We start from the raw sequence: 72,089 nt of genomic DNA, 5'->3' as shown, positions 1-72,089 counted from the left end.
CTAATAACCAAATCTTTTAATTGATTTACATTTCCTAAATATATTTTCCAGCTCAAATACACTTTACTACACTGGTGGACCCCCCATGTCAAAATAGGTCAGTATGATTGTTTGGGAAGGATATTGACAAACAATATTGACAGACACAACTACCCTAGAAAGCCAGTGCTTATTAAGTGCTAGCTCTGGATTAGGCAGAGTTTGATAAATGTTACATCAATAAAGTCTCACAGCAACCCAATGAGTTAGATGTTCTGTTATTTGTCATATTCTGTGGGTGCAAAAAAACCAAAAAACAAGGCATAACAGGATAGTCTAACTAAGAAGGGGCAGAGTCTGGATTTCATACTGAACTTGCCTGCATAATAAGGCCTGGGCTTTTGCTCTAATGCCTTCCAACAGGAACCTGAATCACTTTGTAAAACACATCTGATAGTAGATGGATTCACAATTTATTGGTGGCACAAAGAGGGTCAGTTGTTCAGAACCATTTCTTCTCAGCCATGTGCAAAGACTTTCTTGATCCCACCTGTCAGTCAGCTCTGGTTTTGCCTTTGGATTAGTGGCTACCTCCTTAAGACACTTCCTCTTATGAACAGGTATGTGCTTCAATATCAATGTCTCTTTTATTTTCTGTGATAAAAATAATCTTAACTTCTTAGTGGATTCCAACAGTAAACATTTATTTTATTCTTAGGATGTGCATGTGATTTGGTTGACTGAGGCAGGACTTGGTTGAGCTCAGCTGGACTTTAGACTTCTGGCTGAGTTCAGGCCTGTGTCTTCACTACCCTGAACATATCCTTCTCATGGTGGATCTCAGGAGTGTAAGAGAGAGAGCAGCGACATGGGATGCTTATACATCCTCAGTCCAGAACTGGCCCACTGTCACTTCTACTCACATGGCCAAAGCTAATTGCCATCAGTGGCATGGGAATATATTCTCCACCATAGTGGAGGCACTGCAATGTTGAAGTCATGATATATTATTCTAACACAAGGAGGGAATAAAGAATCGAGAATAATGTGGAAACAGTTTCTGAAAACCAAGCATTAATTCCAAAGCCCACACTCTTATGGCATGGCTTTATCTATCTAAAATGTAGGTGACAGCATTTATCTCATGGAGATCTAGTGAATATAAAATGAGACAATGTAGATATAAACTGCAGGGAATAATATCTGGCATAATAGACAATCAATGCTAGCTTTTATTATTGTTTTTCATGTTGTACTTTTATCATTTTTACATTATTAGCTCTTTCATGTCCTTTTGATTCGTGTGACTAAACAGATTCTTGATCACTTGTTTTACTCTTAATAAAAATCATTAAATAAATATTTGTTAAACTGCCTCTCTGGGTTTGCCTTGCCCATTAGCAACTAAATCTATCTGATTTTCATCTGCTTGCTTGCCTAGTTTCTGAGCACCTGCATATTCGGATTCCTGGTAGCATATGATTTCTTCTCTAACTTTCTATGGTTAGTTTAATTTCTTACCGTAGCTTTGCCTGAATGTATGTGAGTGGCTTTTGATGGCATGTGATTAATTTTGATTTCTATTAAATCTGGGAATATTGATTATTCATAACTTTCTGATTCTCATAATCAAATTTTCCATTTCTCAATCATTTAAACCTCTTTCCATTGCAAGCCAAAGAAAACCCAAGGCAAACTGGCTTAAGCAAAAGGTGAGCTTACCTGAAAATTCCTGGGGTAAAGACAGGTCTCAGGAACAGTTTACTGCAGAATTCAGTTTCTCTTTCTTCCTCTTCCTGGCTTTTATCTTGCTGACCTGGCTCTATTCTCATTTGGATTAAATATCCGCCCTTTGAAGCAAGACAGCCTCAGCGGGACTGTATTAATACTAGCTAATACTAATACGAATAATACTGTATTAATACTATACTATTAAGTTGCCCTTCCCTAGAAGTTTCTGCTCAAATTTCATTGCATATTTTTAGTTCTACTGGGAAACAAGTCTATCTCTGAACTGATAAACATGGATTGGAAAAATATTCCTATTGGCTTAAGGCTAAGTCTCATGCTCCACTCCAGGAATTGAGGACTGATTCAGTCTTACCTGTGCTCATGGGCTAAAAGTGGGGGAAGGGTGGTTCTCAAAAATTAGCATTGGGAGACAGCAACAACAAATAAACAAAAAAAGTTTACTATAGCTCTGTTTTTAGTTTCTCTATCATTTCTGAAGCATTCAATCTAAACAGTACTCACTAAAATAAAACTTCAGCAAATACCAAGTAAATTCATCTGTATAGACAGAGGTGGGTATTATGGCCCATCTACTCCAATCCCCAACAATAAATCTTGTTGGATGACTGAGATAGCCTACAGTCATTTATTCCACTGCACAGAAAATTTAGATTTTGTCTTTGGGGGTTTATGGACCCTAGTGCTAAATGAACAGTCTTTAATTTCTACAGAGATTTAAAATCTGGCAAATAACTTATTTTTGACTGACTGTGCTAAAAACAGGACAGGTTGTAGAACACTGTAATTATTCCATGTCTGTTTTTCAGAGAGTTACTTGACCTTCAGCTTTTAGTAGTTTATGGAAAATATCTTCCTCATTCCCTTGATCCCTTACACTCTAATGAGCTATTTATATATTATGTTGACTTTTCAGTATCTATTGCTGATCATGATGATACTGTTAAAATATGTATGTCATATTACATGTTACTGAGCACTTTATCAGCTACTTTTTATTTAAACCTTGTAAAAATTCTGGGAGGCAAGTGTTATCAATTAGAAATTGAGGTCATGTTAAATTTGTAAAAAGCCATATAAGGACTAAAAGGTTTAGGTTATCTGACCTCATTTCAATATTCTTTCCACTGGCATGACTCTGTAGCTTTAAAAAACTCATCCCTCCCAGGGACCTTAAGGAGAAGAAATAGAGGCTTATAGACATTTTGCAGAATCACGATTAGTGGAATAGGAAACATCCTCCCAAAAAATCCCCAACAAAACAAGTTTTGTCTTTGACGTGGGTTTTATTTGAACCAGTTCTATCTTCAAATGAGAGAGAATAAATAAAACTGCCTATCTCACAAAAGGAAGGACACAGATGTACTTATATTTCAGAAGTTTGAAAGGGTTATGTGGAGGTTCTAAATCAGTTATTTCACATTCTCTGCTTTTTATATTCACCGTTAATGTACTGTTAGATTCTACCTTAGGAATTTTGTCATACATTAAAAATCATAGGCTCTGTAATTATTATATAACTCATCCTGAAAAACTACAATGCTAGATAATATATTATTATAACCATATATTATCTAGTCTTGCTTGACTAGACCAGAACCAGTAAATTATTTTCAATACCATTAAAAAGTACATACTTCCAGTTAAATAAGTACTAGGAATGTAATGTACAATATGATGACTGTAGTTAACACTGAAGATAATATGGTATATTTGAAAGTTGCAAAGAGAGTAAATCCCCAATGTTCTGAATGCAAGGAAAAAAATTTTATTGTAACTATAAGAGAAGATGAATATTAACTAAACTGATGTGGTAATCTTTCCTCAATATATGTTTGTTAAGTCATTATGCTGTACACCTTAAACTTATACAAAAACTGTAAGTCAATTATATCTCAATAAAAGTGAAAAAATATGTAAGTGATAAGTAAGTAAGTAAGGGAGATGAAGAGGCCTTGTATCAGAACACAGAGAGACGCAAGTGGTGTGCAGAGACACACCTTTCCTTTCCACCCTACAAAGAAGAACCTCTTATAACCGGTCTGTCTTCTATTCACCACTCTGCTGGTCTGTGGGCCAGCCTCCATCCCTCAGGCTGTAGTCAGGCAGCCAGCCAGGGCTTTCTGTGTGTGCCCACTCTTGAATGGCTATCTTTACCTGAGGCCAGAGAAAGGTGAGGTTAGCATTCTGTTGTGGCATCAGGAACCCCAGGAGAACTCCAATAACCTCCCTCTTTGCTCCAAATCCCCCTCAGTTCTCTGGCTAATGCCTGCTTTCAGAACTTCATCACACAAGACGTCCAATGCTTCAGGGCTGTGTTTAAAATCCAAACTAAACAAATCACTTCTCTGTTAGACCCTTCAGTGGTCCCTGCTCACATACAAGATCAATGTCAAACTCCTGGCCTGGGCTACTAGGTCCTTTTCATCAGCCTGTGTTTTAGTCTCACCTACTGTTGCTATCCAGACCCGAGTATCTTCTAGCCACAACCACTAGTCTTGTCTGGAGGTGCTCTTCTCTCTGGTGAGCTGCTTTTTTCTCAGCTCAAGAATAATTTCCCATGCTACTCCCTGCCCTCAGTGCCTGCTGGTAAGCAGCAACTCATACTTTGTGACTTGACTCACCCATCACCTTTGTGCGGCAGATTTTTTGACTCACTCATTCTTTTGTATGTAGATCTTCTTCCTCTTTCCTGCATACTTCCAGTTATTTCATGACCCACCACTTGTCTATACAGGACAGAGTTTCATGAGACTCAGAGCAAGGACTGTGTTTTTCTTGTTTGCCATCATATCGCTAGTGTTTTGCACAGGGCCTAGTACAAAGTAAGCTCTTAATAAATTTAGGTTGAATAAATAAATGGTGAACAAAGAATAAATGCTAACATGAAGTACTATTTAAATTAGTGTAAACTGATAGTTTTAGTTAATTCAAGTAAAACATAACAATATGTGTTATTTTGCCTAAAATATCATGAATCCCAAATTCACTACAATCTAATAAAATTTGAGAAACCCTGGTCTAGGCAGGAGAGTAAGGGTCTGAGTTTGGAGGCATTAGCACTGTTTGGAAGTGAAGAATGAATACATGTGAAGATGAGGAGCGTCGGCCTGGAACCCACCTCCCTGTCTACTGGCTTGTGATGTCTTTGAGGACAGTGACTACATGTGACCTGGTTCTTTGGACTTCAGCGCCTGCTACAGCACCTAGTACCAATATTGCAACCCATACTAGATTTGCCTCCTTATGTAGGGTTAATGTTCAGAAATATTGATATTAATCAGGCTTCAGATTTTCTTTATTTTTAACCATTCTATTCTCCCTGTGACATGAGATTCTTTATGCTTCCAGCCTCAACCTCTATCAAGTGCATTTTCTTACCTGTTCTCACTTCCTGCCTATGAAAATCCTGAATGTGAACAATTTTCCTTCTCCCAAAAGAAATTTATGAAACATATGTGATTGGGCCAGAGACAAGGATCTTCATACCTACTAATGAATTTTGTAGGTCCCTTTGGATTCTAGAATGTTTATGCTAGCTTGTCCAGATTTTGAGACATTGCCTTGTCATAATTTACACATCTACATCCTCCTAATTTCAGGCTATTCAACTCTTTTCAACCATTATTTACCATGATTCTAATACAACCTCCAGGTCTACATAATGCCACACTCTCCCTCTCTTCCAACTCTCAGTGTAGAGGTTTCCTCGCTATGGATTTGTGATCCACAGTTGCTCATGGCCTCAGACGTGACAGAAGAAAAAAAGAGGAGTAGGCTCATTGCCATACCCTCAAGCTCCGCCGAGGCCTTTGACTAGGATGGATTCCCTTTGAATCTAAAATCTTCATTCTCCTGCTGCATTTGTGGCTGGGCAAATAGGCTTGCCTAGCTTTGGAATCAACCTTTGCAAACACATTGACTCATTATTTATTTTCTTATAAGAAAGTTTTCCTAAGATGACTCACTTCTCGAGAGAAAGGCTCTCAGATGGAGTCCTTGGTAGTAAGATGGGTGTGAGCCCCAGGGTCCTGAGGAGTTGGTTTATCTTCTTTGTGTCTCTGACTGCCATCTTGAAAACTTTTTAGTTCTTACAGTTTAGTTAACATTTCCTAAGTGTCTCCCATGAACCAGGTGCTTTGGATACCAAGGTGAATAAGACACAGTCTGTACCTCTGGATCTCATGTAAAGAGTCAGACAGGCAAATGTAGGGTTTTAACATAATATGGTGAGTGTTCAGTGATACAGGTGAGTAGAAGCTGGTATAGAAACACAGTGAAGAGTCATTTTGTCTAACACAACAATTCTCAAATCTTAATGTGCATCAGAATCATTCAGAGGGCTGGCTAAAGCACTATGGAACCCACCCTCAGAGTGTCTGATTTAGCTGGTCTGGGGCTGGGTCCAAGAGTTTGCATTTCTGATGAACTCCCAGGTAATATTGCTGCTGCTGCTGCTGCTGCTGCAGGAACCGTGCTTTGAGGGCCAGTGGCCTATGCTTAGGGGCACTGACAATGCTTTATGGAAGAAGTAGTGCCAAGGAAGTTGAAAAGGATAAGTGAAACACCAAGGGAGGAATTCCAATAAAGGAAAGAGCAGGTACAAAGTCACGGAGTAATGCACAGGGCACAAATGCTTCTGGACAATACAAAGAACAGGAGATGAGGCAGGGGCCTTTGGAAGTAAGATAAATTAAATAAATCAATGAGCTGTGGGATTTTTTTTCCCTGGCATCCAGGGCTGGAGTTGTTACTGTAACATTTCAAATCTGTACAACCTGTAAAGAATCACACAAATGCCAAAAATTATGGGTAATTCTTCCCTTTTGGGCCACATTCAGAGACTGGTCTTATTTAATATACTTCTGAAAGGTGAGAGCTCGTAAGACTATTTTAAGCAGGCTGGAAAAATTTGACATACAATGATTACAGGTTACATGAAAATGATGTCGAAATTCAACAATATTCTGTACAGTACCTGTCAGAAACAGAGTTTTGAAAATGCTGTGTGGTAGAATTCAAGAAGTCTGTTCTATTGAGTGTCAATGTGAGCCTTAAGCATACTTTTGTTTGCCATTTCTAGTTATGCCATCAAATTCTTTTAATTTCTTGGCTTAAATTTGTGCAATTAATTAACACAAATAAAATTCGAGCTTCCATTTATATAAAGAGAGAAAAATCCTGGTAATATCAATGGAGTAAGAGTTTTTGTTCCATATACTTTGAGCTTTTATTTGTGTTAATATTCTTAATAATAAAATATATCACACAAAAGGCATGCACAGCGAATAGGCATAATTTAAACAATATTAATAGTATGAATCCCATTATCCATTTTACCAGTATCTTTGAGACTTCCAGTATATCTCTCCCCAGTCATATCTCTTTCATCCCTCCCAAAGGTAACAGCAAGCCTTATTTTTATTTAATAATCTTTATTTTTATTAAAGCTTTGCCACATGTGTATTTATAAACTATATATTTTCTAGTTCTGCCTTTTGAAATGTAAACATGGAACTTTACTATGTGTGCTCTTAGGTCCTTCTCACTTTTTGCTTAACATAATGCTGTTGAGAATTGGCTGTGTAGTTATGTAGCCACAGGTCATTCAATTTCATGGCTGTAGGATATTCCATTGTATGTATAATCACAATGTATTTGTCCAACTACCTTTAATAAACATTAGGTGTTTTCCAGCTGGGTGGGTGTTTCATCACAAGAAAGGCTGTTATGAGCATTGGGTGTGCCTAGCTGAGTTGTAGGGTATGTGTATGTTTAGCTTTATTAGATAATATTACTTTCTTTTTGAAATCATTTGTTACAAATTTTTCATTTTCTTCAGAAGTGTGCTTTGGTCGACTTATTATTTTTTTGTCAAACAAGAAAGGTGTTTCCCTGATTAATAATGAAGTAGATCATTTACATTTATATCTTTATTCATGCTTTGTCTTTAAAACTCTTTGTCCACATCTTGTGTCCTTTTTTATTTAGGTTGACTGTATTTTGATTCATAGGATTTTAAAAAGCCTAGACAGTCATCCTTTGTCAGTTATATCTGTTCCAAATAGCTTTTCTCAGTTGTGGCTTCTTTATATATTTCCTTTTGATAAGCAGAATTTCTCATATTTTATATAGTTGAAAGTATCAAACTCTGCCTTTATGGTTTATACTTTTTAAGCACAAGATCATTCAAAACTGTTTTAGATTTTCTTCTAAAATTTTTTTTTGATATCATGTTTTTCCCTTCACTTTTTTTTTTTTTTTTTGTGGTACACGGGCCTCTCACTGTTGTGGTCTCTCCCGTTGCAGAGCACAGGATCCAGACACGCAGGCTCAGTGGCCATGGCTCATGGGCCTAGCCGCTCCGTGGCATGTGGGATCTTCCCAGACTGGGGCACGAACCTGTGTCCCCTGCATCAGCAGGAGGACTCTCAACCACTGCACCACCAGGGAAGCCCTTCCCTTCGCTTTTAAGTGTTCATTACATTTGGAATTTGTGTGCGCACGCGTGTGTGTAGATATATGAAACAAATGACCTATTATTATATTTATGGGTGATCAATTGTTTCTATGCTATACCCAATGATCTCTAATTTTGGCTTAATTTACATATACCTGTTTTTCCGTTTCTGGAGTCTTTTCAGTCTCCTTGATGAATTGTGTGCCACCACCACATGTCTTCAGTTATTTTAGTTTTAAAGCAAAGTGATAGCATTCAAAGCAATTCCTATGTATGGTTATTCTTTTCCAGGAATGTATTTGGTATTTTAGACACTTTTGTCTTCCATATACATTTTAGAGGGGCTTTTCAAATCTTACTAAAATCAGGTTGCAATTTTGTTGAGGATTTCTTTGAACCTGTAGATAACTTGGGAAAAATTGGCATTTTGCAATATTGAGTTTTCACAACTATGAACATAGTATATTTTTCTGTTTATTTCACTTTAAAAAATACTTTTAAATTAAGTTTTATAAATTTTGCAATGTCTGTATCTTTTGTTTTTTTGCACTTATTGTTAGGTTACTTATATTTTGTTGCAATAATATATGGTATCTTTTTTAAATTCAGTTTTGAGGAGTTTATTGTTAGTGTGTACAAATGCAATAGGCTTTTCTACATTGATCTTATATCTGGAAATTTTCTTTTTTTAAAAAGCTCTCTTTTTTAAAAAATTAATTATATTTTTTTTATTTCTGGCTGCATTGGGTCTTCGTTGCCATGCACGGGCTTTCTCTAGTTGCGGTGAGCGGGGGCTACTCTTGGTTGCAGTGTGCAGGCTTCTCATTGCGGTGGCTTCTCTTGTTGTGGAGTGCGGGCTGTAGGCGCACGTACTTCAGTAGTTGTGGTGCATGGGCTTAGTTGCTCCATGGCATGCGGGATCCTCCTGGACCAGGGATTGAACCGGTGTGCCCTGCATTGGCAGGCGGATTCTTAACCACTTAAGCCACCATAGGAGCCCTGGAAAATTTCTTAAATGATTTTTATTTATTCTTGTTATTTGTTGTTGAAATTGATTCAATTTACTACACAGAGAGTCATGCATTCTGTGACTAAAAACAAACACCGTTCTTCCTTTCTAATCCCTGTTTCTAATCCTTGTTTCTTTTACCTGTTTTATTGTACTGAGTGTGACCTCTATATTTACATGTAGTAGAATTCTCACTTTGAACTTACATATCATTTATCAAGTGCATCAGTTAGGATAACCTTAGCTGCTAAAACAACGTCAAAATTTAATCTGTTTAAAGATAGGAGTTTATTTCTTGCTCTTGAGAAAGCTAGTTCTGTTTGCTAGTTGTGGTGGTAGGTGTTTTGCTACACATTTAATAACTCCTATCTTGTGGGTCTTGATCCTCACGGCCAGCCAGTTCAGTAAACAGGTAGGTAGAGAACGACAGTGCATAAATCACAAGAGAGGTTTTTGTGGTCCAAGCCTGGAAGTATGCACATTTCTTTCTCTCTTAATTTAACGGCCAGAATTCTGTCACATGATCACATCCAGCAGCAAGGGAGGCTACACAGATAATCTCATTCTCTGCTGGGATAAGCAGAGATCAAGGATGCTGAAAAGTCAGATTAATGTTTGTAGTAGCCATTTAAGGAAGTTACTTTCTATTCTGAGTTTGCTTACTGTGTTTATTTAGAAAATCATATGATTTTTCTCTTTTAATATGCTAATTTGAAAAATTACTCTAATGCACTTTCTAATATTGGAAGTGATTTTATATTTATGGAATAAACCCACTTAGTTACATTGTACTTAATTTAAAACAATAGAAAGTCATGTCTGCATTTTATTTGCTAATGTTTTATTTGGAATTTTTGTTGTCTATAATCAGGAGTGAGATTGACCGATAAGATTACTTTCTCTTTAATATCTTTGTTTGATTTTGTTACCAAGGATAAATTAGACTCACAAAATTATCTGAGGATTGTTTCATTTCATTATTTTCACAATGGAGCTTATCTAATTTTGGGATTATCAATTCCTTGATTATGAGACAGAATTCATAAGATTTTTGAATGTGTGGTAGAACTTATCAAGAAAATTCTCTAGGCCTATTTCTTCTTGTGCAACAATTTGTGATTCATAATTTTCAGGGGATTAATTCGTTTCATCTAAGCCTTTGCATTTGTTGTCAAAATGTTTCTTATGATGAATTCTCATTGCCTTTTTAACTCTGCTGTGTTTGTACTTATAGTTTTCTTGCATTTCTTATATACTTTGGGAGATGATTGTCTTTCTGTCTATATATCTCTTATCTATTTTTAAAAGTACTTCTGGAAGTTTATTTTATTTGGTTTTTAAAAGAATAAACTTTTATACTTGTTCTCTCTTGCTTGTTTGTTTTTTGAATTCATTAATTTTGGCTGATGTTTCTTTTTCCTTTTGTTATTCTGGGATTTGTTCTTGCTGTCTTCAGTTTGCTCTTGTTTATCAATTTGGATTTTTTTTTAGTTCATTACTTTTTTACAGTCTTCTTTAATAGAGAAATCTTTGCCAAACATGGGGTTATAGAGATATTATTTTATATTATCTTTTGAAGATTTTGTTATTTTGCTTTTCACAGTATTTAATTCTACAATCCAGCAGAAATGCATTTTTTATTATGATGTTAAGTGGGATTTGAGTCATTCTTTTTCATATGGCTATCCATTCAAACAAAAATAATTTATGTTTAAGCTTGCCTTTTCATTATTCTGCTACTTTTTCAGTGCCACTTTTTCAGAGCTCAAATATCCATAAAAGTGTGGGTCTCCATCCTATTTCTGTTTGTATTTCTTTGTACCAAATCATTTTAATTAATATATCTTTAAAATAAGACTTTCTATCCAGTAGGGTAAGTTCTCCAAATCAATTCTTCCTCAAGATATTTGGGCTCTATTTGACCCATTGAGTTTCCATAAAAAATGTTAAAAGCAGAGAGACCTTCAAGATGGTGAAGGAGTAAGATGTAGAGATCACCTTCCTCCCCACAAATACATCAGAAATACAACTACATGTGGAACAACTCCTGTAGCACAACTACTGAATGCTGACAGAAGACCTCAGACTTCCCAAAAGTCAAGAAACTCCCCACATACTTTGGTAGGGCAAAAGAAAAAAGAAGAAACAGAGACAGAAGAATAGAGACAGGACCTGCACCTCTGGGAGGGAGCTGTGAAGGAGGAAAACTTTCCACACACTAGGAAAGCCCTTCACTGGTGGAGACAGGGATGGTGGGGGGGGGGAAGCTTCAGAGCCATGGAGGAGAGCGCAGCAACAGTGATGCAGAGGGCAAAGTGGAGAGATTCCCACACAGCGGATCAGTGCTGATCAGCACTCACAGCCCAAGAGGCTTGTCTGCTCACCCGCCAGGGCGGGCGGGGGCTGGGAGCTGAGGCCCGGGCTTCGGAGGTCGGATCCCAGGGAGAGGACTGGGGTTGGCTGCGTAAACACAGCCTGAAGGGGGTTAGTGCACCACAGCTAGCTGGGAGGGAGTTCAGGAAAATGTCTAGACCTGCCTAAGAGGCAAGAGACCATTGTTTTGGGGTGCGTGAGGAGAGGGGATTCAGAGCATTGCCTAAACAAGCTCCAGAGAGAGGCACGAGCCACAGCCATCAGCAGGGACCCCAGAGATGGGCATGAAAGGCTAAGGCTGTTGCTGCAGCCACCAAGAATCCTGTGCACAAGCACAGGTCACTATCCACACCTCCCTTCCTGGGAGCCTATGCAGCCCACAACTGCCAGGTTCCTATGATCCAGGGACAGCTTCCCGGGAAGAACACACTTAGTGCCTCAGGCTGGTGCAATGTCAAGCTGACCTCTGCCACCACAGGCTTGCCCTGCATTCTGTAACCCTCCAGCCCCCACACCCCGCCTGAATGAGCCAGAGCCCCCTAATCAGCAGCTCCTTTAACCCTGTCCTGTCTAAGCGAAGAACAGACGCCCTCAGGCAACCTACAAACAGAGGTGGGACCAGGTACAAAGTTGAACCCCCGGAGCTGTGTGAACAAAGAAGAGAAAGGGAAATTTCTCCCAACAGCCTCAGGAGCAGTGGATTAAATCTCCACAGTCAACTTGATGTACCCTGCATCTGTGGAATACCTGAATAGACAATGAATAATCCCAAAATTGAGGTGGTGGAATTTGGGAGCAACTGTAGGCTTCGGGTTTGCTTTCTGCATCTAATTTGTTCCTGGTTTTATGTTTATCTTAGTTTACTATTTAGAGTTTATTATCATTGGTAGATTTGTTTATTGATTCAGTTGCTCTCTTCCGCCTTTATATATATATATGTGTGTGTGTGTTTCCTTTTTCTCTTTTTGTGAGTGTGTATGTGCATGCTTCTTTGTATGATTATGTCTGCAGAGATTTGCTTTTACCATATGTCCTAGGGTTCTATCTGTCCTTTTTTTATTATTTTTTTATGGCTTTTAGTGCTTGTTATCACTGGTGGATTTGGTTTTTTGTTTGGTTGCTCTCTTCTTTCTTTCTTTCTTTTTATTCTCTTTTTTTTACACTATTTTTCATTTCTTAATTTTTAATAAGTATTTTTTTATTTTAATAACTTTTCTTTTTCTTTCTTTCTTTCTTTCTTTCTTTCTTTCTTTCTTTCTTTCTTTCTTTCTTTCTTTCTTTCTTTCTTCCTCTTGTTTCTTCTGAGGCATATGACTGACAGGGTCTTGCTGCTCCAGCCAAATGTCAGGCTTGTGCCTCTGAGGTGAGAGAATCGAGTTCAGGACATTGGTTCACTAGAGACTTCCCAGATTCACATAATATCAAATGGCGAAAACTCTCCCAGAGATCTCCATCTCAAGGCTAAGACCTAGCTCCACTCAACGAACAGCAAGCTACAGTGCTGGGCGCCCTATGCCAAACAACTAGCAAGACAGGAACACAACTTCACCCATTAGCAGAGAGGCTGCCTAAAATCATAATATGGTCACAGACAACCCAAAACACACCAACCGACATGGTCTCACCCACTAGAAAGACAAGATCCAGCCTCATCCACCAGAACACAGGCAGTAGTCCCCTCCACCAGGAAGCCTATACAACCCACTGACTCAACCATACCCAGTGGGGGCAGACACCAAAAACAACAGGAAGTACGAACCTGCAGCCTCTGAAAAGGAGACCCAAGACACAGTAAGTTAAGCAAAATGAGAAGACAGAGAAATACACAGCAGATGAAAGAGCAAGGTAAAAATCAACCAGACCAAACAAATGAAGAAGAAATAGGCAGTCTACCTGAAAAAGAATTCAGAGTAATGACAGTAAAGATGATCCAAAATCTTGGAAATAGAATGGAGAAAATATAAGAAATGTTTAATAAGGACCTAGAAGAATTAAAGAGCAAGCAAACAATGATGAACAACACAATAAATGAAATTTAAAATTCTCTAGAAAGGATCAATAGCAGAATAACTGAGGCAGAAGAATGGATAAGTGACCTGGAAGATAAAATAGTGGAAATAACTACTGCAGAGCAGAATAAAGAAAAAAGAATGAAAAGAATTGATGACAGGCTTAGAGACCTCTGGGACATTAAATGCACCAACATTCAAATTGTAGGGGTCCCAGAAGAAGAAGAGAAAAAGAAAGGGACTGAGAAAATATTTGAAGAAATTATAGTTGAAAACTTCCCTAATATGGGAAAGAAAATAGTCAATCAAGTCCAGGAAGTGCAGCGAGTCCCATACAGGATAAATCCAAGGAGAAACATGTCAAGACACATATCAATCAAACTATCAAAAATTAAGCAGAAAGAAAAAATATTAAAAGCAGCAAGGGAAAAACAACAAATAACATACAAGGGAATCCCCATAAGGCTAACAGCCAATCTTTCAGCAGAAACCCTGTAAGCCAGAAGGGAGTGGTAGGACATGTTTAAAGTGATGAAAGGGAAAACCTACAACCAAATTACTCTACCCAGCAAGGATCTCATTCAGGTTCTACAGAGAAATTAAAACAGTTACAGACAAGCAAAAGCTAACAGAATTCAGCACCACCAAACCAGCTTTACAACAAATGCTAAAGGAACTTCTCTAGGCAGGAAACACAAGAGAAGGAAAAGACCTACAATAATAAACCCAAAACAATTAAGAAAATGGTAATAGGAACATACATATTGATAATTACCTTAACTGTAAATGGATTAAATGCTCCAACCAAAAGACATAGATTGGCTGAATGGATCATAAAACAAGACCCATATATATGCTGTCTACAAGAGACCCACTTCAGACCTAGGGACACATACAGACTGAAAGTGAGGGGATGGAAAAAGATATTCCATGCAAATGGAAATCAAAAGAAAGCTGGAGTAGAAATACCCATATCAGGTAAAATGGACTTTAAAATATAGAATGTTACAAGAGACAAAGAAGGACACTACATAATGATGAGAGGATCAATCCAAGAAGAAGATATAACAATTGTGCATATTTATGCATCCAACATAAGAACACCTCAATACATAAGGCAAATGCTAACAGCCGTAAAAGAGGAAATTGACAGTAATACAATAATAGTACAGGACTTTACAACCCACTTTCACCAATGGACAGATCATCCAAAATGAAACTAAATAAGGAAACACAAGCTTTAAATGACACATTAGACAACATGGGCTTAATTGATATTTATAGGACATTCCATCCAAAAACAACAGAATATACTTTCTTCTGAAGTGCTCATGGACCATTCTCCAGGATAGATCATATCTTGGGTAACAAATTAAGCCTTGGTAAATTTAAGAAAATTGAAATCGCATCAAGTATCCTTTCCAACCACAGCACAATGAGACTAGATATCAATTACAGGAAAATATCTGTTAAAAATACAAGCACATTGAGGCTAAACAATATGTTACTAAGTAAACAAGAGATCACTGGAGAAATCAAAGAGGAAATAAAAAAAAAAACTAGAAACAAATGACAGTGAAAACATGATGACCCAAAACCTATGGGATGTAGCAAATGCAGTCCAAGAGGGAAGTTGAGAGCAATACAATACTACCTCAAGAAACATCTCAAATTAACAACCTAATCTTATACCTAAAGCAATTAGAGAAAGAAGAACAAAAACCCCCCCAAAGTTAGCAGAAGGAAAGAGATGATAAAGATCAGAAATAAATGAAAAAGAAATGAAGGAAGCAATAGCAAAGCTCAATAAAATTAAAAGCTGGTTATTTGAGAAGATAAACAAAATTGATAAACCATTACCCAGACTCATCAAGAAAAAAGGGGAAAAGACTCAAATCAATAGAACTACAAATTAAAAATGAGAAGTCACAACTGACAATGCAGAAATAGAAAGGATCATGAGAGATTACTAAAAGCAACAATAGGCCAATAAAATTGACAACCTGGAAGATAGGGACAAATTCTTAGAAAAGCACAGCCTTTCGAGGCTGAACCAGGAAGCAATAGAAAATATAAGCAGACCAATCGCAAGCTTTGAAATTGAGACTGTGATTAAAAACCTTCCAACATAGGAAAGCCCAGGACCAGATGGCTTCACAGGTGAATTCTATCAAACATTTAGAGAAGAGCTAACACCCATGCTTCTCAAACTCTTCCAAAATATAGCAGAGGGAGGAACACTCCCAAACTCATTCTACGAGGCCATCATCACTCTGATACCAATACGAGACAAAGATATCAAAAAGAAGGAAAACTTCAGGCCAATATCACTGATGAACTTAGATGCAAAAATCCTCAGCAAAATACCAGCAAACAGAATCCAACAGTACATTAAAAGGACCATACAACATGATCAAGTGGGGTTTATACCAGGAATGCAAGGATTCTTCAATATATGCAAGCAACCACTGTGATAAACAATATTAAAAAATTGAAGGGGAAAAAACATATGATCATCTCAATAGATGCACAAAAAACTTTTGACAAAATTCAACACCCATTTATGATAAAAACCCGCCAGAAAATAGGTATAGAGGGAACTTACCTCAACATAATAAAGGCCATATATGACAAACCCACAGCCAACATCATTCTCAATGGTGAAAAACTGAAACCATTTCCTCCAAGATCAGGAGCAAGACAGGGTTGTCCACTCTCACCACTAATATTCAACTTAGTTTTGGAAGTTTTAGCCACAGCAATCAGAGAAGTAAAAGAAATAAAAAGAATCCAAATCGGAAAAGAAGAAGTAAAGCTGTCACTGTTTGCAGATGACATAATACTATACTTAGATAATCCTTAAGATGCTACCAGAAAACGACTAGAGCTAATCAATGAATCTGGTAGAGTAGCAGGACACAAAATTAATGCACAGAAATCTCTTGCATTCCTATATAATAATGGTGAAAAATCTGAAAGAGAAATTAAGGAAACACTCCCATTTACCACTGCAAGAAAAAGAATAAAATACCTGGGAATAAACCTACCTAAGGAGACAAAAGACCTGTATGCAGAAAATTTTAAGACACTGATGAAAGAAATTAAAGATGATGCAAACAGATCAAGAGTTATACCATGTTCTTGGACTGGAAGAATCCACATGGTGAAAATGACTATAGTACCCAAACCAATCTACAGATTCAATGCAATCCCTATCAAGTTACCAATGGCATTTTCACAGAAATACAACAAAAAATTTCACAATTTGTATGGAAACACAAAAGACTTCAAATAGCCAAAGCAATCTTGAGAAAGGAAAACAGCGCTGGAGGAATCAGCCTCCCTGACTTCAGACTATACTATAAAGCTACAGTAATCAAGACCATCTGGTACTGGCACAAAAACAGAAAAATAGATCAATGGAACAGGATAGAAAGCCCAGAGATAAACCCACACACATATGGTCATCTTATCTTTGACAAAGGAGGCAAGAGTATACAATAGAAAAAAGACCGTCTCTTCAATAAGTGGTGCTGGGAAAACTGGACAGCTACATGTAAAAGAATGAAATTAGAACACTCCTTAACACCATACACAAAAATAAACTCAAAATGGATTAAAGACCTAAATGTAAGGCCAGACGCTATTAAACTCTTAGAGGAAAATATAGGCGAACACTCTATGACATAAATCACAACAAGATCCTTTTTGACCCAACTCCTAAAGAAATGGAAATGAAAACAAAAAGAAACAAATAGGACCTAATGAAACTTAAAAGCTTTTGCACAGCAAAGGAAACCATATACTAGATGAAAAGACAACCCTCAGAGTGGGAGAAAATATTTGCAAATGAAGCAACAGACAATGGATTAACCTCCAAAATTTACAAGCAGCTCATGCAACTCAATATCAAAAAAACAAACAACCCAATCCAAAAATGGACAGAAGACCTAAACAGACATTTCTCCAAAGAAGATACACAGATTGCCAACAAACACATGAAAGAATGCTCAACATCACTAATCATTAGAGAAATGCAAATCAAAACTGCAGTGAGCTATGACCTCAAACCAGTCAGAATGGCCATCGTCAAAAAATCTACCAATAATAACTGCTGGAGAGGGTGTGGAGAAAAGGGAGCCCTCTTGCACTGTTGGTGGGAATGTAAATTCATACAGTCACTATGGAGAACAATATGGAGGTTCTTTAAAAAATTAAAAATAGAACTACCATATGACCCAGCAATCTCACTACTTGGCATATACCCTGAGAAAACCATAATTCAAAAAGAATCATGTACCACAATGTTCATTGCAGTTCTGTTTACAATAGCCAGGACATGGAAGCAACCTCAGTGTCCATCAACAGGTGAATGGATAAAGAAGATGTGGCACATATATACAATGAAATATTACTCAGCCATATAAAGAAACAAAATTGAGTTATTTGTAGTGGGGTGGAATGACATAGAGTCTCTCATACAGAGTGAAGTAAGTCAGAAAGAGAAAAACAAATACTGTATGCTAACACATATATATGGAATCTAAAAAAAAAAAAAGGTTCTGAAGAACCTAAGGGCAGGACAGGAATAAAGACTTCGACATAGAGAATGGATTTGAGGACATGGGGCGGGGGAAGCATAAGCTGGGACGAAGTGAGAGAGTGGCATGGACGTATATATACTACCAAATGTAAAATAGCTAGTGGGAAGCAGTGCCGTATAGCAAAGGGAGATCAACTCAGTGCTCTGTGACTACCTAGAGGGGTGGGATAGGGAGGGTGGGAGGGAGATGCAAGAGGGAGGAGAATTGGGGATATATGTATATGTATAGCTGATTCACTTTGTTATAAAGCAGAAACTAACACACTTTTGTAAAACAATTATACTCCAATAAAAATGTTTTAAAAATGTTTAAAGCAGCCTAGCAAATTTTTATAAACAGTATTCAACAGGATTTTTTAAAATCTAGGTAAAATTACGTACAGTAAACTGCATAGATCTCAAGCATACACATCAATGAGTTTTAACAAATGTATTCACCCTGGTTATTATCATAACCAACACCCCAAACCTTCTTTCACCTCAGAAACTTCCCTCATGGATTTTTCTAGTCCTGCTGCCTAGAAATTGCTGCTGTCTCAGTTATAGGTTCATTACTGAATGTCTCCTGAAATGTCAGCTTTCTATTTTTTTTTAAGATAGAAAGGAGATAGATTACTTTTGTACCTTGGTATATTCAGGGTTTGATTTTCAGCAGCTCTTATATTCTCCATTTGCTGGAGGCATTCAGAGGATTTATGACTCACTGGTAGAATGGCTGGGAAAGCACTTTGCTTAGACCATACCTTTCTTCAGCAAAGCTCAGAGGCCTACCTCTCCTCTGTACCTTCCACTTTCAAAACCTCCCACAACTCGTTATCCTTCCCTTTCTCACCTGTGGGGCTGGGCATGCTCCCTCTTCTCCAAGGACAGTCTTTTCATAGAACTCTGTTTGGTCCTGAAGAGCTCACATCTAAACCCCTGATGTTTATACCTTCATTGTTCCACTCATTGCAAATTGAAACAGTCTCTCAGTAAAATCCTTGGGTATCTTTTGATACTTTGTACCTTTTACCTTTGCTGGCAGCTGGTTTATTATTTTACTAAAAGACCCCCAGAGGTGGTGAGATGAACATGTCTTGACTTCCAGAGTAATTATTTGAATACTCACTGTAGTAGAAATAGACATAAATATGTGTATCAGATCTATTTATATTTCTCTATTTATGGTTCTATAAAATGTGTTCTATTGAGCAATATGACACATAAGTATATAAAATCGTGTTGGTTTTATTTTATATACATTTTTTGCAGTGTTCCTTTCAATTTAAATATTAAAGACTTGGAGGGTATGATATATTTAAAGGAATGCTTTAAGATATAACAAGTGAACAGGAGATCAATGACATAAGCTCTAACCTTCCCTTTCAGAGAGTCTATCTGCCTGACACCTGAGTGAAAATTTCAACACATGAACTGGTGTCACACAAAATTTTCCCCAACATGCACTTGTTCCTCTTCATAGCAGACAACTCAGACAGAACTTATGCAGAATTTTCTACGGCAGAAAATGATATTTATTATACTGAAGGTAGAGACCAACAGTTTTTATGATTGCTATTGTAGACAGACAAAAGAATTAAAACAATTTGGGATCAAGAAGAAATGAAAAGAAGAAGATATAGCATGTAAAGTCTGGAACAGGCTACAGAGTATGGAAGTGAGACCCTTTTAATATTTTGATCAGTTGGAAGAAAGGTATATATGTGTGTGTAGATATATACACACACATATATACGTACAATACATACACACACAATATATATCTTTGGTAAATTCCAGGGATCAGAAAAGTTGGTGTTAATTTTAAGTCAGAGGATTTCAATTTCAGGGAACAAGAGAGTCTCATACAGTGTGTATAGCACGGGATCCTAGAATCTGCATGTTTAACAAAATTACAAGTCTGATGAAGACGGTCACAAGCCACATATTGATAAGTAGCCCTTCTGTGTGTTGCAGGGTGGTGGGGGAGGACGCAGCTGTGTCCACATGGTAAAGAGACTGAAGATAGGTTTTTCTTTTAGGGATTGCAAGGCAAACACAAGGAGCGAGTGAGAGAGAAAGTCTGCCTTTTATCCCCACAATGTATCATTTTCCAAGATAATCTAAAGCCTATATTTAGGTACCCATGATGGCTGCTGATTGTGGAAGATGAGGAAAGTAACAGTTGCTATCCTCTAAGCCATTCAATATTCTATCTTGTTCTGCTAAAGTACTCTTTTGATACTGGGGCAAAGAAAAGTCAGATCCATAATGCGTATTGAGCCCTGTGAAGGATATCACCAATGAGTTGAAGCTGTGACGGCTGCATGCTTCTTTTACCTCCATATCAAATATATTTCAAACATGGAAGTTGAAAGGAATAATATACTGCATGTAACATCAATTTTTAGTAGCTTACAGATATTCTTCCTCTTTTCATATCCTGTATCCATCACTCACAAAACAAACTGTTTCTTTTAGCCTGTCTTTGGCTTTAAGCATCAAGCAACTTGAGGAAGAAAGTACAAACTTTATTATGCCATTGTTTAATATGCTTTTCTGGACTACTGCTTTCCCTTAATATATCAGAAGGAGAATCACATCTGTTAATGCAGATGGCTGAGATGGAGCAGACACTCTCCTGCGGTCACCCAATTACTCTCCTGGGAGTAAAAGCAAGATAGCTTTCTGGAGTGAATGTGGGAATGCAAAGATATGCATAAGTTTTGAATGGTCATATTCATATAAGATAAATTAATGTGAATGTGGGCAATGTGAATATGGGCAATAAGGGGAGAAAGAGAAGTTAGTAACAACCTGAGTGAGTGTAATCTCTCCTTTGGCAATTGATGTGTGTTCCCACCACTTGATAACACAACATCTAAAAATGTGGGTGACTTATTTGCAAAGCAGAAATAGAGACACAGATGTAGAGAACAAATGTATGGATACAAAGTGGGGAAGGGGGATAGGATGAACTGAAAGACTGGGATTAACATATATACACTACTGTGTATAAAATAGATAACTAATGAGAACCTACCATATAGCACAGGGAACTCTACTCAGTGCTCTGTGGTGACCTAAATGGGAAGGAAATTTTAAAAAGAGGGGTATATGTATACGTATAGCTGATTCACTTTGCTGTATAGCAGAAACTAATGCAACATTGTAAAGCAACTATACTCCAATAAAAATTAATTTAAAAAATAAATTTTAAAAATGTGGGAGCCCAGGACACTCAGGAAGTGGCAATGACTAAGTGGTCCAAACTACGTTAAAAACGTCAGCTTGAAGGGAAACACTCTAATAGACAGGTAAAAGGGAAAATAACATGTTTAGTCCACCTAAGCTACTTCTGCCTAGCAGAGATCTTCAAGATTCAGAGTGAAGAAATTTCAAAAAGCTCAAATCAAAGCTTCTGAAATCTACTTATCATCCACTCAACCCACACTGAATGCAAAATCAGAAAGCCACAGGAGTCAGGGAGAACTGAGCACAACATATCCAGTTGGTTATAAGTTTTGGCTGTAAAATGAGGTTTTAGAGTAAACTGAACATTTAAATGTAATTCAATGAGCAGTGAACATATGACACACACAGCGTGCTTATCTATGGGGAACCAAGAGCAAATTGAGTGAAATGAACATGCCTTATTAAGTAGAAGTACAGTTGCCCACCACCAAAAACAACTGCAAATTGCTCACTTGTTCCTGGGGTGTTTCTATTTATATTTTTTTGTGTAATGAGTTGTTATTGTGCCAGCAGCTATCTTCACATTTTGGAATTATTGGCTACAGAGGAGCCTTTCAGGTTGGGTTTTCCAACCACTGAGAAGCTCATAGGGCATTTCAACTGAAGTTACTTAACAAATTCTTTGTGCCACAATTACCTGTCCCCACCAAACCCCCATTGACTCTGGTCCCCTCAGATGTGTAGAAAGAGCTGGGAAAAAAATAAAAGTCACATCAAATTAACCTTTGAAGTTGATTTCATGGAGAACAATTCTGGTCCTACAGGTAAGAAAATTAGCTGGAACTTTTCCTATAACAGTTATTAGTATTCAGATGAATATTTTTCCTGTATGTTTTAATCAAATAATATTGAAAAATATTGAACACTTAGTATGTGTTAAGAACTAGGGGTGAAAAATAGGATACATTTTCTGACTTTACAGATCTTAAAATATAGAGAGAAAAATGCAAAGTGTGAATTATAAAGCACAGTGAACTTTAAGGTATCAGTAAACAGTATTATAATGGAGAGTTATAAGGTACTGATAATGAAAAATAAATGGAAAGTGAGGTTTAGGGTAGGTTTCATGAAAGAGTGAAATCGAATTCTCAAAAGACTATAGATAATATTGGTGTTTGGATATGAATTGAAAAAAGGAAAACATTTTTGGAAGGGAAAAAAGATGAGCAAAACCAGTGAATATATTGCTCTGAAGGAGAATGACAATGGGTTTGAGATGACCAACATGTTGAGTGCTACAGGAAGAGCAACATACAGTAGAAATGTGGGCTGGAGGTAACGGAAATAGAGGTTGGTGTCAGTTTGTGGATGGGTTAAGTACCATGCTAATGAGTCCTGACTTTCGGATGGTCTGAGCAAATCTGTGTTTTAGAGACAGACATGTACAGGGGGTAGAATCTGGGGACAGAGTTCTGAAGCATGGAAGTATTTGGAAAGAGATTCTCTGCAGACCAATGGTAGGAAATGGTGGTGATAAATGGAAAAGATGAAAATGTGAAAACCTCACAGAGAAGGAAGAAGAATACCTGAAGTCCAAGGGGCTGTATCAAAATAGAAAAAATGTCATTCATTGGGGTTCCAGGAATCCAGGAGAAGGCACACTGCTGGGTGGGGCTACTCACTGAGAAGAAGCAGTAGGAGGGTATGTGGGGTGTGGGAGCTGAATGTGAAGAAGTTACCACTACCAGCATGTGGGAAGAGAGGGGGCCAAAGGGTAGATGCTGGTTCATGCTGGAGGTGGTCTCGCCTATGGGACACTCCCAAATCCTCAGGAAATTTACAGTGTGCACAAGACTGCTGATTTGACTGGGGTCAATGGAATTAGATAAATAAAGTATGTTGAGTTTCTCAGTCTTTGCAAACACTCCATCCACATCAGTCTTTCTTTTATTTTTTTTAATTTTTTTAACATCTTTATTGGAGTATAATTGCTCTACAATGATGTGTTAGTTTCTGCTTTACAACAAAGTGAATCAGCTATACATATAATATATCCCCATATCTCCTCCCTCTTGCGTCTCCCTCCCACCCTCCCTATGCCACCCATCTAGGTGGTCACAAAACAGAGAGCTTATCTCCCTGTGCTACATGGTGGCTTCCCACTAGCTATCTGTTTTACATTTGGTAGTGTATATATGTCCACGCCACTCTCTCACTTTATCCCAGCTTCCCCTTCCCCCTCTCTGTGTCCTTCTTTTAAATGGCTGCCTCCCCCCTCATTACGGAAGAACACAAGAGAATAAACCAGTGTAGGATAAAATCAAGATGACATGTGCAGAACAAGAAACAGAGTTGAAATGGCCTGAGGAAATATGCTTTGGAATTAGAACAAAGAGTTAGGAGGTACTTGACAATGTGAGTTGGTGGAAAAAAGTTCAGGTTATGTTCACATTGATATGCTAGACGTAGAGAAATCCCATTTGACTTTTGAGTTATTTAGATGTGAGAAGTAAGGAAAAAAAAGGCTATGAAGATATTTCAGGTTTGAGATTAAGTCCCTGGGGAAAAGGTGATTCATTTTTAATAAATGACGAAAGATTAGATAAAAGTGTTGAAGCGAAGAAGAGGAGTATGTTGACCTAGAAGTGCTAGTGAGACATTCAAAGGTGTCTAGGAACACCAATCTGGAACTCCAGTTAGAAGCCGAGGTTAACAATGAGGACTTGTAAATTATTAGCACAGAAGTGTCAAATAACACTGAAGGAATGGGAAAAGGACAGATGGTGGAGGACAGGATGTTGGAATTCATCCAACAAATATTTATCAAACATGTGATGTTATCAGGAACTCATTAGTGCCAGGAATACAGCAGTGAATGAAGTAGACCAAGTCCCTTTTTCCCTGAGGAATGTGGCTGGTGTGCAAGTGAGGTGAAGATGATTCGGTAAGAGGAGGGAGTGACAGGAGACAGATGGTAGAATTTCTTGCTAAGAAGGAGTGGGTACAAGAAGGAGATGCAAAGGGAAAGAGTGCAAGGCTTGGAGTCAAGCAGAAAAGAGTCAGATCACATCTCACTCACTTTGTAGAAGTAAGATCTATGTCAAGGTATTGAGACTCAGTTTTCAGTATAAGGGAAATGATGATTATTTTTTGTTGAGGATTAGATAAATAAAACATGTTGAGTGCGTCACTCATTGTAAACCCTCTATCCATATTAATCTGCCTTTTCATGGCTTCCTCCTCCTCACATTACTGAGGAATGTGAGAGAGAGTAAACACCTGTGCATTCCTGCCTCCCTTGGACTAGCACAATGGCTTTTAAAAATATATATTTTATTTATTTAGTTTTGGCTGGGTTGGGTCTTTGCTGCTGCTCACAGGCTTTCTATAGTTGCGGCGAGCGGGGGCTACTCTTCATTGTGGTGCGTGGGCTTCTTATTGCGGTGGCTTCTCTTGTTGTAGAGCATGGGCTCTAGGTGTGTGGGCTCAGTAGTTGTGGATTGCAGGCTCAGTAGTTGTGGTGCATGAGCTATAGTTGCACCGAGGCATGTGGGATCTTCCTGAACCAGGACTGGAACCCGTGTCCCCTGAATTAGCAGGCAGACTCTTAACCACTGCACCACCAGGGAAGTCCCACAATGGCTTTGTTTTGCTCACAGCATAAATTCTAGACTTCCTCTTGTGGCTGACAAGGATGTGCATCTGATCTCTTTAGCTCCACCTCCCACCTTCCTCTGCCTCTCTCGGTGTGTGCTCTAATGAGACTGGGATTCATGTGACTATTTCAACACTGTCATCCCCAGTTGGAATGCTCTTGTGTCCTCCCCAATTTACAGTTCATTGACTAGTTAATTCAGACTTCAGTTTCTCATCCCCAGGGAGTCCTGGCTTCCTGGACCATATCAGGCCACACAGCTGTATTATCTCTTAGGAGTTGTAAGTAAATAATTAACAGTGTAATTAGTAGATAAGTGTCTACATCCACCAATAAGAAATAAGCTCCAGAAATGTCTGTGTCCCAGTTAGCTTGATTCATGGTCACAAAACAGATGCACAGTCTATACTGGCAGCATCTGTGAATAAAGAGCAGAAGATAGATGTCCAATAAATGATTGTTGAATAAATGAATGGAAATATAAGGGTAATATATCAGGATAATACTATTGCAAATATGCCCTAGGTTCTACCCTAGTTGGAAGCAGAAGGGCACATTAAAAAAGAAACCCCATTCTTCACAATATTAGCTTTAGGATCTAGTGTTGTGTCATACAGGTAATCCCTTCTAATAATTTTGTTTCTATCACCCATGAGCTTTTCTAAACATTTTAAATAGTGTTTAGGTTGTGCTAAGCTATACAGATATTATTACAAAAATTTACTTCCCCATTTCTTACATAATACTTACTTTATTTGCAACAACTTACTCTCTTAAACTTCAAGGTTTTTTTCTCTCTCTACTGCAGTTCAGAATTTTTAGTCTTAGCCCATAGCTCCATCAACTTTTGTTTTTCTGGATGGAAGATTCTGACACTTAGAGCTCTAGTCTGTTCTAGTACTTTGCACATTATAGACTTTCATACAGAAGCTTTTATACTTTTCACTTGATTGACTAGCTCACCTATTCCTCAGACTTTATTCTTTCTTCTGCATATTTATTATATGATCTTGGAGGTGATACCCAATGTGCTTTTCAGTATTCACAGTGTCTGAAGATGGGAGGATACGTTCATATTAACCCAGAATCCCCTCTGTTGAGAACCTAGGTTAGACTAATGTTCCTGTGCCTAATAATTCCATATGACTATCATATATGATCACACTGAATGCTTTCAAAACACTGCATAAATAAGTGATTAAAGATTGTTCACCATAGTCAAATATACTACAAAATAAAGTAACTGAATTTTTTGTAATCTCTCTACAATGGGAATAGAATGTGTCTTAAAAGCAGATAGACATGGGTCAAAATTCTGGTTCTGCCATTTATTAATTACGTAAATTTGATTAAAATACATTTCCTAAGCTTCAGATTCATTTTCTCTAAAAGTAGAGTACATTTAGTCTATGTCATTGTTATTCAGATTAACTTGAAGGCTTAGCAGAGGTGGGGACAGTTTCTCAGAAAATGGTACTTTGCTTCTTTGCCTCTTTTTCTTTCAAGCAGGAGTATCTATTTCAGAGAATTCTTTCCCTCCATCTGTTTTACTGTTCTGTCAGATCTTTTCTTGTCATTTTACTTCCAAGTTAATGCCTTTATACAGTTACCATAATTTTGAAATGACACCATACAAATTATCTTTGTAACATATAAGTAATAGTGTGACTTTATCTTCTAGAACAGTAATATCTCTATAGAACTTGCACTGATGACCTAATGCAGCAATTATTTACTTATTCGAAATTCAATTTTTGTATTTACAGATTTCAGTTGAATCAGGAGTGGCTAAAACAGAAGGGGTGGGCCATGGAAAATGGAGTAATTAGAATTCTGAAAGCATTTTTGAGGAAGGATTTTTTATACCTGTGGCTTAAGGGAAGGTGGGGGTAATGAGTGTGAATTCAAGTTGAAGATAGGGAAATAGATCATCCATCAGAAATGGATACTGTTAATGGTAGAATGTGTTAAAACAAACAATTCCTCAGAGTTCATCAAGGGTAGTATTTCTTTCTTCTTTATACTTCTAGTTTCTAGAGCAAGGCCTGGCATTTACCAGATAATCAGTTAAAATTTTTTGGACTTGACTGAAATTTATTATATTTCTCTACAACAAACACTTCTTTATGTAACTTTGCTTTTTAAGTTGATTACTGTTCTTTTCTTAAAAAATTAGAATTATCAGCAGCTGAGGTTAGGTATATTTTACATAATCTTTCCAAATAATTACTAATTCCACATATACTTAAGAAATAAAACATTGAATTCACATCCCTGGAGTAAATGCACTGCCATTTCTACTTTCTTTGACCACAGATGAAATGCTTTCACCTATTAAGCTTCAAAAAATGCCCTTTATTTCAAGCAATGATGGATTTGGTTCAATGAGAAAAGTTGGTTTGTCAGACTTAAATAAGGTGGTTTGATGAGCTGATCTCAATGCCAGTGAGGAAAGAGAATCGGTCCTTGATATGTATTGTTGATTCCAGATTCATAGAAAGCTTTGTAGACAACAAAACAACTGTAATCTCAGCAACAGCAGTGACAACAATGACCCACTACTTTAGACAACAACAATAGCTACAAGAACTACAACATAGCCATGTGAACAATTATGATACATAGGCATTGTGCTAATTGCTTTGCATGCATTTTATCATCAGTCCTCTCAACAATTCTTTAGGCTAGATATTATTATTAGCTTGAATTAAAGATGAGGAAACTGAGGCTTAGCTAACACATCACTAAACTTTTTAAAAACTTCTTTGTGTGCACTCCATTGCCATTACTTGCAGAAGTAGTAATATTTGCAATGAAATTAGGCCAGTGAGCTAATGATTTAATATATTGTGTTGATTGAAGTCTTAGTTTAATTAATGACTATCTCTAATCAGCAATGGTTACAATGAATAAGAGTGGGATGGGCTTAGAGGGTGGGTGCTGAGTCTTCTGAAAATATTCATGAATGCAGCCAAATGCATGAATCTAGAATAAGGGTCTGGTGTTAAGATGGTGTTAGGAAGGACAGGATATGATCAGAATACTGAACATTTTAATGAGGGAATTCTGCTAAGACTGGATCTATCTTGCCATCTTCCTGTGTTTAGTTCCTCGCCCAGTTTCTGGAAGTTAAGAGGAACTCAATATATCTTCATTGTACTGAAGAAAATTTTATTAATTCCTCTATTATAATCACCCCACTATATATAGAGTAGTTACAGATATGAAGTCATATGCTCATTTGTGAAAAGTGGAATTTATTTTATTTTCCTATAATATCTTAATTTCTGCCAAGGGTCTCTATTCTGCCTAATAGCAAAATATTTAATTCAGTTTCTTCCAAGAATAATCAGTCAAATTCAGTGACTCTTCCTCAGTTATTTCAGACTTAAAAATTACTCAAATATACTATTTTCTTTTTTCTGCTTTCCTAGGTTTACTTTTTCACATGGCTGATGGGGAGAAATCATTGTTTACATGTTCCCAAATATAAGGCAAATTTTCTTCGTCTGAACTTATACCTCAGAAAAGAGGAAGTTACCTTTTTTTGTTTTAACATCTTTATTGGAATATAATTGCTTTACAATGGCGTGTTAGTTTCTGCTGTATAACAAAGTGAATCAGCTATATGTGTCCATATATCCCCATATCTCCTCCAAGAGGAAGTTATCTTACTTTGCATCACTCAAAACTTATCCAATATTATAGTTTCTCTCCCTTTCTCTCTTTCTGTTTCTCTCTCCCTACCCCCTTCTATCTTGAATAGCACTGTATCAGTACTAAGTAGAGAGTGCAGTAGATACATAAGCCTGAAATTAAAAATTTGGGGTGTTTATGGACAGAATAGACAAAACGATTTAATACAGATTTATCTTAGTTTCCTGGGGGTATTAGCTCATAATTGAAAGTAGTTAAAATATAGGTAAGCTTTTTAAAAATATCTTTGAAAAGCAAAGCTTAAATGACTATGTTGAAGAGACCAAAAATTTATACCAATTGCAGTGAAAAAAAACAGGCAATTATTCTAAAGTTTTGCAGAAAGATACTTGGGACCTTGGATAAGATTTTACCTCCAGTTACACAGTGTTGCACAAGATTCAAAACTTGTTGTATGTCAAACAACTTCTATGGAAGTGAAGGTGGCGTACTCCGGAACCCAATATTAGATTCTGCCAAAAATAGTGATGTGTCACCATAGTTCATCACTTATGTCAAAGGGGTTTTCAAAAATGTGAATAAACTGTCTCATGATATATAAGAACAAAATATTGCTATATGAGATTTTAAATGTACATGTGTAATTAATGAATTAAATATTATTATAAGTGGATATTTGATGATTTCTTCTAGATCCATAAAAGTTTATACATTGGAGTTGACCAAAATGCATTTAAAAGATGATCTCATTGGGAAAGTAAGGAAATTGCCTCCATGTTGGACATCTTCAGCAAACCTTTCTAAATACTCCTTTCCATGTCCTGATCCTCTTTGCTAACTTCTGCACCCCAACTGGGTGAACTTCAGAGTGTTTCCAAAGTTGCTGAGAAGCTATGGAAGGTTACCGTCTTCTGATGGGAGTTGTCTCTGAGATGAAGTGCCTTCTTAGAATTCAACATGGAAAGCAGGATGTAAGCCACCTTTCCCATTCAAATCTCAACTTGACATAGAGCTCTGGTGCTATTCTCCTCACAGCATCAGTCTGAGGAAGAAGCAAGTTCCAACCAGCTCTGTCCCAGTCTGTCAAACTCTAGCTTCCTCTTTTAATTCCCCTTCCTTCTACCCAGTTCAAAGCAACACTTATCCTTTTCCATGCATGTTCATTAAGTCACTCTTGTCTTAATACTTTCTGAAATCTAAGGCTCCATCTAGCATGCTGGAAAAGAATCTACTACATATACATGATTCCTGGTGTATTATAAATAGTAATACACCTGTGCTTGCAAAGAAAATGAAAACAATTTATTTAAGCCTCTAAATCTAGCTAACTACCAGTTTGCAGAAGTTACTGATGAAAGAGGAAAAGGTTAAATATTCCACAAAGAAGAATCAGCCACATCCAGCATGACATTAATGCTCTGAGACAGATGACCCAAATTGCTAGAGATGAAAAGATATACAAGAGACAGCTAAATGCAATACATGAGCCTTGACTGAATCCTGAGTTAAACAAAACCAACATAAAGAAAAAAACATTTTTGAGACAATCAGACAAATTTGGATATGGATTGGGTATTATGAAATAGTAAGACATTATTTATTTTTTTTGTGGTACGCGGGCCTCTCACTGTTGTGGCCTCTCCCATCGTGGCGCACAGGCTCCGGACGTGCAGGCTCAGCGGCCATGGCTCACGGGCCCAGCTACTCTGCGGCATGTGGGACCTTCCCAGACCGGGGCACGAACCCGTGTACCCTACATTGGCAGGCGGACTCTCAACCACTGCACCACCAGGGAAGCCCCTATTAAATTTTTTTAGGTGTGTTAATGGCATTGTATTTAGTATCAACAACAAATGAAGAAAACAACAACAATGAAAACATTATGTGAAAATATCAATATTTCTAGAAGAAATACATATCTGGGAATTGCTTTTAAAATAATGAGTAAAGGACAGACCTTCAAGATGGCAGAGGAGTAAGATGTGGAGATCACCTTCCTCCCCACAAATACATCAAAAATACATCTACATGTGGAACAACTCCTACAGAACACCTACTGAACATTGGCAAAAGACCTCAGACTTCCCAAAAGGCAAGAAACTCCCCATGTACCTGAGTAGGGTAAAAGAAAACAGAGAAAACAGAGACAAAAGAATAAGGATGGGACCTGCATCTTGGGGATGGACCTGTGAAGGAGGAAAAGTTTCCACACACCAAAGAACCCCTTTACTAGCAGAGATGGGGGGTGGGCAAGGGGGGAGCTTCAGAGCCGTGGAGGAGAGCACAGTAACAGGGGTGCAGAGGGCAAAGTGGAGAGATTCCCATACAAAGGTTTGGTGCCAACCAGCACTCACCAGCCTGAGAGGCTTGTCTGCTTAGCTGCCAGGGCAGGTGGGGGCTGGGAGCTGAGGCTTGGGCTTCGGAGGTCAGATCCCAGGGAGAGGACTGGGGTTGGCTGTGTGAACACAGACTGAAGGGGGCTAGTGAGCCACAGCTAAATGGTAGGGAGTCTGGGAAAAAGTCTGGAACTGCCTAAGGGTCAAGAGGCCATTCTTTCGTGTGTGAGGAGGAGAGATACAGAGCACGGCTTAAATGAGCTCCAGAGAAGGGCGTGAGCCACAGCTATCAGTGTGGACACCAGAGATGGGCATGAAACTCTAAAACTTCTACTGCAGCCACCAAGAATCCTGTGTGCAAGCACAGGTCACTATCCACATCTCCCCTTCCTGAGAACCTGTGCAGCCCGCCATTGCCAGGGTCCCGTGATCCAGGGACAACTTCCCTGGGAGAACACATGGCATGCCTCAGACTGTTGCAATATCACACTGGCCTCTGCCACTGCAGGCTCTCCCCCACCATTCTGTACCCGCTCCCTCCCCCTGGCCTTAGTGAGCCACAGCTCCCTAATCAGCTGCTACTTTAACACGGTCATGTCTGGGCAAAGCACAGATGCCAGAGGGCCACCTGCATGAAGAGGCACAGCCAAATCCAAAGCTGAAATCCAGGAGCTGTGCGAACAAAGAACAGAAAGGGAAATTTCTCTGTGCAGCCTCAGGGGTGGCAGATTAAATATCCACAATCAACTTGAAGTACCCTGCATCTGTGGAATACCTGAATAGACAATGAATGATCCCAAAATTGAGGCAGTGGACTTTGGGAGCAACTGTAGACTTGAGGTTTGCTGTATGCAACTGACCAATTTCTGATTGTTATGTTTATCTTAGTTTAATTGTTAGCATTAGTTATCATGGTGGATTTGTTTATTGGTTTGGTTGCTCTTTACTTTTTCTTTTCTTCTTTTTTAATTACTTTTTTTATTTTAATAATTTAATTTTTTTCATTTTAATAACTTTATTTTATTTTATTTATTTATTTTTTTCTCCTTTTTCTTCTCAGCCGTGTGGTTCTCAGAGTCCTAGTTCTATGGCCAGCTCTTGGGCCTGAGCCTCTGAGGAGGGAGAGCTGAGTTCTGGACACTGGAACCACCAGAGACCTCCCAGACCCCCATAATATGAATCAGTGAGAGCTCTCCCACAGATCTCCATCTCAACGTTAAGACCCAGCTCCACTCAATGACCAGCAAGGTACAGTGCTATACATCTGATGCCAAACAGCTAGCAAGACAGGAACACAACACCACCCATTGAAGGAGAGGCTGCCTAAAGTCATAATAAATTCACAGACACCCCAAAGCACACAACTGGACGCAGCCCTGCCTACCAGAAAGAAAAGATACAGCCACATCACCAGAACACAGGCACCAGTTTCCTCCACCAGGAAGCCTACACAACCCACTGAACCAACCTTACCCACTGGGGGCAAACACCAAAAACAATGGGAACTATGAACCTGCAGCTTGTGAAAAGGAGACCCCAAACACAGTAAGTTAAGCAAAATGAGAAGACAGACAAATATGCAGCAGATGAATGAGCAAGGTAAAAACCCACCAGACCAAACAAGTGAAGAGGAAATAAGCAGTCTATCTGAAAAAGAATTCAGACTAATGATAGGAAAGATGATCTTGGAAATAGAATGGAGAAAATACAAGAAATGTTTATTAAGGACATAGAAGAACTAAAGAGCAAACCAACAATGATGAACAACACAATAAATGAAATAAAAATTTCTCTAGAAGGAATCAATAGCAGAATAACTGAGGCAGAAGAATGGTTAAGTGACCTACAAAATAAAATAGTGGAAATAACTACTGCAGAGCAGAATAAAGAAAAAAGAATGAAAAGAATTGAGGACAGTCTCAGAAACCTCTGGGACAACATTAAACACACCAGCATTTGAATTGTAGGGTTCCCAGAAGAAGAGGAGAAAAAGAAAAGGACTGAGAGAATATTTGAAGACATTATAGATGAAAACTTCCCTAATATGGGAAAGGAAATAATCAAGTTCAGGAAGCACAGAGAGTCCCATACAGGATAAATCCAAGGAGAAACATGCCAAGCCAAATATTAATCAAACTATCAAATATTAAATACAAAGAAAAAATATTGAAAGCAGCAAGGGAAAAGCAACAAATAACATATAAGGGAATCCCCATAAGGTTAACAGCAGATCTTTCAGCAGAAACTCTGCAAGTCAGAAGGGAGTGGCAGGACATATTTAAAGTGATGAAAGGGAAAAAACTACAACCAAGATTACTCTACCCAGCAAGGAACTCATTCAGATTTGATGGAGAAATTAAAAACTTTACAGACAAGCAAAAGCTAAGACAATTCAGCACCACTAAATCAGCTTTACACTAAATGCTAAAGAAACTTCTCTAGGTGGGAAACACAAGAGAAAGAAAACACCTACAATAACAAACCCAAAACAATTAAGAAAATGGTAATAGGAACACACATATCGATAATTACCTTAAATGTAAATGGATTAAATGCTCCAACCAAAAGACATAGACTGGCTGAATGGATACAAAAACAAGACCTATATATATGCTATCTACAGGAGACCCACTTCAGACCTAGGAACACATACAGACTGAAAGGGGATGGAAAAAGATATTCCATGCACATGGAAATCAAAAGAAAGCTAGAGTAGCAATTCTCATATCTGACAATAGACTTTAAACTAAAGACTATTACAAGAGACATGAAGGACAGTACATATTGATCAAGGGATAAATCCAAGAAGATATAACAATTGTAGATATTTATGCACTCAACATAGGAGCACCTCAATACATAAGACAAATGCTAACAGCCATTTAAAAGGGAAATAAATAAAAAGGGAAATCGATGGTAACACAATAATAGTGGGGTACTTTAGCACCCCACTTTCACCAATGGACCGATCAACCAAAGTGAAAATAAATAAGGAAACACAAGGTTTAAAGGACACATTAAACAATACTGACTTAATTGATATTTATAGGACATTCCATCCAAAAACAACAGAACACACTTTCTTCTCAAAGTGCTCATGGAACATTCTCCAGGATAGATCATATCTTGGGTCACAAATCTAGCCTTGGTAAATTTAAGAAAATTGAAATCATATCAAGTATCTTTTCTGACCACAACGCTATGAGACTAGATATCAATTACACGAAAAAATCTGTAAAAACATACAAACACATGGAGGCTAAACAATATGTCACTAGATAACCAAGAGATCATTGAAGAAATCAAAGAGGAAATAAAAAAATACCTAAAAACAAATGACAAAGAAAACACAACGACCCAAAACCTATGGGATGCAGCAAAAGCAGTTCTAAGAGGGAAGTTAATAGCAATAAAATCCTACCATAAGAAACAGGAAACATCCCCAGAAAACGACCTAACCTTACACATAAAGCAATTAGAATAAGAAGAACAAAAAACCCCAACGTTAGAAGAAGGAAAGAAATCATAAAGGTCAGATCAGAAAAAAAAAAGAAAAAGAAATGAAGAAAACAAGGGCAAAGATCAATAAAACTAAAAGCTGGTTCTTTGAGAAGATTAACAAAATGGATAATCCATTAGCCAGACACATCAAGTAAAAAAGGGAGAAGACTCAAATCAGTAGAATTAGAAATGAAAAAGGAATAGTAACAACTGACACTGCAGAAATACAAATGATCATGAGAGGTTACTACAAGCAACTATATGCCAATAAAATGGACAACATGGAAGAAATGGACAAATGCTTAGAAAAGCACAACCTTCTGAGACAGAACCAGGAAGAAATAGAAAATATAAACTGACCAATCACAAGCACTGAAATTGCAACTGTCATTAAAGATCTTCCAACACACAAAAGCCCAGGATCAGATGGCTTCACAGGCAAATTCTATCAAACAGTTAGAGAAGAGTTATAAACCTATCCTTCTGAAACTCTTCCAAAATATAGCAGAGGGAGGAACACTCCCAAACTCATTCTACAAGGTCACCATCAACCTGATACCAAAACCAGACAAAGATGTCACAAAGAAAGAAAAGTACAGGCCAATATCACTGATGAACATAGATGCAAAAATCCTCAACAAAACACTAGCAAACAGAATCCAACAGCACCTTAAAAGGATCATACGCCATGATCAAGTGGGGTTTATCCAGGAATGCAAGGATTCATCAATATAGGCAAACCAATCAATGTGCGACACCACATTAATATAATGAAGGAGAAAAACCACATGATCATGTCAATAGATGCAGAAAAAGCTTTCCACATAATTTAACACCCATTTATAATAGAAACTCTAGAAAGTAGGCATAGAGGGAACTTACCTCAACATAATAAAGGCCATATATGACAAACCCACAGCTACATCATTCTCAATGGTGAAAAACTGAAACAATTTCCACTAAGATGAGGAACAGATAAGGCTTCCCACTCACACTACTATTATTCAATATAGTTTTTGAAGTTTTAGCCACAGCAATCAGTGAATAAAAAGAAATAAAAGGAATCCAAATCAGAAAAGAAGAAGTAAAACTGTCACTGTTGCAGATGACATTATACTATACATAGAGAATCCAAAAGACTCTACCAGAAAACTACTAAAGCTAATCAATGAATTTGGTAAACTAGCAGGATACAAAATTAATGCACAGAAATCTCTTGCATTCCTATAGACTAATGATGAAAAATCTGAAAGAGAAATTAAGTAAACACTCCCATTTACCATTGCAACAAAAAGAATAAAATACATAGGAATAAACGTACCTGAGGAGACAAAAGACCTGTATACAGAACACTATAAGACACTGATGAAAGAAATTAAAGACAATACAAGCAAATGGAGAGATAACCATGTTCCTGGATTGGAAGAATCAACATTGTGAAAATGACTATAGTACACAAAGCAATCTACAGATTCAATGCAATCCCTATCAAACTGCTAATGGCATTTTTCACAGAAGTAGAACAAACATTTCACAATCTGTATGGACACACAAAAGACCCTGAATAGCCAAAGCAATCTTGAGAAAGAAAAACTGAGCTGGTGGAATCAGGCTCCCTGACTTCAGACTGTAATACAAAGCTACAGTAATCAAGGCAGTATGGTACTGGCACCAAAACAGAAATATAGATCAATGGAAAAAGATGGAAAGCTCAGAGATAAACCCACACAAATACAGTCACCTTATCTTTGATAAAGGATGCCAGAATATACAGTGGAGAAAAGACAGCCTTTTCAATAAGTGGTGCTGGGAAAACTAGACAGGTACATGTAAAAGAATGAAATTTGAACACTCCCTAACACCATACACAAAGAGTAAACTCAAAACAGATTAAATACCTAAATGTAAGGCCAGACACTGTAAAACTCTTAGAGGAAAACATAGGAAGAACACTCTATGACATAAATCACAGCAAAATCCTTTTTGACCCACCTCCTAGAGAAAGGGAAATAGAAACAAAAATAGACAAATGGGACCTAATGAAACTTAAAGGCTTTTGCACAGCAAAGGAAACCTAAAAAAGACGAAAGACAACCCTCAGAATGGGAGAAAATATTTGCAAATGAAGTAACTGACAAAGGATTAATCTCTAAAGTTTACAAGAAGCTCATGCAACTCAATATCAAAAGAACAAACGATGCAATCCAAAAATGGGCAGAACGTAAACAGACATGTCTCCAAAGAAGATATACAGATTGCCAACAAACACATGAAAGTATGCTCAACATCACTAATCATTAGAGAAATGCAAATCAAAACTACAATGAGGTATCACCTCACACCGGTCAGAATGGCCATCATCAAAAAATCTACACACAATAAACGCTGGAGAGTGTGTGGAGAAAAGGGAACCCTCTTGCACTGTTGGTGGGAATGTAAATTGATACAGCCACTGTGGAGAACAGTATGGAAGTTCTTTAAAAAACCAAAAATAGAACTACCATATGACCCAGCAATCCCACTACTGGGCTTATACCCTAAGACAACCATAATTCAAAACGACACATGCCCCATAATATTCATTGCAGCATTATTTACAATAGCCAGGACGTGGAAGCAACCTGAGTGTCCATCAACAGATGAATGGATAAAGAAGATGTGGCATATATATATATATACCATGGAATATCTCTCAGCCATAAAAAGAAATGAAATTTAGTTACTTGTAGTGAGGTGGATGGACCTAGAATCTGTTGTACAGAGTGAAGTAAGTCAGAAAGGGAAAAACAAATATGGTATGCTAACATGTATATGGAATCTAGCAAAAAAAAATGGTTCTGAAGAACCTAGGGTCAGGACAGTAATAAAGACACAGACATAGAGAATGGACATAAGGACATTGGGAGGGGGAAGGGTAAGCTGTAACAAAGTGAGAGAGTGGCATGGACATATATACACTACCAAATGTAAAATAGCTAGTGGGAAGCAGTTGCATAGCACAGGGACATCAGCTCAGTGCTTTTTGACCAACCACCTAGAAGGTTGGGATACGGAATGTGGGAGTGATACGCAAGAGGGAGGAGATAAGGTGATATATGTATGTGTATAGCTGATTCACTTTGTTATACAGCAGAAACTATCACAACAACGTAAAGCAATTATACTCCAATAAAGATGTTAAAAAAATCATGAGAAAAAAGTGTCAGAAAAATATGACATAAGATTGTCATTTGTATCTAGTTGTTGAAGCTAGATAGTGTTGTCTATCCAAGTATAACTTTGGTTTGCTCTGATTTTGTAAACACTTAAATATTCCCTTAGTGAAAAGTTAAGCCAATAAAACCTAGAACCCAGAATCTTGACAGCTATGTCTCAATTCTAGGTTTCCTCCTGCCAATGCGACCCCCAACATCATGACCAGTGTGTGAGCAAACTTAGTCTAGGGGTAAAGGCTGCTGGAAAATAAAGATAACAATGAAAAGTTCAAAATTGTTTCCCACCATATGTGCTTTTCAAAAATTATTTTCAGTTAAAAATAGAACTTTCTCTGTAGTCTAAATAAATATGCTATCTCACACAAACATTGCACAATTTATAAATAGTATACAGAGGTTCTTGTGATTAATTTCATAAGCATTTATTTTAATATGTTATTGGATTTATGTAGTTACTTGGTCACTATCAATGTTCTCTATTAACCAATAATAGTTGAATATCACTAGTGTCATGGAAAAATTCACAACTTTTTTATTTAAAAAAAAATTTTCATGCTTCAAAATGTTGGGATCCATTTCTGTAGACAAAGGCAACTGTTTGACAGAATTTTTTTTTTTTTTTTCATTTCCTCCCTAGGAGTTTTGACCCTAAGATGAAGAGAACTTTAGAAACAAATGTCAGCTGCCTGGCTGGTGTCAGCAAAAATGTTCTGTGCTCTGTCCCTGGGCCTATTAGCCTTTCTGTTTGCATTTCTGCACTGAAGGCAGCCAGCTTGAAGGGCATCCTCAGTGTTCTTAGACCTGACAGTGGGCAGGCCTGAACACCCGAGGATGGAGAGGGTGTTCTTTGAATTTGCAGATAATCCCACTGATTGTGTTGCAACACAGGGAGAGAGGGCCAGTAAGGAGTTTTGTTTGACCTGCTATCCTGGGAACACTTTGAGCCTCTTTGCCTGGTTTTGCCCCTTGGCCATTCTTAGAAGCAGCTTCCTTCCCATTCTCTCTGTGGGCCGCCAGATGAATATGTTCAAGAGAAAAATCTCTTCTAGGACGGGTTTCCTTTCACTGCCCAAACTCCAGTTCACGAGTGGGTCTTCACAGGATGGTTTCTTTTCTGCCTTGTGTGCATGAGACTGTGAGCCTTCTTTGCCATTTGGTGCCTATTTAAATATCAAACACCACAAATCTGGACACTCCATAAATAACCTGTTAGGAGCTTCAGGTGGAGTGAGGGAGAGGAATTGGACAGAATTTACTGCAAACTAGTTAGAAAAGCATCAAATTAAGACTCAAATCTTGTTTCTATCTTTATTGTCTCCATTATTCTTTTGTGTGATTTGGGACACATCTATGCCCTCACACACACACAAAATAAAACAATAAAATTAGATTAAAAAGTAAAATAAGGTAAAGTAAAATAAAATAATGCATATGTACTGGCTAGTCGCTCTATTAGAAATGTTGGGGAAAAGACATGGAAGGAGAGATGTGGATGTGATAGACTTTTGAGGGCAGGAATTATTTAAGGGAAGAAAAACTTCTTTATGAGAATCATCTCTAATCACACAGGGCTATGGATACAGAGGCTATTTGGCTTTGGCTTAAAAGTTGCTTAATTACTCAGTTCCTGACAATAGCACTTGTTTGTTGACATTTAGATCTTCATCCTAAAGACAAGAGCAAACATATACTTTTTTAAATTACAATTAAGTGTGCCAGAAATTTAGCTGGGTTTGCTGTTTCTCTGTGCTTTCTCATTCTGCAATGATTTCATTTCCCGACTAACAACAAGAACCATTTCTGGATTATACTTGGAGAAAGAAAACTGCAAAAGCTTGTTTTTATGTGACAGGACTTTGTTCCTTTCATGAGCCCCTTTTGATCCCATATCCACATGGATTATAAAATGATGATTCAAGGGGAAATGAATTGGCTTGATTTAAGGAACAGAGAATCTGAAATTCTCTCCCCTTGCATTTCAGATTTGGACTGGAGGGCCTTCGGGTCCTCATGGATTCATTTTGCTCCTTTCATTTGCTTATTCTGAATTCACAGTACAGCAGTTTCCACAATTGATTGCATGGACCTCCCTGAATTTTTTTGACTCTGGCTCCATGAACACTTCATTACAGATTCCTGCTGCTCTTGATTTAATGCTTTGATATTTAGTTACCATGATTTTAAAATCATTTCTGTGACCACTGTCCTTCTTTGTATCTTCTCACCCCGTGTCCTCTCTGAACTGCTCAAATTGATGCAATCGGAATTTAGACCAAGACATGCCTCTGTGCTCTAACATTCACCCTTCAGCCAAAGGGCATGCCAAGCTCCGTTGGCACCGAGATCACTAAGTCCTGTGATTCCCATAGTTTGATCCCTTGATGCCAGGTCTCTGATGTAGAAAACCTCAGCCTCCAGGGATGATGGTAATCAACTGCAAAGCATGAGGCAGCTGCTCTGTGCAGCGGATTTAATTCGCATTGCATAGTAATGCTCATAAGATGAGGTCCCTGGGGATATGTTACGATGCAGGACTTTTCACAGAGGCTTATTGCTTTTCTCATCCGCTTCTGAGGCTGCTTATGAATTCTGCACGGACTCCTCTTTCCCTATGGGATAGCATTTGCATAAAAAACAAACCACTGAATAAACAAGACTTCCCCAGCTATCATTTCTTTTAACCTCCATACATGGAAGGCTGACGGGTATGTGGTTAGATACAATTTACATATTGCGCTTACCTGAGCTCATTGATCTACCTGCTGTGTTTCCTCACAAACTCATGATTTTTTTGCTTGCCCAGGAGGAAGCCTTGGCCCTGAAAAAGGAATCAAAGTGACAACAAGTACGGCCTCTTCCTCTTATCTTCTCAGTGCTGGGTAACGATTTTCTATACCTGCTCCAGGTGGTGCCATGGTGTTATTCCAATACTCTCGGGTGCCACTGGATGTGGCTCATTGTGGCTAAATGTTGCAGAAAGACACCAGCACCAGGCTGAATGTGTTCTGCTTGTTTTCTTACCAACAGGCACCTTGAATCCCCCATGAAACAAACAGCTTCCCATGGGATGTGGTTTCTAAAGGAACCAGGTATGCTGTCCCGCAAAACACTGACTCTACTGGTTCCCTTGAAATGTGCGTTTCACGAGGCCAGAGGAAGTGTGGGTAAAACACCTAAGATGGCTTTGGAATCATACAGACTTGGATTCAAATACCATGTAATTATCTCCGGATCAGATGTGGAAATTTAGGAAGTTCTTAGATTTATTTATTTTTTATCTTATATGACATATTTTTATTTATCTTGTCTGATTTCAAATTAAAACTGAAAAGCATGGTGTTGTGACAAGTCTTCTTAATGCTATAAATATTCACAAAGAAAAAGGTGACAGTGGTTTAAACACCCCTTTTCATCTGGGCTCCCACCCAAAACACACATGGATATGGCCAACAGTATCCCTGTGGTGTCTATCCTTCTTGTGCTTCTAAACTTAAACACACAGGAAAAGTCATATCTGGGTATTTTCTTTATCTCTTCTACTTTTTCTGACAAAATTGTAACATGTGTCATGATATCAACAGACTAGTAAGGCCAGACACTAAAAACTCTTAGAGGAAAAGATAGGCAGAGCACTCTACATTTTCTTCAAAGAAGATATACAGATTGCCACCAAACACATGAAAGGATGCTCAACATCACTAATCATTAAAGAAATGCAAATCAAAACTACAGTGAGGTATCACCTCACACCAGTCAGAATGGCCATCATCAGAAAATCTGCAAACAACAAATGCTGGAGAGGGTGTGGAGAAAAGGGGACCCCTTTGCACTGTTGGTGGGAATGTAAATTGATACAGCCACTATGGAGAACAGTATGGAGGTTCCTTAAAAAACTAAAAATAGAACTACCATATGACCCAGCACTCCCACTACTGGGCATATACCCTGAGAAAACCAAAATTCAAAAAGAGACATGTACCACAATGTTCATTGCAGCATTATTTACAATAGCCAGGACATGGAAGTAACCTAAGTATCCATCAACAGATGAATAAAGAAGATGTGGCACATATATACAATGGAATATTACTCAGCCATAAAAAGAAACAAAATTGAACTATTTGTAGTGAGATGAATGGGCCTAGAGTCTGTCATACAGAGTGAAGTAAGTCAGAAAGAGAAAAACAAATACCAGATGCTAACACATATATATGGAATCTACCAAAAAAAAAAAAAAAGGTTCCTAGGAGTAGGAAAGGAATAAAGATGCAGACATAGAGAATGGACTTGAGAACATGGAGGGGGGAAGGGTAAGCTGGGACAAAGTGAGAGAGTGGCATGGACATATATACACTACCAAATGTAAAATAGATAGCTAGTGGGAAGCAGCTGCGTAGCACAGGGAGATCAGCTCAGTGCTTTGTGACCACCTAGAGGGGTGTGAAAGGGAGGGTGGGAGGGAGAAGCAAGAGGGAAGGGATATGGGGATATATGTATACATATAGCTTATTCGCTTTGTTATAACAGGGCAAGGCCTGTTAGTTTCTGTTTTAGAATAAACTAACAAAACATTGTAAAGCAATTATACTCCAATAAAGATGTTAAAAAAAAAACCAAAACAGACTATACACACTCTTTTCCAATCCATTCTCTTCATTTAACTTTCATATCCGTCCCAGGAATACTTCTGTTTTAACGGTTCTAAAATATGAAATCTAGATGCTCTGTAATTTATTTGAATACAATTTATTTACGGAAAATCAGAATTTTTCCCTTTTCAACCACAAAAAAATATCCTGAAACAAACGTTCTTATAGTTCCATTCTTAAGTTCTGGTGTTTTTTTTTCCAGTATGGTAAAATTTTTAAAGTGAAAATGTTGAGCTCAAAGATTGTGAACATTTTAATATTTTTGTTTATTGCCAGATAACCTGACAAAAATTGTTAGTGATCTACATACTCATCAGCAATGTATGAGAGTCAATTTTCCTACGTGCTTGCCCACTTCAGCTGTTTTCACTTTTTTTTTTTTTGTGGTACGCAGGCCTCTCACTCTTGTGGCCTCTCCCGTTGAGGAGCACAGGCTCCGGAAGTGCAGGCTCAGCGGCCATGGCTCACGGGCCCAGCCGCTCTGTGGCATGTGGGATCTTCCCGGACCGGGGCACGAACCCACGTCTCCTGCATTGGCAGGCAGACTCTCAACCACTGCGCCACCAGGGAAGCCCTGTTTTCACTCTTTAATTTTTGCCAGTTTGATGGTTAACAATAGTATCTTGTTTATGTGTGAATTTGCATTTCCAGAAGTCTAAAGTGTGTGATGAGATTGTTCATAGAGAGGTCATATAGAGGTGCTCAGTAAATCAGAGTGATTAGCAAGAAATCATGTTTATGGAGTACAAAGTACAGAGAGAGAAAACATACTTGCTCAAATTCTTTTTTGAGTTCTAGTTGAGAACTGGACACATGAAAGACAGATTACATCGGGTGGAGGGGAGAGATGGCACTGGGGCAAACCTGGGGAATATATTTTTCCCACGATATTTTAGTCCTGCTGGCAACATTAGACAATCTCACACCCTGGACCATATTTTGACCTTGCCCTCTGATCACAGGTTTGTCAGCCTGTTCAAATTATTTTCAACAAGTAATTTGACAGCAATGACCCAGGGTTGTGTTGTGAACTTTGGGTCACAAATCCAATGTAGTAATTTAAAAAATAAAATTACTTCTTGTATTTCATATGCTTTCCCTGCTGATATACTAATGCTTCATATGCAAAAGAAATCAAAACAGTGTGTTCATGTTCCAAGAATAAAAGCACTGCCTTTCTCACAGACCACAGAGAAAGGGCTCACACTAATTGTCTCACAGCACACACCTTGTCCTAAGAGCATATGGATCCGGTTCAATAAGGAAAGATGATTTGCAGAATTGCAGCTCAGAGGTTAGACGAACTCTTTAAAACTGTAATGAGAAATGCACACACTTTCATGTGAGATGCGTTAGCAATAAAATATTGTGAAGTCCAAGGTTTACATGACAAATGGCAATAAAAACAGAAAAATGTACTGTGTCCTTATTTGGGCCAGTTAGATTTATAATTTTATTTTAAAATTATATCATCTAATCTTCACTGCATAATCACAAATTAGAGGCAATCATTAACTCTCCCCGCACCCCACATTTTACAGACAAGGCAAAGGGAAGTTGTCATCGATCCAAGTTCAACAGAAATGGTATGTAGTGGAGGCATGGTTTGAACCCAGACAGTCTGAGCTTGAAACCTTTGCCGTTAACTGGTACAAGTTCAGCAACAAGTGATCAGTAGGGATATGATCACCACCAGAGCAGCCCCACCAAAAGAAAAAAAAAGAAACACACAGTAAAGTTTAAGTGAATAGCCTAGGAACCAAGATTAGTGCAAAGTTGCTTAAAATGGCAAATTTGGGTCATTAGTCTCATTCATGAAATCTATAAATTAATTCTGTAGCCCAGTTTCAATGGACAGGATTAAAATCTAAAGTCATTTCTTGTCATGAAACCTCCTTACTATATCCACTTAGTGTCCAATTAGGAAAGAAACTGCAAGTTACTTTTTTTTTTTTTTTTTTTTTTTTTTGCGGTACGCGGGCCTCTCACTGCTGTGGCCTCTCCCGCCGCGGAGCACAGGCTCCGGACGCGCAGACTCAGCGGCCATGGCTCACGGGCCCAGCCGCTCCGCGGCATGTGGGATCCTCCCAGACCGGGGCACGAACCCGCGTCCCCTGCATCAGCAGGCGGACGCTCAACCACTGCGCCACCAGGGAAGCCCCTGCAAGTTACTTTAACAGAGATAATTTAATATAAAATTTTGTTAATCAGTTGTTAGAGAACTCAAAATGCTCAAGGGGACATGGAGTATCCCAGAAAAAGTAACTGTAGGAAGCAATTATGGAGGGGAGGATCTTGGAGGAGGTGCTCTGAAGAACTGGGATCCAGACCCTGGGAGGAGGTGCCAGATGGCAAGGGCTGGTATTTCTTAGGCATCATAAAGACGGTTTTGGAATAGGAAGAAAGTTGCAAATAGAAACCCACTGCTGCTCCCTGCTGCAAGGGTGAAGAATAGTTGCTGTAGTGAGATTGATAGGAATAGGGACGGAGGAAAAAGGTACAACTGTTTTCTCCCTCCTCCAGCCTTCCAGCTTTCCTATCACCTTTTGACAGCCCCTACTGACAGAAACTGACAGGTCCCAGGTGACAAGCTGGAAATGAGGTTTGCAGAGTTTCAGCTCCAGCACTGCAAAGCTCAGTTTGAAGCTGAGAGACAAATGCTTAATATCCAGCACATTCTGCCCTTTCAACTACTTGACATCCTTCCAGATCCTGCTACACATATTTCAACTTCCATACAATTGCAACAACTTTATGCTTCCACCTAACAAGATGCAACTTCTTCCTTACAAAAAAAAAAAAACAAAAACATGTTCTAAGCCTCTGCTTAACATGAGGAGAAAAAGAAGAAATTTATTAGTAGAAAAATATTTTTAAAGTTAATTAATTAATTAATGTTCTATCAATATATACATTTATTTCTCACATTTCTGGGGGCTGGGAAGCCCCAAATCAAGGTTTTGGCAAAGGGTGCACTTTTGGGCTTGTAGATGGCCATCTTCACCTTGTATCTTCACGTGATGGAGAGCAGAGAGAGGCATGTCTCTTCTAATCACTGTTGTGGCCTTTCCCATTGCAGAGCACAGGCTCCGGATGCGCAGGCTCAGCGGCCATGGCTCACGGACCTAGCCGCTCCGCGGCATGTGGGATCTTCCCGGACCAGGGCACGAACCCGTGTCCCCTGCTTCAGCAGGCGGACTCTCAACCACTGCGCCACCAGGGAAGCCCTATTTTTTTAATTTTTATTTTATTTTCCTTTTCATTGTAAAATGTCTACTAATATTCTTTATTTTTTAATTTTTTGAACTTTTTTGAATTTTATTTATTTTTATACAGCAGGTTCTTATTAGTTATCTGTTTTATACATATTACTCTATATATGTCAATCCTAACCTCCCAAATCATCCCACTACCATCACCACCCCCTGCTTTTCCCCTTTGGTGTCCATACGTTTGTTCTTTACTTCTGTGTCTCTATTTCTGCCTTGCAAACCAGTTCTTTTGTACAATTTTTCTAGATTCTACATATATGTGTTAATATATGATATTTGTTTTTCTCTTTCTGACTTACTTCACTCTGTATGACAGTCTCTATATCCATCCACATCTCTACAAATGACCCAATTTTGTTCCTTTTTATGGCTGAGTAATATTCCATTGTGTGTATGTACCACATCTTCTTTATCCATTCATCTGTCTGTGGGCATTTAGGTTGCTTCCATTACCTGGTTATTGTAAATAGTGCTGCAATGAATATTGAGGTGCTTGTGTCTTTTTGAATTATGGTTTTCTCTGGGTATATGCCCAGTAGTGGGATTGCTGGGTCATATGGTAATTCTAGTTTTAGTTCTTTAAGGAACCTCCATACTGTTCTCCATAGTGGCTGTATCAATTTACATTCCCAACAGTGCAAGAGGGTTTCTTTTTCTCCACACCCTCTCCAGCATTTGTTGTTTGTAGATTTTCTGATGATGCCCATTCTAACCAGTGTGAAGTGATACCTCATTGTATTTTTGACTTGCATTTCTCTAATAATTAGTGATGTTGAGCATCTTTTCATGTGCCTCTTGGCCATCTGTATGTCTTCTTTGGAGAAATGTGTATTTAGGTCTTCTGCCTATTTTTTGATTGGGTTGTTGTATTTTTAATATTGAGTTGCATGAGCTGTTTATATATTTTGGAGATTAGACCTTAGTCTGTTAATTCATTTGCAAATATTTTCTCCAATTCTGAGGGTCGTCTTTTTGTCTTGTTTATAGTTTCTGTTGCTGTTCAAAAGCTTTTAAGTTTCATTAGGTCCCATTTGTTTATTTTTGTTTTTATTTCCATTACTCTAGGAGGTGGATCAAAAAAGATCTTGCTGCGATTTATGTCAAAGAGTGTTCTTCCTATGTTTTCCAATAAGAGTTTAATAGTGTCTGGCCTTACATTTAAGTCTTTAATCCATTTTGAGTTTATTTTTGTGTATTGTGTTAAGGAGTGCTCTAATTTCATTCTTTTACATGTAGCTGTCCACTTTTCCCAGTACCACTTATTGAAGAGACTGTCTTTTCTCCATTGTATATCCTTGCCTTCTTTGTCATAGATTAGTTGACCATAGGTATGTGGGTTTATCTCTGGGCTTACTACCCCATACCATTGTTCTATAGTTTTTGTGCAAGTACCATATTGTCTTGATTACTGTAGCTTTGTAGTATAATCTGAAGTCAGGGAGTCTGATTTCTCCAGTTCCATTTATTTCCCTCAAGGTTGCTTTAGCTATTTGGGGTCTTTTGTGTTTCCAAGTGAATTTTAAGATTTTTTGTTCTAGTTCTGTAGAAAAATGCCATTTGTAATTTGATTGCAATATATTATATTTAATTCTTCTAGGTCTTTGTTAAACATTTCTTGCATCTTCTCAATCTTTGCCTCCATTCTTTTTCTGAGGTCCTGGATCATCTTCACTATCATTTTCCTGAATTATTCTTCTGGAAAGTTGTCTATCTCCACTTCATTTAGTTGTTTTTCTTGGGTTTTGTCTTGTTCCTTTATCTGGTACATAGTCCTCTGCCTTTTTATTTTGTCTATCTTTCTGTGAATGTGGTTTTCATTCCACAGGCTGCAGGACTATAGTTCTTCTGCTGTCTGCCCTCTGGTGGATGAGGCTATCTAAAAGGCTTGTGCAAGGTTCCTGATGGGAGGAACTGGTGGTGGGTAGAGCTGGCTGTTGTTCTGGTGGGTAGAGCTCAGTAAAACTTTAATCTGCTTGTCTGCTGATGGGTGGGGCTGAGTTCCCTCCCTGTTGGTTGTTTGGCTTGAGGTGACCCAGCACTGGAGACCACAGGCTTTTTGGTGCGGCTAATGTGGACTCTGGGAGGGGACATGACAAGGATTATGTCCCAGACCTTCTGATGCCATTGTCCTTGTCCCTGCAATGAGCCACAGCCACCCCCCCCCACCTCTGCAGGAGACCCTCCAACACTAGCAGGTAGGTCTGGTTCAGTCTCCTATGGGATCATTGCTCCTTCCTCCTGGGTCCTAATGCACACACTAGTTTGTGTGTGCCATCCAACAGTGGAGTCACTGTTTCCCCCTGTCCTATCAAAGTCCTCCAATCAAATCTCACTAGTCTTCAAAGCCTGATTCTCTGGGAATTCCTCCTCCCATTGCTGGACTCCCAGGTTGGGAAGCCTGATGTGGGGCTCAGAACCTTAACTCCAGTGGGTGGACTTCTGTGGTATAATTGTTCTCCAGTTTGTGAGTCACCCACCCAGTGGTTATGAGATTTTATTTTACTGTGATTGCACTCCTTCTACCATCTCCCTGTGGCTTCTCCTTTGTCTTTGGGTGTGGGGTATCTTTTTTGATGAGTTCCAGTGTCTTCCTGTCAATGATCGTTCAGCAGTTAGTCGTGATTCCAGTGCTCTTGGAAGAGGGAGTGAGCACACATCCTTCTACTCTGCTATCTTGAACCAGTCCATCAAAATGTCGAACCAGGCATTCTTATACACAACTTGTTGAAGTGTACATTCTTTCAACTTTTCTTGAGTTCAGTTAGCCATGTGTATCAGAAGCCTAAAATGTTCACTCATTGAAACAATGCAGTTTCTAGGAATGTATCCTGAAGATACATGTATGCACAAAGATTTGTCTCTAAATATCATAATTACAACTATGTATAATAAAAATGGAAAAACCACTTCATATTTAACAATAATAAAAGAGGTAAATTATGGTCCATTTACAGATGATGGTATATTGTTTAAATTTATGCTTGCTGTTCTAACAATAAACTCCAAATCCCAGAGTGGATTAACAGAGTGGTTAGCATTTTGTTTTCTAACATAATGTATATACAGCAGGTGAGAGAGGAGCTGGGAATCCACTCCATGCTGTCATTCAGGGACCCAGGATGATGGAAGTCCTGCCACTCATACCATGTGTTTTCCTAGATATCTCTGGTCATTTACTTCAAACTGGCAGATAGGGGAAGAAGAAAGAGTGGCAGTGTATGGAGGAGGTTCTTATGTGCTAGAACCAGAAATGGCATACATTGTTTATGTACATACTATCAGTCAAAACACAGTCACATGACACAATTTAGATGTAAGAAGGGCTGTTCCCATTTGGGACTCTACACAGTAAAAGAGAAGTGTGTGTCTTTAATAAATATTTAACTGTTTCTACCACAAACAGATAATTATGCAACTATATAATTGTGATACCAAAGAATATTTAACATTATGTGTGAAAAATTTGTATGATTCCAATTATACAAAAACACAAGAAACAAAAAAGTGAACAAGTTTTTCTAGAAGCGGTGGATGGGTGGGTGTGGAACTTCAAAAATGCACCAAAATATTACAGAGACCTTCTGTGGGTAATGGCACTGCAGGTAATTTTTTTCTCATGTTTTTTCCTATGCTTTATTTTCCTGTAATTAACAATACTAAAATTATAATCAACTTGTGAAAAATTATAAAACAAAAGAGAGAAAAAAGAATTATTTGGTATACTCTCTATATCTTGTCAAATGTAATTGAAAACCTCAAAAATTTAGGTCATGTTTCCTGCTTTCGAAGTCTTTAATCTTAGATAGACATGATTAATAGATGGGAAACAGTTGGATAATTATATGAGAAGACTTAATTGTGTTACTTTATTTAACTTAATGTTTTCTAGACAGTTTTTGAGAATGTAATGATCTGCCAAAATTATGTTGAGGAGAATGGTGCTTGTCTGTGTACAAACAGCTCCCACTTCCATGATGGGTTACAGTAATCATGAGTCAACACCTTTGATATCTTGCCATCTTGAGTGTGAGGAACCCTTAGCCTTCCCCACAGAGCTATGAAGGCCATGCACAGAGTTCTCAGTGTATACACAGTGGTCACTCCCAGCACAATTTGATGGACTTTCTATAATTTAAAATCATATCTATGACCTCAAGTCAGCAAAATGCAAGCTAAAGTCTATCACTCTGCTCTTTTCCAGATTTTTCTTTGAAAATTTGTCCCTGTTAACAACCTGGGGAGCACGTCTGTGAAAATGACTGATGTCTGTGCTGTAGGATTTCTATGTAAGGTTTTTTGTTTGTTTGTTTGTTTGTATTTGCAGTACGTGGGCCTCTCACTGTTGTGGCCTCTCCCATTGCAGAGCCCAGGCTCCGGATGCGCAGGCTCAGAGGCCATGACTCACGGGTCCAGCCACTCCACCACGGCATGTGGGATCTTCCTGGACCAGGGCATGAACCCATGTTCCCTGCATCGGCAAGCGGACTCTCAACCACTGCGCCACCAGAGAAGCTCCTCTATGTAAGTTTTATTGTCTGTGGTTGTTACATATTTGGGCAAGTGGTTTGGCCTGCAGTATTTCGAAAATAAAATTTAACATTGACTAGTGTTTGTGATGGTTCTACTGCTTTCTTTCTGTTAAGTGAATTCGACTCCTTTTCAAATTTTTAAGCAGCATATCATGATTTTCATTCTACATTATATCATGATACTCTTTCTGTTTTTGAAGACATTAAAGAAAAATGTTGTTTTGAGATAAAGAATTAAAGATGAGAAACCTAATCACAATGAATGATTAACTAAACGTTTTTGCTATTAACACTTAGTCTCTAATTGAATTGTCTTATTAATGATCAGTTTGTGCAGTTTTATAGATACACGGAAATGTAGATTAGGATAAAAAATAATCCTTTCTTCTGATTAACTATTTTCCTTATTTCTTTTTATTTCTCTTTACATGAAAACCCCATTTTGAATGCTAAAACATTTGAAATGGAAAAGTCAAAATTAAACACCCAGGGTTTCCCTTATGACCTCTGTCTGATAAGCCAAGTGGTATTTGATCAGTATAGTAATTACATTTCTAAATAGAATCTATTAGGGTGATATTTATAATCCCAATGGTCACATATCCTAAGATACTGTGACAAATGATAGAAATAAATTAGTTCATTTTATTATACTTTTATTCAATTTTCAAACCTATGTTTTAGAGAAACCAGGTATAAAGTAAGCATGGGGTTGATTTTTTAAATTTATTATCTAAATATTGGTAACATGCACATGAAAATCAGTATGCTTTATGTTTAATGAAAATTCAGATTTTTTGCATCATTAACATTCACAAGTTCTTAAACTTTTCGGAGAAGTCATTTATCTTAATTGTTTCAAGCAGCTAGATCCTTATCCTGGATCTCCCAATGTCTAAAGCATACATAAATAATTTCCAAGTGGCTACAGCCTACTGGGTAAGTGTGTGTGTGTGTTGGGGAAGAGGTTATCTACAGTGTGTGTATATAGAAAATATCTTACATATACAAATCTATCTATCTATCTGATGTGTGTATATATATATATATAATATCAATATATATGTAAAAATGTGTGTATGTAATATGTACACATATGTAATAAATGTATGACATTTAAATATAGAATGCTATAACATAATGAAAATATATGATATAATAAATATAGTATTATGTTTTTATGGCTCAGCTCTGAAGAAACTGTATTCCCTTTAAATTCTCCCAGAAGGTTCTGAAAATTCTCTAAGGCGTGTCTCCTATGTGCTCCATGGGCCAGCCACGTTGGTGGTTCCATGGCATAAACTATATTTCCCATCTCTTTCTCTGGCTTATGTGGTAACATCTACCAAAGCTACAACACCTAATTCAACTGTTATGGAGTTAGTACCTGCAAAAGTACCACTATGGCTCTTGTCTTCCAAGTACTGCCACAGCTGCTTCTGGTGCTCACCCATTTCTGGAGCAAAGCTCTGCGTTCTCAGTATCAAAGGTGCACATGTGTGCAAAAAGTATATCTCCTTCCAACATGGCTGGTCCAGTCAGGCATCCCTGCAGAAGGTTTTGACACAAATTCTTTCTGAAACAGTTCTTTTTATACTTCATTGCTCTTAATTAAATACTCTTGATCTCAGGCATGTGTCTTGGAGTTGGGCCAGTAGATAATTGAGAGGACTGGCACTGCCATGTTCACAATTACTGCTTCACTCTTCTGTAGGCCCATGGTTCTTAGACCATGTTTGTAAACTTCATTCCTTCATCACTCACAGGAAAGTTTTTTCTCAAGAATTTTATGATCTATTATATAATTAAGCCCTAAAAGACTTAGCCTATAAGTATCCCAAACATATACAAAGATAGCCAGATCCTAATATGGAAAAACTTTAACCTCAAGCTGGGATCCTATTACAAATATTTGTGACACAATCTGCTATAAAAGAGACTTCACAAGCCAAAATAAGTAGAAAAATTCAGATGAAGAGAGAGCATGTTCACTGCTGCCATAAAGAATACTTGAGGGATGCTTTAACATAAACTAGGTAGCACATTATATACATATACTTCAAAAGGGGAGAGGGACCCCAGCGGCCTTCAAAAATGAAAAATGTTAGTAGGGTCAACTCAGGTAACATAGTAACATAGTAACTATCCTCAAATCTTGAAAATGTCTTGTAAGATGAGTAGAGTCTGGGAAATCAGCAGAACCACAAATTTATCAGGAAATTTAGGCATTATTTAATCAACTCAAGTTCACTACAACCTGGATGTATGGTGTAATTAGAAAGATGATGGAGTGATACATGACTGAGGATTCAAAATAACAAACAACCCACCCCCACAAAAAGAAAAAATAAGACATGTAGACTTAGAAGATAAATGCTACTTAAAATACAAAAGCTGTAGCAAGAAAAGGCCTGACCAGTGCAGAATCACCTAGTTGGGCTGTTACGTCTGTACCTGCTTTACTCTTTAGTAACACCTCCCTCCAGCCATATAATCCTACTGGTTAGTCGGAAAAGCTTGGGATGAATAAGCTCCGGCAGGACCAAGTGTTCAGGTTTACTGGAGAATTATTAGTGTTGCTAGGGAATTCTGAGAAGGATAGAGGCTCTGTGGTATAGATTGCCCTGCATGCTTTCTGTGAGTTAAGCCTCTTATATAGCATTGCTAGAGATAAAAAGTGAGATTTTAAAATGATTCGTGTCAACCACAAAGAAAAAAATAACAATAATGAATTGGCATGTATCTAAGCATATAGCTATAGATTATATAAAACAGAAGAGATCAGAAATAAAAGGGAAAGTGGACAAAACTTCAACCATAGTGGGACACTTTTACATACTTCACAGAAACTCGTAAGAACTAGCTGACAAAAAGAAATTATTAAGGGAATAGAAAATATAAATAGCACAATAAATGAAACAACCTAGTCAAAATATTTTGGATGATACAACCAACAACTGGAAAAACATTTCAGATGTTTGAAGTACATATGGAATATTTACAAAATAGATTACAAAATTGACCATTGGTTAATCCATTAAGTAAGCTACAACAAAATTCAAAGAATTGAAAGAATTTAGGCTATGTATTCTTACCCTACTAGAAATTAAGTAGAAATCAGTAACTAAAAAATAACTAGAAAATGCCCATATTTTTCAATTTAAGAAATACTTTTAAAAATAGCCCATGGATCAGAAGACCTAAATAGACATTTCTCCAAAGAAGATCTACAGACTGCCAACAAACACATGAAAGAATGCTCAACATCATTAATCATTAGAAAAATGCAAATCAAAACTACAATGAGATATCATCTCACACCAGTCAGAATGGCCACCATCAAAAAATCGAGAAACAATAAATGCTGGAGAGGGTGTGGAGAAAAGGGAAGACTCCTGTACTGCTGGTGGGAATGTGAATTGGTACAGCCACTATGGAGAACAGTATGGAGGTTCCTTAAAAAAGTACAAAGAGAACTACCATATGACCCAGCTATCCCACTACTGGGCATATACCCTGAGAAAACCATAATTCAAAAAGAGTCATGTGCCAAAATGTTCATTGCAGCTCTATTTACGATAGCCCAGAGATGGAGACAACCTAAGTGCCCATCATCGGATAAATGGATAAAGAAGATGTGGCACATATATACAATGGAATATTACTCAGCCATTAAAAGAAACGAAATTGAGCTATTTGTAATGAGGTGGATAGACCTAGAGTCTGTCATACAGAGTGAAGTAAGTCAGAAAGAGAAAGACAAATACTGTATGCTAACACATATATATGGAATTTAAGAAAAAAAAATGTCATGAAGAACCTAGGGGTAAGACAGGAATAAAGACACAGACCTACTGGAGAACGGACTTGAGGATATGGGGAGGGGGAAGGGTGAGCTGTGACAAAGCGAGAGAGAGGCATGGACATATATACACTACCAAACGTAAGGTAGATAGCTAGTGGGAAGCAGCCGCATAGCACAGGGATATCAGCTCGGTGCTTTGTGACCACCTGGAGTGGTGGGATAGGGAGGGTGGGAGGGAGGGTGACGCAAGAGGGAACATATGTGTATGTATAACTGATTCACTTTGTTATAAAGCGGAAACTAACACACCATTGTAAACCAATTATACCCCAATAAAGATGTTAAAAAAAAAAACAACTCCAAAAAAAGAAAAATAGCCATGGATCATATAAGAATCCTAAGAAAATAAAATTATTTTGAAATGAAAGATTATGAAGCTATGACATATCAAAATTAATTATGCCACTGATGTAAATTACAAGAAGATTTCTCATTTGAACAATAGACTGTTAATAGGGTTGAATTCATTACCAATTTACCAGGGCTTATAGGGAAATTCCTATATTTAGAGGCAGGTCAGAAAAGCAGAATGGCTGAACAATCATAATCTAAGTATCTCTCCAAACACTGAAAAATAAAAGGATAAAATTAAATCAAAAAGGAAGTAAAAGGAAACAAACTGATAAGGATAAATTGATGAAGTAGCAATCTGTACTAGAGGCAATCCACAAAGCCCAAAACTGATTTTTTTAAAAAATGTATTTGATAAACCCCTGATAACATTAATCAAGGAAAAGAGAGTAAAAGAGTGTGAGTGAAGGTTCACACAGCAAACGTCAGGAATGAAAAGTGGTGCACTGAAACAAAACATTAAATAGTTAATATTATCAACAATATCAATACAATTTGAAAAATGTAGATATAATGTACACTTTCTTAGAAAAAAAACAACTTATCAAATTGGACACAGAAGAAATTGAAATCTTAGTTATTTAATATCTAGTAAATAAATGGAATCCATAAACTTTCCCATTTAAAACAAAACTCAGAATAAAGCAAACAGAATACCAGGCACAGATGATTTCCACAGTGAATTCTTCCTAACAACAAGGGAGGACAGGAATATTACACAAAGTCTTCTTTTACACAAAAGAAACACTAAGTTATTTATTAAGCCACGATAATATATATTCATTTTGAAGGACACTGCAGGAAGGGAAAATGACACCACTCACATTTGTAACCATTAACGTAAAAATTTTTGTCTCAAATTTTAGCCAACAGACTCCAGTGATATGGAGGAAAGGTAAATAATCACAGTGAAAATGAGTTTATTTCAGGACTGCAAGATTAACACTGGAAAAATGTAATCAATGTAGTCCATCACAATAATTGAATAAAAAATCATATGATCGAAGATGGCAGAAGAGTAAGATGTGGAGATCACCTTCCTCCCCACAAATACACCAGAAATACATCTACATGTGGAACAACTCCTACAGAACACCTACTGAACGCTGGCAGAAGACCTCAGACCTCCCAAAAGGCAAGAAACTCCCCACGTACCTGGGTAGGGCAAAAGAAAAAAAGAAAAAACAGAGACAAAAGAATAGGGATGGAACCTGCACCAGTGGGAGGGAGCTGTGAAGGCGGAAAGGTTTCCACACACTAGGAAGCCCATTCGCGGGCGGAAACTGCGGGTGGCGGAGGGGGGAAGCTTCAGAGCCGCGGAGGAGAGCACAGTAATAGGGGTGCGGAGGACAAAGCGGAGAGATTCCCGCACAGAGGATCACTGCCAGCCAGCACTCACCAGCCTGAGAGGCTTGTCTGCTCACCCGCCGGGACGGGCGGGGCCTGGGAGCTGAGGCTTGGGCTTCGTTCGGATCACAGGGAGAAGACTGGGTTTGGCGGTGTGAACACAGCCTGAAGGGGCTAGTGCACCACAGCTAGCCGGGAGGGAGTCTGGGGAAAAGTCTGGACCTGCTCAAGAGGCAAGAGACTTTTTCTTGCCTCTTTGTTTCATGGTGCTTGAGGAGAGGGGATTAAGAGCTGCACTTAAAGGAGCTCCAGAGACGGGCGTGAGCCACGGCTATCATCAACGCAGACCTCAGAGACAGGCATGAGATGCTAAGGCTGCTGCTGCAGCCACCAATAAACCTGTGTGCAAACACAGGTCACTGTCCACGCCTCCCCTCCTGGGAGCCTGTGCAGCCCGCCACTGCCAGGGTCCTGTGATCCAGGGACAACTTCCCCTGGAGAACGCACCGCGCACCTCAGGCTGACGCAACGACATGCTGGTCTCTGCAGCCACAGGCTCGCCCCACACACCGTACCCTCCCTTCCCCCGACCTGAGTGAGCCAGAGCCCCTGAATCAGCGGATCCTTTAACCCCGTCCTGTCTGAGCAAAGAACAGACGCCCTCAGGTGACCTACATGCAGAGGTGGGGCCAGATCCAAAGCTGAACCACAGGAGCTGTGCAAACAAAAAAAAGAAAGGGAAATCTCTCCCAGCAGCCTCAGGAGCAGCAGATTAGATCTCCACAATGAACTTGATGTACACTGCATCTGTGGAATACCAGAATAGACAACGAGTCATCCCAAATTGAGGAGGTGGACTTTGGGAGCAACGATATATATATATATTTTTTTTCCCTTTTTCTCCTTTTGTGAGTGTCTATGTGTATGCTTCTGTGTTTGATTTTGTCTGTATACCTCTGCTATTACAGTTTGTTCTAGGGTTCTGTCAGTCTATTTTTTTGTTTGTTTTTTTTGCCTTTATTTTAATATAGTTTTTGGTGCTTGTTATCATTGGTGGATTTGTTTTTTGGTTTGACTGCTCTCTTCTTTATTTCTTATTACTTTTTAATTTTTTTAACAATTATTTTAATAACTTTATTTTATTTCATTTTATTTTATTATATTTTATATTACATTTTTCATTCTCTTTTACTCCCGTTTATTCTGAGCTGTGTGGATGACAGGCTCTTGGTGCTCCACCCAGGAGTCAGGGCTGTGCATCTAGGGTGGGAGAGCCAAGTTCAGGACATTGGTTCACCAGAGACCTCCCAGCTCCACGTAATATCAAAAGGCGAAAATCTCCCAGAGATCTTCATCTCAATGCCAAGACCCAGCTTCACTCAATGACCAGCAAGCTACAGTGCTGTACACCCTATGCCAAACAACCAGCAAGACAGGAACATAACGCCACCCAGTAACAGAGAGGCTGCCTAAAATCATAATAAGTTCAAAGACACCCCAAAACATGCCACAAGACGTGGACCTGCTCACCAGAAAGACAAGATCCAGCCTCATCCACCAGAACACAGGCACAAGTCCCCTCCACCAGGAAGCCTACACAACCCACTGAACAAACCTTACCCACTGGGGACAGACACCAAAAACAACAGGAGATATGAATGTGCAGCCTGCAAAAAGGAGACCCCCTTAACTTAACAGTAAGTTAAACAAAATGAGAAGACAGAGAAACACACAGCAGATGAAGGAGCAAGGTAAAAATCCACCAGACCTACCAAATGAAGAGGAAAAAAGTGTACCTGAAAAATAATTCAGAGTAATGACAGTAAAGATGATCCAAAATCTTGGAAATAGAATGGAGAAAATACAAGAAACTTTTAATAAGAACCTAGAAGTACTAAAGAGCAAACAAACAATGATGAACAACACAATAAATGAAATTAAAAATTCTCTAGAAGGGATAAATAGCAGAATAACTGAGGCACAAGAATGGAAAAGTGACCTGGAAGATAAAATAGTGGAAATAACTACTACTGCAGAACAGAATAAAGAAAAAAGAATGAAAATAATTGAGGACAGTCTCAGAGAACTCTGGGACAACATTAAATGCACCAACATTTGAATTATAGGGGTTCCAGAAGAAGAAGAGATAAAGAAAGGGACTGAGAAAGTATTTGAAGAGATTATAGTTGAAAACTTCCCTAATATGGGAAAGGAAATAGTTAATCAAGTCCAGGAAGCACAGAGAGCCCCATACAGGATAAATCCAAGAAAAAACACACCAAGACACATTAATCAAGCTATCAAAAATTAAACACAAAGAAAAAATATTGAAAGCAGCAAGGGAAAAAGCATGAATAACATACAAGGGAATCCCCATAAGGTTAACAAGAGATTTTTCAGCAGAAACTCTGCAAGCCAGGAGGGAGTGGCAAGACATATTAAAAGGGATGAAAGAGAAATATCTACAACCAATATTATTCTACCTAGCATGGAACTCATTCAGATTTGACAGAGAAATTAAAACCATTACAGACAAGCAAAAGCTAAGACATTTCAGCACCACCAAACCAGCTTTACAAAAAATACTAAAGGAACTTCTTTAGACAGGAAACACAAGAGAAAGAAAAGACCTACAATAACAAACACAAAACAATTAACAAAATGGTAATAGGAACATACATATCAATAATTACCTTAAATGTAAATGGATTAAATGCTCCAACCAAAATACATAGTCTGGCTGAATGGATTAAAAAACAAATCCTGTATATATGCTGTCTATAAGAGACCCACTTCAGACCTAGGGTCACATACAGACTGAAAGTGAGGGAATGGAAAAAGATATTCCATGCAAATGGAAATAAAAATAAAGCTGGAGTAACAATTCTCATATCAGACAAAAGAGACTTTAAACCAAAGCCTATTACAAGAGACAAAGAAGGACACTACATAATGATCAAGGGATCAATCCAAGAAGAAGATATAACAATTGTAAATATTTATGCACCCAACATAGGAGCACCTCAATACATAAGGCAAATACTCACAGCCATAAAGGTGAAATCGACAGTAACACAATCATACTAGGGGACTTTAACAGCCCACTTTCACCAATGGACAGATCACCCAAAATGAAAATAAATAAGGAAACACAAGCTTTAAATGATACATTAAACAAGATGGACTTAATTGATATTTATAGGACATTCCATCCGAAAACAATAGAATACACTTTCTCCTCAAGTGCTCATGGAACATTCTCCAGAATAGATCATATCTTGGGTCACAGATCATATCTTGGGTCACAAATCAAGCCTTGGTAAATTTAAGAAAATTGAAATCGTATCAAGTAACTTTTCCGACCACAATGCTATGAGACTAGATATCAATTATAGGAAAAAATCTGTAAAAAACACAAACACATGGAGGCTAAACAATACACTATTTAATAACCAAGAGCTGACTGAAGAAATCAAAGAGGAAATCAAAATATACCTTGAAAAAAATGACAATGAAAACACAACAGCCCAAATCCTATGGGATGCAGCAAAAGCAGTTCTAAGAGTGAAGTTTATAGCAATACAATCCTACATTAAGAAACAAGAAACATCTCAAATAAACAACCTAACCTTACACCAAAATCAATTACAGATGGAAGAACAAAAAATCCCCAAAGTTAGCAGAAGGTAAGAAACCATAAAGATCAGATTAGAAATAAATGAAAAAGAAATGAACGAAACAATAGAAAAGATCAATAAAACTAAATGCTGGTTCTTTAAGAAGATAAACAAAATTGATAAACCATTAGCCAGACTCATCAAGAAAAAAAGGGAGAAGACTCAAAACAATAGAATTAGAAATGAAAAAGGAGAAGTAACAACTGACACTGTAGAAATACAAATGATCATGAGCGATTACTACAAGCAACTCTATGCCAATAAAATGGACAACCTGGAAGAAATGGACAAATTCTTAGAAATGTACAACCTGCCAAGACTGAATCAGGAAGAAATAGAAAATATGAACAGACCAAACACAAGCACTGAAATTGAGACTGTGATTAAAAGTTTTCCAACAAACAAAAGCCCAGGAACAGATGGCTTCACAGATGAAGTCTATCAAACATTTAGAGAAGAGCTAACACGTATCCTTCTCAAACTCTTCCAAAATATAGCAGCTGGAGGAACACTCTCAAATTCATTGTACGAGGTCACCATAACCCTGACCACAAAACCAGACAAAAATGTCACAAAGAATGAAAACTACAGGCCAACATCACTGATGAACATAGATGCAAAAATCCTCAACAAAATATTAGCAAACAGAATCCAACAGCACCTTAAAAGAATCATACACCACAATCAAGTGGGGTTTATCCCAGGAATGCAAGCATTCTTCAATATATGCAAATCAATCAATGTGATACACCATATTAACAAATAGAAGGAGAAAAACTATATGATCATCAATAGATTCACAAAAAGCTTTTGACAAATTCAACACACATTTATGATAAAAGCCCTCCAGAAAGTAGGCATAGACAGAACTTACCTCAACATAATAAAGGCCATAAATGGCACACCACAGCCAACATTGTCCTCAATGGTGAAAAGCTGAAACCATTTTCACTAAGATCAGGCACAAGACAATGTTGCCCACTCTCACCACTATTATTCAACATAGTTTCTGAAGTTTTAACCACAGCAATCAGCAAAGAAAAAGAAATAAAAGGAATCCAAATTGGAAAAGAAGAAATAAAGCTGTCACTGTTTGCAGATAACATGATACTATGCATAGGGAATCCTAAAGATGGTACCAGAAAATTAATCGAACTTATCAATGAATTTGGTAAAGTAGCAGGGTACAAAATTAATGCACAGAAATCTCTTGAATTCCTACACACTAATGATGAAAAAATCCTAAAGTGAAATTAACCAGACACTCCCATTTACCATTGCAACAAAAAGAATAAAATACCTAGGAATAAACCTATGTGAGGAGACAAAAGACCTGTATGCAGAAAATTATAAGACACTGATGAAAGATATTAAAGATGATACAATTAGATAGAGAGATATACCATGTTCTTGGATTGGAAGAATCAACACTGAGAAAATGACTATACTACCCAAAGCAATCTACAGATTCAGTGCAATCCCTATCAAACTACCAATGGCATTTTTCACAGAACTAGAACAAAAAATTTCACAATTTGTTTGGAAACACAAAAGACACCGAATGGCCAAAGCAGTCTTGAGAACAAAAAACGGATCTGGAGGAATCAGGCTCCCTGACTTCAGATTATACTACAAAGCTACTATAATCAAGACAGTGTGGTAGTGGCATAAAAACAGAAATATAGATCAATGGAAAAGGATGGAAAGCCCAGAGTTAAACCCGAGCACATATGGTCACCTTACCTTTGATAAAGGAGACAAGTATATACAGTGGAGAAAAGAGAGCCTCTTCAATAATGGTGCTGGACAAACTGGACAGCTACATGTAAAAGAATGAAATTAGAACACTCCCTAACACCATACACAAAAATAAACTCAAAATGGATTAAAGACCTAAATATAAGACCAGACACTGTAAAACTCTTAGAGGAAAACATAGGCAGAACACTCTGTGACATAAATCACAGCAAGATCCTTTTTGACCCACCTCCTAGAGAAGTGGAAATAAAAACAAAAATATACACATGAGACCTAATGAATATTAAAAGCTTTTGCACAGTAAAGGAAACCATAAACAAGACAAAAAGATAACCCTCAGAATGGGAGAAAATATTTGCAAAAGAAGCAACTGACAAAGGATTAATCTCCAAAATTTACAAGCAGCTCATGCAACTCAATATCACAAAAACAAACAACCCAATCCAAAAATTGGCAGAAGAACTAAATAGACATTTCTCTAAAGAAGATATACAGATTGCCAACAAACACATGGGAAGATGCTCAACATCATTAATTATTAGAGAAATGCAAATCAAAACTCCAATGACATATCATCTCACACCGGTCAGAATGACCATCATCAAAAAATTTACAAGCAATAAATGCTGGAGAGGGTGTGGGAAGGGAAGTGCAAGGGAACTCTCTTGCACTGTTGGTGGGAATGTAAATTGATACAGCCACTATGGAGAACATTATGGAGGTCCCTTAAAAAACTAAAAATAGAACTACCATGTGACCCAGCAATCCCACTACTGGGCATATACCCTAAGAAAACCATAATTCAAAAAGAGCCATGTACCACAACGTTCATTGCAGCTCTATTTACAATAGCCAGGACATGGAAGTAACCTGAGTGTCCATCGACAGATGAATGGATAAAGAAGATGTGGCACATATATACAATGGAATATTACTCAGCCATAAAAAGAAACACAATTGAGTTATTTGTTGTGAGGTGGATGGACCTAGAGTCTGTCATACAGTGTGAAGTAAGTCAGAAAGAGAAAAACAAATACCGTATGCTAACACATATATGTGGAATCTAAAAAAAAATGGCTATGAAGAACCTGGTAGCAAGACGTGAATAAAGACACAGACCTACTAGAGAATGGACTTGAGGACACGGGGCGGGGGGAAAGGTAAGCTGAGAAGAAGTGAGAGAGTGGCATGGACACATATACACTACCAAATGTAAAATAGATAGCTAGTTGGAAGCAGCCGCATAGAACAGGGAGATCAGCTTGTTTCTTTGTGACCACCTAGAGGGGTGGGATAGGGATGGTGGGAGGCAGGGAGACACAAGAGTGTAGAGATATGGGGATATATGTATATGTATAGCTGATTCACTTTGTTATAAAGCAGAAACTAACACACCATTGTAAAGCAATTATACTCCAATAAAGATGTAAAAACAAAATCATATGATCATCTCAAAAGATTAGACAAAACATTGAGAAAACTCAGCATCCATTCAAAAATTTTTTTAAAAATGAATTCTTGGACAACTATTCATAAGGGACTCTCTTCTCCTTAAACTCTAAAAACCTAAAGTGTCCATCATGGTAAAGTGTTGAGATAGAGAATGAGAAAAATATGCTCACTAGGACAACTTGTAGTCAACATTTTACTGAATCTCCCAGCCAGTTCAATGAAGCTAGAAAAAATTAGAAAAAGAAAAGAAAAGGAAATAAAAACATATTGGATTGGAAAAGAAGAAATAAACTGATATTATTTGCAGATAATTATATCGTACATTGATAATTCCAAAAGGAACTACACATAAACTATTAACACTAGTGAGAGAATTTATCAAATTTGCTAGATATAATATTAGTGTATACAAATCAAGTGTATAACTAAATACCATCACAAATAATCCAAGAATTCTATCTGAAGGGTACCATTTACAGTAGTATAAAAAATCAAATATCCAGGACAAAATAGGTACAAGACCTCAGTACAGTAAACTATAAAATATAATTGAGAGAAATTTTAAAAAAATAGCTAAATGGATACAAAAACTCACACCCACACTTTATGTTAGTGTATTAGGAGAATCAATAATGTAAAGATGTTAATTCTTTCCAAGTCGATTGTTTAGAAAATTTTAAAATGTAAAATGAAATACAAAGAACTGAGAATAGAAAATGGCAAATATGATAATTAAATATGGGAAGAAATTTTTCCTTGTATTTATAAAAATCTGTTACTTAAAGAGTGTAGTTTCAGCACTAGAATGATGGAGTAGATCCATGGAAGTGAGTTAAGATTCATGAAATGCTTGATTTATGCCACAGTATCATTGAGGAGCAGTGGCAGGAAGGATAGTCTTTTGAATACATGGTGCTGGGTCAACTGAATATCCATAGCAGATATGAACCTCATCCAATATATAAAAGTAATTTCATAAGTATTGTTGATCTAAATTCTAATGAGAGCAGTACAGCTTCCAGAAGTTAGAAAAATATCTCCAATGATTTGGGGAAAGGAAATGATTTCCAAAATAGGACACAATGAGCACTAACCATGAAGTAAAAGATTGATAAATTGATAAATTAAAATTAAGAACTTCTTATTTATAAACTCAAGAAAGAAAGTAAATATGCAAGACACAGACTGGGAGAAAACATTTTCAAATAATATATCTACCAAAGTGATTATATCTAGAGTATATAAAAACTTCTACAGATCTATAAGTAAGAAAGAACAAAACAATTGAAATAATGTTCAAGTAACATGAAAAGACACTTCAAAAAGTGCATTACCCAAATGGCTAATAAACAGACAAATGTGCAGGGATATTCAAATAAAAACGCAATGGGGTACACACCAAAACTATTAAAACTAAAAATTAAAATAGCAAATTTTAGCAAAGATGTGGTCTAACTGGTACTCCCCTGTTCTACTTGAGGCAGCTCAAACGCTACAAACATTTGAAAAAACTGCTTGCTATTATCTACTGAAGTTGAACATATGCATATAGTTTCCCTTGTCATTTCACTCCCACTCCTACTCAACAGACATGCATATGTGTATGCACCAAAAGGCATGTATCAAAGTTTTAATAATAGCATTATTCATAATAGCAAAAAATGTGAATAAATAGCTATCAACAATAGACTGGATAAATACACTGGTTTTTTTCAGTTTCATAATAATAGAATACTATACACTAAAAGAATGGATTGCTACACAAAACAATAATGTTGTGTAAAAGAAACCAGACACAAATACATACTATATGATTCAATATAAATGAAGCTCAAAAACCAGAAATGTTAATCTGTGGTTTCAGAATTAAGATTAGTAGTTGATTTTGAAAAGGAGGAAGAGATAAAGAATGGGAGAGACACAAACTGGGGCTTTCCAGGTGATATTCTTACTCTTGACTCAGTTGATGGCCACAGTGGAAATTTACCTTGTGAATATTCATGGAGTTGTACTCCTAAAATTATTGCATTTTCTCTTCTGTATATTCCAGTAAAATTGCACTGGGGTATGTCTTCAACTAGATGATTCATGTTATTAAAGCTACATCTTTACATTACCTAGAATCATCTTGTCTCCTATACCATGGAACATGGCATTATAGCTGAAAGTCAACTTGTCAACTTCTGGGGATGTAGAACATGTGTCTCAACATCATAAACTTCTTGGACTGAGGTCTTTCTCATCCAAAATATTAATAACTTATTTTATTCCTTATTTCTGTATACAAGTTGAGAGTTCCCAGTTTTGGGGAAATGAATAAGTTTTTCATTCTTAACCATTTCCTTTCCTAAAAACTACACAAAGGAGATTATATTCTTTCTGGCATGATTTAATTTATTTTGTATTTTTTTATACCCAATTCATTTTCTGACATTATGATGTAATACAGTTAAATAAGCAAAACTTTGGTGTCAGATAGCCTTGGTTTCAAATCTCACCTGTATATTTTTTCAACTGCATGATTTAGGACAACTTACTTAAACTCACTAAGCCTCAAGTTTCTAATTTCAAATATCAAAGCTTATTCAGTAATTTATAGTAAGGAATCGAGTAAAATAACCTATGAGCAATGCTTTGTATTGAATTTTTGTCATAGAATACTAATATCATTCCCCTCATAAATTATTTTTTGAATCAAAGTAGTCAACAGAAAAATATCCTTTATGCAACAGAGGAATTAATGGTTTTTTCTTTGCAAAAGTATAGAATATCTAGAAGACTTTGGTATTTTTAGGATGAAAAATGTAGAATGAATTAAGCTCATTAATTTTTCATATACTCTCTAAAATTATTTTCCATAACCTCTTGCTTGTCAAATAATAAGATTCATGGAGAAAGCCTCACAAGAAATTTCAATAGGAAACAAAACTTATTAAAAGTATTATTAGCTCTTTCATGGGACTCCAGTTTCAATATTTATGTAATGATTTTTTTTAATGTGGCTGATGTTTCTTTAAAATATAAAATAAAAGAAGGAAAGAGATGCTCTTCTTAAACTGATCAAACCTTTATATATTAGGTTTTTCACCCCTACAAATATCACAGATGCAAATAAAGAAGTGAAAATACAAAAAATATTTTAAGGTCTACCATCATAACTGGCATATTGTCATTTTGCCCTCATGCCACTGGCCAAAGCAAATCAGAAAGCTGGGTCCTCAGTAAAAGGATCAGGAACACACAGTCACCCCCAATGAGGCCATGAGAGGGTATGGCTGCAGGGAGAAGTGAAGAAATGAAGCAACAGTTTAAATTATCACAGGTACCATGAATTTTTGTGAGATTAGTTAGTATATGACTAACCACAGGCTTAAAAATTTATTAATTCATTTACTCAGTAATGCCATCAACAACCAAACAGGTACTTAAGGGATGTCATGTACTTCTGTGAAGTTAGTGCACGACTGACTCTGGTTTTGAAAACTAAATTAGAGTCACTAACTCATTTATTCATGCATTGAATAAAAATCATTTTTGAGCCTCTATGATATGTCACATTATTTTGTAAGTATCTTCCAAAATTTAGTTGTCTTGTACCCAACAATTCTCTGTAGTGGAAAAGAATAATTCAGTGACCTAGACATATGATTTACAAATGATCATTCTTAGAGAGTTCACCAGGATTCTACATGAAGTAAAAGTAAGCATCTTTTATGCATGTTTTCTGAGATTGTTTACAATCTGTGGTCAGGGAAATTGGTAGGATCTCTTTTTCAAGAATTTTGAACTAACATTTTTATGGTAATATCCTTTGCCAGATGTTGCCAGCTGTTGGCCTACTGATTAAATTCAGCCACAGATGAGTTTTGTTTGACCGGCACAGTGGATAAACATCCTTGCATTTCAATATCTTTAGGTGCAGTGTGTATCTACCGGTTCAGCACAGCACTCACTACTCCTGTTCCATGGACTCATTCTCTCTGCACATTTGGTTACCTTTCATACCCCCAAAGTATTTGATTACTTAAACTTTGCTTTATAGGGTATAATGTTGGAGCACTGGTTACCATTCTTTCATGTATTTGAACAGATTCAAAACTAATGAGAAAGATCTGGATCCTTCTTGTGGATTCCCTGGCCCTGAGAGATTATGTGAGATAACTATTCGTTCATGCATCTTAACCAGAAACATGTAATATCTGCCCTCCAGACATGTAATAAGAAGTAAGTAAGCTATCAAAACATTGGTCTAAGAGTTGAAAACACAAAAGAAAATAAAACAGTTTTTGTTCTCAATGAGCTCACTTTCTAGTAGGTAATTAACAAGCCATTTCTAATACAGCAGGATAAGCCTTCCATGCAGATATGATGATACCCGCACTGAGTCCTGATGGCAAATAGTATTGTACGTGAACAGGGAGAAGTGGGTATTCCAGGTACAGGGAACTATATGCGTCAACAATCACATACATGACTTCTTCAGTGAAGGCGGGTACCTCTGAATCTCTGAGACCAGATGATAAAGGGTCTTCTATGCATGCTAAGGCGTGCTCCACCCATCAGTCATTACATCTAGACAGTTCTCAATCTGTAATTGCCCATCTTATATCCATTCAGTCTGTCTTTTTTCTTTTTCTTCCTTTCTCTCTTTCTTTCGAGTCTCATGCCATATATATATATATATATATATATATATATATATATATATAATATATAATTTTTTTCTGCCCTTCTTTCTTATTCAGTTTCATCTGGAAGGAGGCAATATGTGTGAATAAAATTTTGATTTCCCCAGCTGCTATCTTAAAGCTAGGTTTGGTCATAAGATCCCATTCTGGCAGCTGAAATGTAAGTGGAAATACTGGTTAAGGCCTTTAGGAAAACTTTTATGTTTCAGATAAAAGGGGACAGACTGAGCTGACTCATATCTCTTTCCCCTTTACTCTTTGTGTTTACTTCCGCCTTCCTGGAACAAAGACGTAATACCAACCGTCATTGCTGCCGTCTTGAGAGCATGAAGCTGGAAGACAAATACTAAAGGTGATGGGGCAGGAAAAAAAAAATAGAAGACATCTAGGTCTCATTATGACATCACAGAACCACCACATCATCCCTGAACTACCTCTTACTAAGCCTTTTTCTTTGTGAGGAAAAAATAACCCTCCTACTTGTTTAGGTCATATTTTGTCAGGTTTTCTGTTCCTTGCAGTCATGTGCAGTCTTGACTGGTAAGTCATCCATCCATATAACAAAAATATTGGGGATCTATAATGTGCTTAGAATTGTGATAATTTCTATTTATAGGAGAAGCAAAGATAATATGGATATGGTCTTTGAATCTCTTTAAAGTATCTTCAATGAGAGAATCTTTTGCTTTTAAAATAAATACTCACTGCTGTCTGTGAGTCAGTTATCGAAGTACTTGAAGATATCCACTAACCTTCCATGGAAGGTTAATTCATAGAGAGTCATCTATACGCTTACAAGCTCCACTTATTTAATATTCCTCATAAAAATTCTTTGCTTTAGAAAAGAATCTGGACATACTGAGATGTCCTTCCCCATCATGAACAAGAAGTGACCTTGCTTACAAACATAACACTACTAAAAATCCAATCCTTACCTAAGTAACAATTGCTATATTAAGAACCTTATATAACATATGTTCACTCAGATGTTTAACTTTCCTCTGTGTATAAAAAAAGGATGCAGATCACATATATGATGCTTCTGGGATATGGGAGGTGGGTACAGACAAGAGGAGCCTCACATGGACAGCAGTGGGTTGACAAGACCAGAGGACATCCCAAAGGGGTAAGGTCACAGAACATATGCATTTTCAGCAAGGCTATATTTTTTCTCTGAAGTGTGAAAGAAGATGTTTTGAGCGGGTTCTTGAACATACATTAACCTTTGATATGGACTGGAAAAAAATGACTGACATTTCTTTCCTGGTAAATCTGCTTTTTTTTTTTTTTTTTTTTTTCCTCCCGAGAACTAGCAGCACATCTATTCAATGACTTCCTAAGTGGAAGTAATAGTTGACGACTTTTTTCCTAGGTTGAAAGGAAAATTTTTGTTCTCTGTAACCAATCTGAGGAGAACCCAGCCTTCCAGGCAGGTATTTCAGCTACATCATAACAACTAGGCCTTGCTGATGGCTTGATTGGATCATGCACCTCCATCTCCCCAGCAGGGAAAGCTAACGCTGGCTTGGGGAACTCTGCATCTTTGCAAGGTTGAAATGTCCTCATTTTCTCCACTGGTTTTTCTCCACTTATTTTCAGGCAAAATAAGAGACAATTGTGATCTGATAAAAAGTACCAGCTTTCAAAATGGGAATGAAACTATAAGAGAACTTTTTTTTTCTTTCTATGATAAGCTATTTTCTCTTTTATAGATACTTTTTGTTGACTCTAAATTTAGGCAATCTAAGTTTGAAAAACTTATTACAAAACCCCATGTGTTTATAATTTCCTTAAAAATCAGGCTGTGTTCAAGTCTCAAACCACTGAACTGTGGGAGTTTAAAAATAAAATGCTTGGATTTGTAAAATGTACTGATCTACCAAGGGACATTGCCTTTCTAGCTACTGAAAAACTTTTTTATTGGAATAATGGGAAATAGGATAAACAAGTTTTCACTAGTGTAAGTGGTTTTAGAGGTCATCTCATTTGACCTCTAAAATAAGTTTTGAGTAATTCCTATGGATTCCTGAGTGACATTTTTCCATGTCGTGTCAAGCTGAGACTGTTTTAACCCTGAGAGTGCTTTGAACAAAACATTTTTACCTAAATAGTATAAAGCCAAATAAATATCATCTAGAAAGCTTTTTCCAGAAAAGATTCCTTTATACCATTGTATTTCATTGATTAATTGCCTATACATCATAGTTAAACATTTAAAATTTTTATTCTGCTAAAATTATTTTCATTATTGCAAATACTTTCTCAATTAAATTACTAATGAAAATTTGATGCATTAATAAGTTTTTTGACCAAAATAGTTTTTATTCACCAATTATGATATTTCTCTTGTGGCCATCATATTCACTAATTTTAATTTCCCTGAGTCAAATAATAGTCTGTATTTGAGAAATTTTGTGAGATTAAGGAAAAGAGAGATGGATGTGGGAAGAAGAGTGAGAGAAAGACTCTAGCGAAAAAGAGAGAGAAAGAAAATAATGCGACTATAAGAACAAAAGGGACTCAGAGAGACAACAAAGTATGAGGGGAGACTATGGTGTCGACAGAAACCAGAGCCTCAGAAAGTCATGTTGGCCATATCATAGTAGGTAGCTTGGTTCAATTCTTCTCCTGATTGAATTCAGCTCTAGACTTTTAAAAGGTGAGCTCTGAGCTGTCATCCCCTCCAGGGACATATCTTTAGTCCCTTTATCCACTGTAGGCTAATACCCAGCTCTCTGCTAGTTTATGAACCTGGAGCCAAGCAGGTCTCTCCCTTCCTCTTTGCATTTCTGCTTCACTAAAGTTCATTCTGTGCTTGAGTGTGGCTGTAGGTTTATTATTGTTTGTCTCCATTTTAGCTATCCTTGTTTTACATTGGAATGAAAAGTGGAGCCCTGAGAGTGAACTCTTAAACTCTCCCAAGTATAAGACAAGTCAGTATCACATTTCAATGAAGGAATGAACACAGTTACACTGTGTATCAGGTACTTTACCATCATCATTTTAGTCACCTGGATGTACTTCATTTTATCCTTGGAGATTGGAAGTGTTTAACCACATTTTTATGTATCTTAGACTGTGTTTCTTTTATTATCACATTTCTTCTTCTTATTCAATTTTTTTGTATTAAATTAATACTCTTTCTATAAGACTTTAATATCAATAAGGGATACATAGTAGAGATAGCCCTCTTAAGTAGAACTATTTTAGTCAATCTACAATTCAGTAACATTGATTGAGTACCTATAAAATATCAGGCCCTCTAGTTGTTTACAAAGATTCAAGAAGCTTACAAATTATTTGGCACTTTAAGTCACTTACAAATGCACTTTTTATTTCCTTGACAATGCTATTCATTTTCTTATAAAGAGATGATTTGTGTTGGCTTTCATTTTTACATAATCCAGGGGACTTAGTCAAATGCCAATATCACCCACCAGTTCCTGGGAATTGTGAATTCTACCCTTACAGAGTTATTCCTTTAATTAAAGTAATGGAGTCTGGAATTGCTCCCATACCTTGGCTCATAACCCCAGGGTGTCTTTACATGTTATGTTGTCATCAGTTATCCAAAACAGAACCATGATAGCCTATCCAAGTTGTCAAAAGATAGATGAGCTTGCCACTGGGAGAACAGCGAAGGCAGTTGCAGGTTGAGATGCTGGCCAAGATATATAATATGTGATTTCCAGGACATTAGTGGAAGCAAAAGACTATGATTCAAAGTCATGGCAAATATCAGTAAGGCTTTATTGCACAGGATACATGTCTGAAGTGTAAATCATCACAGTTGAGTAGAGAGCTGGAAGTTGGAATCAGACACCCAGGCTTACATTTTGGCAGTAATTTTCATTTTTTCAGTTCAACAAATACCTGTTGTGTACCACTATGGACTTGGCTCAGTGCATAGTACTAGAAATACAATTAAGACCAAGACTGCTTTCATGGAGCTTAATGGAGCAATGATAAAAATAATTATTGAGATACAATTGGGATGACTGCTTCACAGAAGTAGAGTGTTTGAAAATGTTCATCATGAGAAGCTTAACCTAGGTTAGGAGGAGAGGTTGGGAGAGGTTTAAGAAGGGCTCCCTAGAGAAATAAAAAGTAAATCTACACTTGAATAGTCAGTTAAAGACAAGATATGTAAGGATAAGATACAATAGATCATATCGTTCCAGGCAGAAAAAATGGCATGTAAGATTGCTCTGATAGGTGTGGTCAGTAGAACCAGAACATGCAGGGTCTGGGGGCCATACAAGCTGCTTATCCCTCTGGGTATAAATCGCCTCTTCCGTGAAATGCCATGATACTGATACTTTTTGGGAACTTGACCAAAAATATGAGTTTATATAAAACATCTGGTGCCTGTGCACAAACATATACAAACACGTAGGGAATGATTGCAAAATACAGTCACAGTCTTAAAATGTGAAGCCAGATTTTTATGTGAATTATAGAATTTTAGAACTAGAAATCGGCTTGAAAATCATGCTGGACAACACTTTCTTTACAGATAAAGTCAATAAGATCAGAGCTGATCATTTACCCTAGATTAGAGGCAGAGGTAGTGATTCATTTTCTGATCCCGAATTTGTCGCTTTCTCTTATACAGTGAGTTTCAAAATAAGTTATATGTTTATGTCACACACTACTGAAGAGTACATATTAATTGCAGCTGTCCCATTAAATCAGAATTTAAATCCAGACCTGCCTGATAGTAAAACCCATGTTTTTTTATACCAAATCGTAGTGATACACACTAAATGAATGATCTGAAT

This window comes from Delphinapterus leucas, chromosome 8, assembly GCF_059928025.1.
Source record: "Delphinapterus leucas isolate spDelLeu-1000000601 "Yukka" chromosome 8, BTC_Dleu_Yukka2, whole genome shotgun sequence".
In the NCBI taxonomy this organism is placed as follows: Eukaryota; Metazoa; Chordata; class Mammalia; order Artiodactyla; family Monodontidae; genus Delphinapterus; species Delphinapterus leucas.
This window is presented reverse-complemented; position numbering follows the sequence as displayed.